The sequence below is a fragment of the Zea mays genome, chromosome 3 (genome assembly GCF_902167145.1).
Source record: "Zea mays cultivar B73 chromosome 3, Zm-B73-REFERENCE-NAM-5.0, whole genome shotgun sequence".
NCBI classification, from domain to species: Eukaryota; Viridiplantae; Streptophyta; class Magnoliopsida; order Poales; family Poaceae; genus Zea; species Zea mays.
The window spans coordinates 220,384,444-220,456,532 of NC_050098.1; the positions used below are offsets into that span (position 1 = coordinate 220,384,444).

Below are 72,089 nucleotides of genomic sequence, written 5' to 3' on the forward strand. Positions count from 1 at the left end.
GCCCCTTGGGTCTATAAAAGGGACTCCTAGGCGCCTCCAAGAGAAGTACAAGTGCAGCCAACAAGTGTAGACATCACTCGAATCAATTCTCACTCTCCCTCGTGTGTGTAACTCTATAGTTTGTGTAGAAGGCACAGCTATAAGCCTTAAGAGAGAGGAGAAGTGCTGCTTAGAGCTAGAGCAAGGTCTTGAGCGTGTTGTTACTCTGCCGAGGTGCTGCCAAGAAGTTTGTAAGCAGCCGCGGTTCTGTTGTAACCCCACTCAATAGTGAAAGGCTCTATCTGTCATATTGACAGATCTGAGCAAACGGAGGAAGGAGTTGAAATAGACTCCAAGCCCAGGTGTGGCTAACTCCAACGAGGACTAGGCAAGCATTTCAGGCTTGGCCGAACCTCGGGATAAACCCTTGCGTCTGTGTGCTCTGTTCTATCCTGACTCTCTGCCTTACTCGTTTTTATATCTGCACTTCAATACTTATCTATGTTGTAAGCTTGATTTGAAGTGCAGGACATATTGAGACAGGATCTTCCATTCCGCTGCAACCTACTCGAAGAGTCTTCTCACTCCACTGCGTACTAAGTCTTCGAGTAGAGTAAGAATTTCAGTTTTAAAGTAATAAGTTTTATTCGCCTATTCACCCCCCCCCCCTCTAGGCGACATCCAGATCCTGTTCCCGGGTCAAAGGGAACTTTCAATGCACTCAAAACTTACAAAATTCCCGATAACTTCCTCGGGGGTCATTTTAGTATATCTAGGGTTACCACGGATTAATTGAACTTGAGTAGGATTAAGGAAAATAAGAGATCTTAGAATAACCTTAACCATCTCGTGATCATCCCACTTTACGCTCCCGAGGTTGCGCACTTGATTCACCAAGGTCTTGAGCCGGTTGTACATGTGTTGTGGCTCCTCCCCTTTGCGAAGCCGGAACCGACCGAGCTCCCCCTCGATCGTTTCCCGCTTGGTGATCTTGGTGAGCTCGTCTCCCTCGTGTGCGGTTTTGAGCACATCCCAAATCTCCTTGGCGCTCTTCAACCCTTGTACTTTGTTATACTCCTCTCTACTTAGAGAGGCGAGGAGTATTGTTGTTGCTTGAGAGTTGAAGTGCTCGATTTGGGCCACCTCATCCTCATCATAGTTCTCATCCCCTACCGACGGTACCTGTGCACCAAACTCAACAACATCCCATATACTTTTGTGGAGCGAGGTTAGATGAAATCGCATTAAATCGCTCCACCTAGCGTAATCTTCACCATCAAAAGTTGGTGGTTTGCCTAATGGGACGGAAAGTAAAGGTGTATGTTTGGAAATGCGAGGGTAGCGTAGGGGGATCTTACTATACTTCTTGCGCTCTTGGCGCTTAGAAGTGACGGAGGGCGCATCGGAGTCGGAGGTCGATGTTGATGAAGTGTCGGTCTCGTAGTAGACCACCTTCCTCATCCTCTTGTGCTTGTCGCCTTTCCGACGCGGCTTGTGGGAAGAAGATTTTTCCTTCTTCTCTTTGTGGTGAGAAGAGGAAGACCTTTTCTCCTTCCGTTTGGAGGAGTCCTTCTTCTTCTCCTTTCTCTTGGTGCGGGACTCTTCCGATGAAGTGCTCCCGTGGCTTGTAGTGGGCTTTTCGCCGGTCTCCATCTCCTTCTTGGCGTGATCTCCCGACATCACTTCGAGCGGTTAGGCTCTAATGAAGCACCAGGCTTTGATACCAATTGAAAGTCGCCTAGAGGGGGGTGAATAGGGTGAAACTGAAATTTACAAATATAAACACAACTACAAGCCGGGTTAGCGTTAGAAATATAAACGAGTCCGCGAGAGAGGGCGCAAAACAAATCGCAAGCAAATGAAGAGTGTGACACGCGGATTTGTTTTACCGAGGTTCGGTTCTTTCAAACCTACTCCCCGTTGAGGAGGCCACAAAGGCCGGGTCTCTTTCAACCCTTCCCTCTCTCAAACGGTCCCTCGAACCGAGTGAGCTTCTCTTCTCAAATCAAAGCCGGGAACAAAACTTTCCCGCAAGGGCCACCACACAATTGGTGCCTCTTGCCTTGATTACAATGGAGTTTTGATCTCAAGAACAAGTGAGAAAGAAAAGAAGCAATCCAAGCGCAAGAGCTCAACAGAACACGGCAAATCTCTCTCGCTAATCACTTAAGCCTTGAGTGGAATTGGAGAGGATTTGATCTCTTTGTATGTGTCTAGAATTGAATGCCTAGCTCTTGTAAGTGGTTGAGAAGTGGAAAACTTGGATGCAATGAATGGTGGGGTGGTTGGGGTATTTATAGCCCCAACCACCAAAAGTGGCCGTTGGGAGGCTGTCTGCTCGATGGCGCACCGGACAGTCCGGTGCACACCGGACAGTCCGGTGCCCCCTGCCACGTCATCACTGCCGTTGGATTCTGACCGTTGGAGCTTCTGGCTTGTGGGCCCGCCTGGGTGTCCGGTGCACACCGGACATCCACTGTTCCTTGTCCGGTGTGCCAGTATGGGCTCGCCTGACTTCTGTGCACGCAGAGCGCGCATTAAATGCGCGGCAGAGAGCCGTTGGCGCGGAGATAGCCGTTGCTCCGGAGTCGCACCGGACAGTCCGGTGTACACCGGACAGTCCGGTGAATTTTAGCGGACTAGTCGTTGGAGTTTCCCGAAGTTGGCGAGTTCCTGAGGCCGATCTCCCATGGCGCACCGGACACTGTCCGGTGTACACCGGACAGTCCGGTGAATTATAGCCGAGTCGCCTCTGGGAATTCCCGAAGGTGGCGAGTTTGAATCTGAGTCCCCCTGGTGCACCGGACATGTCCGGTGGCACACCGGACAGTCCGGTGCACCAGACCAGGGGTGCCTTCGGTTGCCCCTTTGCTCCTTTGTTGAATCCAAAACTTGGTCTTTTTATTGGCTGAGTGTGAACCTTTTACACCTGTATAATCTATACACTTGGGCAAACTAGTTAGTCCAATTATTTGTGTTGGGCAATTCAACCACCAAAATTATATAGGAACTAGGTGTATGCCTAATTCCCTTTCACCAACGCCCCCAGCCCAGTCCGCCGGCCGAGCGCTCGCCCAGCGCCCCAGCCCCGTCTGCCGAGGGCTCGCCCAGCGCCCCAGCCCCGTCCGCCGAGCTCTCCGCCGCGTCCCGTCCGCCGAGCGCTCGCCCAGCGCCCCCAGCCCAGTCCGTCCGTCGAGCGCTCGCCCAGCGCCCCACCCCCGTCCGCCGAGCGCTCGCCCAACGCCCCCAGCCCAGTCCGCCGGCCGAGCGCTCGCCCAGCGCCCCAGCCCCGTCTGCCGAGGGCTCGCCCAGCGCCCCCAGCCCAGTCCGCCGGCCGAGCGCTCGCCCAGCGCCCCACCCCCGTCCGCCGAGCGCTCGCTCAACGCCCCCAGCCCAGTCCGCCGGCCGAGCGCTCGCCCAGCGCCCCAGCCCCGTCTGCCGAGCGCTCGCCCAGCGCCCCCAGCCCAGTCCGCCGGCCGAGCGCTCGCCCAGCGCCCCAGCCCCGTCCACCGAGCTCTCCGTCGCGCCCCAGCCCAGTCCCTATTTAGGAGTGGAAGAGGAGGAGATGGTGGAAGAAGAAATGGAAGAGGAGGCTGAACCGGCGGTGAGCACGAGGCCGCGCCTGGAGCTCATCGAGAAGCCAGACCGGAGCCTGGCGCTGCTGGATGAGTACGAGTCGGAGGAACTGGGCACCTCTCTTTGCGCCAATCATAGCAGCGGTTAGGCTCCTCACTTATGTGCGTTTGAAATTAGTCGGATTTAGTATTTTTAAAGCTTAGGAATTGACGCCATGCAATTAGTTATAAATTTTATTAGCCAAATTTCGTCCTAGTTCGTAAAGTAAAATTATGGTGCTTGTAAAGTTGCATTGCAATGCGCAGGAGCATTTTCGTCAAAATTCCAGAAAGGAAATTGATCCACATTGGATGATTAGCGTACTGATACGATGTCTCCTCAGGTTATGTTGCTGTATTGTGAAAGCCAAATGTTGGCAAGAGCACACTTATTAACCAAATGACTACTCGTGCCTGCATACGGTCGGCCCGGGTCTTGACTAATTTCTGGGTCCGCCACTGGTCTGGTGCACCATTGAACCATCTAGCCCTGACTAGAGCCGGTGACTGTTCTGACCTGTCAGGGGCACCAGACCATGAACAGTGAAGGTCTGATGACCTCTCGACCCTACCACATCGAAATATTCGTTTGAGAAGAGTCGACAGTTGTACCTTGTTAGATGGTCTAGTGCGCTACCGGACCGGTTCGACGCTCCAGCTCCAAACTGCTTGTAATACAACCTCTCTGCAACTACGGTCCGCCGTCGCACAGAATTGGACGGGTCCCTATTCATTGGACCGATCTGACACTTTCAGCTATTAAAAACAACTTGCATCCCTCTCTACGCCTCAGTCTGGTGCACCACCGAACCGGTCTGGTGTCCCTCTGTACAGACCAATTTTGTTTAAACTTTGGCATATCTTCTTCAAATGAGTTTGGCTGTACTTAAGGGTGTTAATTGCTATGACTTAGAAAAACATATATAGTGGGTTTCCAACTAGTTTAAGCCATGGAACTTGGTTGTTTCAATTCCTTCAACTCATATTTCTTCTCTAACTCAAATTGGCTCCAAGATTGTGTTTCGTTGAAATTGAGCTATACAACCTATTTGCATGAGTTAATTATGTTCCTAGGGGTATTTAAAACTTATCCAAATATAGAGCACATAGAAACCTTATATTCACACTTTTAGATTTAACCGGATTTATATGAAAATACTAATATTGTGATGTAAAATAAATATAATTAGTTTTGTCGTGAAATATATGTTTATAACAAATCAGTTTGGATATTAATTAGATGCAGCTACTGTTTACCAGAAATTTAGTCGAATTTGAACAATTTAGTAAACCCGTACGACCTTCAGCGTAAATAGTTACTACTTTCTTTATGTTGTTGTCTTGGCGGAGGGAGGACGTGACGTGATACGGGCTCGCGCTCACATGCAAATTATTCAGTCGTCGTCTTTGATCCTGAAGACCTGAACGAAAGATACCCGTGCACACCGCTTTTACACCTGCTGCGTGATGCGCTGTTGTCACTAGAGTCGCCTTCATGATCGAGGTGGTTCCCCGGCCGAAGCTAAACAGCCAGCCAATGGAGTAGTAGTAAACGGTCAATCCGTCTGCAGTGGCAGTGCGTGCATGTCACATCGATCCGTCTCTGAATCAAAGTCGATCTCTAGCAGCTAGTAGTAGTAGTAGTTCCGTAGAATGCAAGCATCGGGACATAACTCCCAACATCTCACACATCGATGGCACGCCGTTCTTGGTGTGCACCGCTTTTACAGGGACGAGACGACGACGACCTTCGGGCTTTGGCTACTACCTATACGTAGTAGACGTGACTAGCAAGCCTCGTAAAAGATGCATGCATTTTTTTTTGATCTCGTACGTCAGAACAAAGAGAGCGACGTACGGCCTTCGCTCGGAACAGGTAGCACAGCAGGCTACTAGAGGATCGACATGTTGAAGTTGAAGCACGATGGGCTACCGTGTTCGCTATTCTTGTACAGAGTGACGACGCCATGCATATACTCATATATAAAAGATTATTTCCGGTGTGGCGCGCATTGGTTCCATCCGTAAAATAAAAGGCGCATACGCGGAAGCACTCTAGTGCTCATACTCGACCACTACTTCAGTCAAAAGGGCAATCATGTGAACATGATGAATCACTTCATCGGCTCAACCACGAATTCAGAGCCTCGATAGAGCCCGTGGCGGTGCCGGTCTATTGACTTGGGCGGCGGTTAAGCCCATGCAACCACGGCGGCACGGCGCTACGGCGGTGGGAGCGTCCACAGGACGGAGACGGAGACGGATGCAGCTGGCGAGGCGTACATGGCATGGCGGTGCAATGATTACGGCGGCCAAGCTGCGGCCCGACAGGCCGACTCGCCTACCCCCGAGCTGGGGGACCTGCCGGCAGTTCCCCTGCACTGCACTGCACCCGCCCCGCGCCAGGCGCCGCTCATCTCCACGTGCCCTCCACCCCGGCCCCTCCCCCCTCTCCTCCTGCCTAGTGGGCCATCCTCGCTACGCCCACCGGGGCGGGCGAGTGGGCGACTACAGAACAGGCTACTAGCCCAGGGGCAGGGCCCAGCCAGCCCAGTCAGTTTCAAGTTTGACATGACGAGTCAGGTCAATGTCGTGGGGCCCACTCGAGCGACCGCCCGCCCGCCCGCCCGCGGGCTCCCGTTATCCCATGCAACATTGAACCAACCCGCACCTCGCTCTATCTCGTCTCTGGTGACTGATGCCACAGCATCTCTCGCAGCTCGTCCATATCTGGACCGCTTTGCCACTGCAGAGCCAAATGCTATGGCCACCAGCTGATGCTAGAGCAGAGCGGCTTTACACTTCTCGGCAACTACTCGTGTGATCGTGTCTGATCAGTATACTAGTGAGGCAAGAGGAATGCAAAATTGCGCTGCTATAGTAATTCCTTAGAAGAATAAAATGACTACTTACTACTATGGTAATTTATGAATAATTTTATTAAGAATAGGTAGTTTTAGTCAATGTCATCCTTAACATAAAACAAGAGCACTAAGCCGCTTTAATTCTTGCATGGAACCGTCACCCGTGACCGTGACTCGCGAAGAACTCCATGACCACCACCTCCAAAGACTGGCACGTGACGAGGATTTGCTGCTGTGTCTGTAGTAGTCTCCAAAATCCGAACCAGTGTGTGCCCCTGAAGATAGCATGTATAATTGACGATATAGGTTTATGATTAAACACCACATCATTACGACAAAGCCAAATTGACCAAAACAACACCGTAACGCCAATAAGAAGCAATTTTTTATGCGTGCAACCTTTGTTGGATTCTCAATCCCCTACAATATGATTAATATTAACGGGTTGGTCTAAGCAAAGTAAATAATTGTCCAAACAGTTTTACCTAGGTAACAGTCAAAGAAAAGGTGTTGTATGCCCTCGTTCTGGTTACAAAAGCCACACTTCAAACTTCCTTGCCATCTACGATTAGCTAAGTTGTCTTTGGTGAGGGCCACACCCCTACCTAGAAACCAAAGAAAGATTTCTACCTTAAGGGGTAGTTTTAGCTTCCAAAGCACACAATTACGATTATAATTGGGGTTATTTATTAAAATATAGTACATGGATCACGTTGAGAAAGCCCTGCCCCTATGAGCTTCCCACACGAAAGTGTCCCTCACTGGATTCAGGTTAACCGGAGCCAGCAAGTGTACCATGTTCTGCCATTCCACGAGTTTAAATCCAACAATGGGTCTCCGGAAAGAAAGATTTATATTTGCATGTGACAACACTTCTGCGACCAGCAAGGTCTTATTGCATATTATATTAATAAGATTCGGGAATTGCTCTCTAAGAGGAGTACTGTTAAGTCATTTATCCTACCAAAATCTTGTTGCTTGACCATGCCCCACCTGAAAACGTCCCCACCTAAGGAATTGATCCTTGATGTTCATTAGGCCAGCCCAGAAATGAGAATCACCCGCTTTTCTGGAAACTTGGGTGAGGGATTTGCCTCCCAGGTATTTATTTCTTAGGAGTCGTGGCCACATACCACCTTCATTGAGTAATTTATAGAGCCAATTGCTGAGTAAACAAATGTTCTTTATGGCCAGAATGGTGACTCCCAGCCCACCTAACTCTTTAGGTTGGCAAATAATCTGCCATTTGGCTACTCTATATTTCTATTTATGATGTCCACCTTGCTGGAAGAATCTGGACCGAATAGCATCTAGCTTCGCTAAGAAGAAGATCATGAAAATAGGTAGTCTACTTAGAACATAATTAATCAAAACAAGCCTCCCCTTGGAGACAGGAATTTGGATTTCCAATTACTGAGTCTCTTCTCAAACCGGTTGATAAAACAACACCACTCGATGTTTCTCAATCTTCGATGGGTCATAGGAATCCCAAGGTACTTGAAAGACATTTTGCTTATTCCGCAACCAAAGAGCCATGAGTACTAAGTCTCACATGCCTTAGCTGGCCCATAATAGGAAATTCCTCAATCTTCGATGCTATGATCTAGGAACACCACCGTGTCATCTACATATTGAAGGATAGACAAATCTCCTTTAATCAAGTGTGGTACGATCCCAGGAAATTGATTCTCCTCTATTGCTCTAGCAAAGAGCACTACCAACATATCAGCAACAATGTTGAAGAGTATCGGTGAGAGAGGCCCCCCCTTGTCAAAGGCCCTTGTGTGTCGAGAAAAAGGGTCCTATACCATCATTAACTCTAACCCCCACGTGACCTCCCGAGACGATATTTTGGATCCAAGCGCACCACTTTGGTGAGAAACCCTTCATGCGCATAGCTTGCAGGAGAAAATTCCACTTTAGCTTATTATAAGCTTTCTCGAAGTCCAACTTAAGAATAATTCCATCTCATTTTTAACCTATGTAGCTCATGTACAGACTCATGTAATACAATTACCCCTTCAAGAATATTACGATCGGGCATAAACACAGTCTAAGAGGGTTTAATAATTCGATGGACAACCACACCTATTCTGTTTGTGAGCACTTTAATAATAATGTTAAAAGTAACACTAAGCAAACAAATAGATCTATATTTCTGGATTTTCAGATTAATCTCTATCTTAGGAATTAACATAATGGCTCCGAAGTTTAGTCTATACACCGAGAGCGAGTTATTATGGAAGTCCGCGAACAAAGGCATTAAATCATTTTTGTTAGGATAGTGGAATGAAGTTCTAGCATTGTCCTTGTGATGTTACATGACACATGGCAAAAAAAAAACTAGCAGATGGTTCGCATACTCGTTACTACTAAAGCTAAATCATCAATGCAATCAAGAATCAAACCGTTCCCAATGTGCTGTAACCTCAGTCAAAGGAAGAAGAAAACCACCATCATATATGTCTCCAACAGTGTGGCTCTAATAATTTCCCTGCAGACAAAGTACATTACACCTGCTGGCAGGACTACTAGTACCACGCCACAGTGTTTCCAGCATTATTATTATTATTATTATTATTATTTTTACCTATGGGTACTGCCACACTGTATCCATCTTTCTCTGCCCGGCGCTTATATAACGCCTCCCCATGCTTCTACTCCTTTCCAATCTGTGTTTGTCTTTGCTTGCCCCCCTTCTCCCCCCTCATCTCCCCCCTTTTCTTGTTCCTGTGCCTGTGCATTGGCTGGCGATGGGGTCCACTTCTCCTTCAGGCCTGGAGCTCACCATGGCTGTCCCGGGCCTCAGCTCCTCCTCTGGCTCAGGTAAGCTCAGGAGACCCCGACCTGCTAGCAGAGATGGTATTCTATCGGTCATACAGATACAAGTATATATATGTACTCCTATGCAAGAATGAGACCATATATCGTTGCTGAGGTTCTTCCCACACCTTTGCCATCTGTTCAAAATAAATATATAGATAATCGTCGTCATGCATATTTCGATTTTTCGAATCGTGCGAAACTAGCTTGTCTGTTGTGTTTACTTATATATATTCTGAAAGTACTCCGTATTTTCTGGAGTCAAGAACAGCATACTGTATTTTCTGTGATTTTTAAAGGAGCTAACTTGGCTATATATGAACAACCGATGGTTGTTGCTTGGCGGCCGCAGAGGGGTTTGGATGCAACAACAACAACGGGAGCGGGAACGGGAACAACATGAGGGACCTGGACATGAACCAGCCGGCGAGCGGCGGCGAGGAGGAGGAGTTCCCAATGGGGAGCGTGGAGGAGGAGGAGGACGAGCGCGGCGGCGCCGGCGGGCCGCACCGCGCCAAGAAGCTCCGGCTGTCCAAGGAGCAGTCCCGCCTCCTGGAGGAGAGCTTCCGCCTCAACCACACCCTCACACCGGTACGTCGGTCAGCAGCAGCACTACTGCTACCACCACGTCACTGCTAGCGCTAGCTTCTTCTCCCAACTCCTCCTCCACTGACTGGTGAGTGATGAGCCGTCCTGTGTTGGAATTGGAGTTCTTCTGTCCCGTGTCCTGCCTGGCCGCCCCTTGATGCATCAAGACCGTCGTGGCTGGCTACTACTACGGCCAAAACGATTGGCACGACGTACGCGTACGCGGAGTATAGTACCGCTAGCTAGCTGCACGTAGTATATATGTACGTACGCCGAAGAGATTCCAAGGAGAATCCCACAGCGGATAGGATTAGCAAGCCGTACCGCCGGCCGCTATATACGTACCAGCGCGCGTTGCACGCAGCAACTGATTATTGATTCGTCGTTCGTACGTGGGTGGGTTTGGGTTTACTGTACTGTAGGGGCATTGAAGTGTGCGCTAGTCCTGTCCTGCACAAGAGTGGGCTCCGAGAATCGCATCCTCATGAACCGTCCGTCCGTCGTCATTTTAACGGTAGTACTCGTATTCTTCTTCGAGGTCTGATGATGTATGTATGTATGTATGGGCACATGCATACATATCATATGGAAAAATCAAGATACGCAGTACATACCCACTCCGTCAAGTACGTATCGCTATATATCCCTGATAGTGCGATGGAGTACAGTACGTCTGTAGCGTACAGTAGAAATCTAATACGGCTACTTCGATCTGTACAGTACCCGTAGCTGTAGTAGTATAACGTTTTTCTCCGCTTTTACGCTGAACCTGTACGTACGCTCTCTCCCTAGCTAGTGCTCCTCCTACTATATATATATATGATATATGCCAAGTACTAGTAGTAAAGGCATGCAGTTAAATACAAGCTACTGTAGGTTTGACTAGCAGGAGTCGCGTTACTCCAATTAACTTCCATCCTGACATCGCAAGTACTCCACTAGAGAGTATACTACTACTACTACTGCTGTCATATATACATATATACTGATGCCTGCGCAGCTGCGCTGTGTGCGATGGGAAGAAATTTAATGGCTTTGGAAAATGCGTCTCTTTTTTCCCTGCAGAAGCAAAAGGAGGCCTTGGCTGTCAAGCTCAAGCTGCGGCCCAGGCAGGTGGAGGTCTGGTTCCAGAACCGCAGGGCTAGGTACGTATGCATTTCCTTCCTTCCTGATGCATGCATGCTTCCGTATGCATACACGGTAGATCCGGCCGCATCTCAAACGGCTGCCTAGCTACGTACTCCTTTTGCTTGGTAATAATATTGTTAACAAAACCTAAGGCATACACATGGACTACACACATATATATGGCTGCCGGTCAGCTGTGTGGTCACGAGAGGCTAGATGTCGTAGTTACTGCTGCAGCTACGCACTATATGTTAAAAACAATCTCACCTATACATATAAGACAGAAAAGACACACTAGGGAAAGCATCATAGCTTAATTATCAGACAAAAAATGGCTGCTAAGGATGTGTGTGTGCAGAAATATTATATGTTCCGGAGGTAATATAAATCGTAGCAAGACTAGGGCCAGTCAAATTAATGTCACAGAACATTTGTCAGCACATACAAGATGACACCTTGTAGTCATACAAATATGTTTCCAACTGCTTCACGTGCGAACGTGAACATATATATATACATGAGGGTCCGTCCATTTATTTGAAAGCCAAACCTAAAGGGCTCTATAGCTATAAAAAGAGTGGATTTCGTGAGTTTACCCACCGGATCCTAGCTATGACGTGACAATCAGCTAGTTTAGTCGGCTGAGGAAAATCCGGCTAGCTGCAACCTTTTGTGCCCATTATGCATGCTACAGCGAAAATCTATACAGTACTACGAATGAAGCTCGCATTAGGATCTCTATCTACTGGTGTGTCTGTCTGCTGCCATCAGTATCTACCCGTATATCCATTATACAATGTTGCTGCTACTACTAGCTAGGTGTCGATGCAACCCAGATTTTTTACTACTACTACTACTACCTTAGTACGTGTGTAGCACTCGGACGAGACGAACCCACTTCGTCGTCCTTGGTTTTCTTTCCAACAAAATCATGGCTTCTTCCCTCAGTTAAGGTGACAAAGGATCATTAGGGGTATCCGTCTTGAAACTTGGACTGCATCCAAGATGTGGGACAGCAACAGTTAACTAGATTCTCCTAGCCGAATAAAGTAGCTAGGCAGAGAGAGCTTCACCCTTGTGCACTCCACTGACTGAGCGAGCTTGGAACGATTGATTACTTTACTACTCACTCCATGATGCTCGTGCAATGAGGAGGCTGTCTGTGTCCCCCCAAAGCCAAAGGTGCCGGCACGTGGACTAATCGGCACGTGCTAGGAGTGTTAGCTCCCCTGTAGCTTGCTGACCCTATATAGCTATGGTCGTCGTGATAATGGGACGAGTAATTGGAATGCTAATCCATCCTGCAATCCACCTAGCTTGTCCCTGCCAAGTCTTTGGCCTCCGATCCACCACTCTCTTTTGTCAGGGGGCGGTAATTGTCTCGGGATGCGGGCCCAATAATAAGGTCAAATGAAGTCGCTTATAGTATACTTGGGCGTTTGACGCTAATAATAGAAACTTGTCTCTAGTGTTGTTCGTATGTCATGCATGTCAGCACGAAGCAGAGGATTAGTTAGGCACTCCTAATCTTTGCCAATTTCACGGTTTGTTTGCTGCTAATTTCACGATTCTCGCAACAAGTAGCTAAACTCTGATGATGGCCTGACGTGGCGCGCGTGCTGCAGGACGAAGCTTAAGCAGACGGAGCTGGAGTGCGAGTACCTGAAGCGCTGCTTCGGCTCGCTGACCGAGGAGAACCGGCGGCTGCAGCGGGAGGTGGAGGAGCTGCGCGCGATGCGGGTGGCCCCGCCCACCGTGCTCTCCCCGCACACCCGGCAGCCGCTCCCGGCGTCCGCGCTCACCATGTGCCCGCGCTGCGAGCGCATCACCGCCGCAACGGCCGCGCGCACCCCACGCCCGCCGCCCGCCGCGAGCCCCTTCCACCCGCGCCGCCCGTCCGCGGCGTTTTAGCCTAGTCCCACCGCATGCGACTCCGGCCGGTAGGGGAAGGAGCCGAGAGAGTTTGGTTGTTAGGGCCAGGGGGGCAAAGTGGTTGTGCTGTGTAAATTTGATGATGGATGGAGAAAACCAGCGCGGGCCCGTGTAGCTTTTTAGGTGTAGGTGTAGGGTTTGGACCTTGGAGTCCCTTCGCGTCAACGTCCCCGTGTTCCGTTCCATGCCGTGCATGGCTGATGGATCAAAAGTTTGTACTAGCTTCCTATCGTTGTCACTCCATTCATGAATTGCCTTCGGACCCCCGCTTCGATCTAGATATCTGATGATGGGCCCGTTTCTGTTTCTATATGGCTGTTCGAAGCCTCTTGTTGTGTTTCCACGCTTGCGGTCCCACCTTGTTGGGCCTTGTGGATCGTGCGACGGTTCAATCGGTATTCTGTTTGGGCTTCTACTCCAAGTGACGCCAATAATCCTGATATATATATTGTTTCATTGGTTCCTCTACCATTTAAGGTCTTATTCAGTTAATCCTGTTACCCATAGATTAGATGGAATTTAAAAAAAATTAAGAAGAAGTAATATAATGGGCTGCCGGTTTTAAGAAATGGCCATCAGGCCATGCCAGGCCATGCGAGCCAACTAAAAGTATACTCATATATAAGGATATATATAACCCCATTAATTAGGGAATATGTTTCTAGTGGTTAAGTTAAAAAAATCAAGAGACTATTTATGCATAGTCTTTCTAACTAAATTTATGATATAAGAGCTCTTAATTGTTTCATGCAGTCTCTAACTGTCTTTTATATTTAGAAAACCAAACCCAAGACTTTGAGTTGTACATGTCCTAATTACTCTCTCATAATACAATACAAGCTATATATCTAATACCTGGACCATCTTTTTCTCTCATAAATAAAGTGTCTTGGAGTCCACAACCAACTTTTAGCTTGTTGGCGCTTCTTTTCGGTCTTTATTTGTGTTTCTTACATACCACTATAAATATGAAGTGATATATTTTGTAACCTATCCACGTCACCTTGTTAATGAAAATTAAATCGTTACTGACATAAGAGCGTATCCAAGATCTACTTAAAAAATACTTAACAGATCATTGGTTATTTCAAGTCACCAAATTGAATAGGGGTTATTTTTTGTTGCCCTTCTCCAACAGTTACGAATAATTGTTTCGGAGTTACGAATAATTGTTTCGGACGATGCTCTCTACGGCGGCACGGGGTTAGACGGTCCGCGACCCTGCTACAGCAGCGGGTTTCCTCTGCTCGCTAACCAGACGATTTGCGCGTGCGCAGAGGGTCGAAGAACACTAGAACTCGCCCCCGAGAGGGACCCCATCAGGGAGTAGAGTTCTGAGGCATCTCAGGATCGACATGTCTCACCAGGGATGTCCCTAGACGACGTATAGTCAAAGATGGATGCAGATTTGAGGTTAGGGAAAATCTAAGTTAGGTCTAAATTACGCTTACTCCTAATGCAATGAAGAAAATAAAGTAGATTGATTGATTGGTTCGTTTGGTGATATAGACAATTGGTCGTAGTCATTCATATATATAAGGGGAGGTTTATACTCGTTCCTAGGCGACCCCAACAGAATTGGTGTATTTAGTTGGATGAACACCTACGAAAAAGGCATATCTCGCCTGATCTGATCTAATCGCAGATGATTTGGGATAACCCACGGACCGTCCGAGACGCGGACCGTCTGGCCTTCCCAGGTGCCACATATGATGCTCAACACATGCCCCTGCCTTTTGGGGGAAGCTAAGCGAAGCAAAAGCACATGGTACATGCTGTTATCAACTCGATGTGAAAACATCATTTTTCTAAACATCTTGCCAAACACTGGGGTGATATAGCTTCAGAGAACGATCATTTTAATGCCTTAGGTAACTCATCACCCTCAAAAGTATGTAGTATGTATGCATTACCGAAGATTACATGTGTCACTCTATAAGGCCATTCCCAGCTTGATGATCATTATCCCTGCTCTTCAGTGGGAAAGACTGTCTTCGAAACTAGATCTCCAACTTAGACAGCCCTCCAACGCTAAAGGGTGATCAAAGATCCTCGACTAACGTGACAGTCCTATCTTACCAAATCAGGGTTTTAGATCAAATATTATGAGCCTTGAAATCAAGCATGAATATTAAGATCAAAACAGTGTGCATAAGAATTAAGGAACAATAATGAACTTAAATAATCAGCTTGCACAATAGTAAGAAATAACTAGGCACAAATAATATCAATGCTGAAAATAACAACACACTAAAACCCAGACTGTCACGTCGTCTCACTACACCGCTATCATCATCGAGCACATAATCCGCCCACAAATTGTGCAATCACGCCCAAGTAAATAATACTAGCAGATTGCACAAAATTATTCAATAAATAAATAGAGGCAACGGGTAACTCACAGCACGTAGATTGTCTACGTGGGAAGACCAGCTCAGCGAACACGAGGTTCTGTCCCAGAAAACCAATTCCGCCGCCCACGTCCGGACCTGCACGGCGGGAGGTTGACGGAGATACTGGAGCCGCTGCCGGAGCCGAGGGAGACGTCCTCGGCACCAGCCCGAGAAGAGGAACACCGCGCAGCAGGGAGCCCAAGCACCAGGCCACGGTTGACAGCGATCAGAGGAACACAGCACCACACAGGGACCGAACGGATCGATCAACTTGTGACTGGAACAGCAAACTGGAGAAAGAAAAACCGAGAGGAGCCGACTCTGGTACACGCGCCATGCCTTTAAGGAGCTGAGAAGGGGAGGAGCCAACCGGATGAGCATCAGCCCAGACTAATCTCGCCGAAGATCTCGGGGAGTCTGTTTAGCCCGCCGCCGCCGCTCAGCCTCAGCTCCTTCTCTCCCTCTCTCACAACTTGCGTGTGCGGGAGTCTTTCTCAGCCCCCTCCTGGCCGCACGATCCCACGGTCCTTACGGCAGCTGGCTGGCTTGCTAGCTGGGCTGCTCGGCCAGTCGGCCTCGTAGCGGCCCAGTTGGCAGCCAAGATCTTTTTTTTTTTAATTCATTTCTTATATTTTCAATAAAGAAAATAAAGGGAAAATCCCCTCAAAATGAACAGCAACTCTATTTCAAATGTTATTTTAGTTGCATCGTTGAGTTTAGACTTGCTATCAATTTATTAGTTGTGTTATCAGTTATTGGATATTATATTGCTCTTAACCGCTAAGCACTAGAGAACTTCTAGTGGATCTAATGAGATTTACCTTCGAATAAAGCGATGGCCAGTGCCTGCTTTGGGAAGAGACATGCATGACGGAGAGGCGGCATTCGTCGTTGCGGGCGGTAGGCGTAGGGTCTTCACGTCACTCTACCTCTGAGCATACATGCAACCAGAGAGCAGCAGCCCTGAGAGTAACGTCGGTCGGTCGGGCGAACGAGCACGTAAAAGCTTTGCGACTGAGAATAATACAATGCGTTGAAAGAAAGCGATTAATCCAAGCCGCCGCAGGGTCAAAACACAACACTAGCACCGGCACATGCTAATAAAGCCGGGTCGCCGAGATGCGCGTCGTCTTTTGCTTTGTATATTTTCCAAAGTTGTACTGACCTACACCGCACACGCACACGCCCACGCCCACGCAAGAACCGTGAGGCATCGAATCCTCACGGGCGCGCGCGCGCCGGCAAACAAAGGAGACAGGATTTTCCACTTCTCGATCGCCGCCGCTGGCCATGCACGCGGGAACAAAGCAAACCAGACCGATCCCGATATGCGAGCGGCGACGCGGTGATGGATGGCGTCCGAATTTCAGCGCCGCTGTTCCGAGATGCCCGCGCGTACACGTACGGCCAGAGCGTCTCCCCTTTTCGTACCGAATCGCATAGATGGGCGCCGGCCGGAGCTAGAAAGGCACACGCCGGCCCGAGCGCGGCAGCGGACACTGAACCTTGGCCGCTGCCGCTGTCGGCACGGCGGCTGGCTCAGGTCGGCCAAACACGAAGCAGACCGTCGCCAGCTTTTGACGCGCGCGTGTAGGTCGTCGGTCCGTTGGAGCTGAGCTAGCTAGCACGCACGGGTCGATGGATCGGTGGTCGAAGGCGACGGGGTGGTGCTGCTGACTGCTGGTAGATTCTGATGCAAATTGAGCTAGCCATGCCAATGCACTGCGATCTCCGGTGGAATCGGATGCGAGCGGCCGGCCGGCGATCGACTGCTCGCTCGATCGGTCCTTGGCTAGCTAGCGCATGGACAGGGACTTGTCGCCGCCGGTAGTCGTAGCAGCATCTACGCAAAACGGAACTAGCAGCCTTTGCATCGCGACTGGACCGTGTGGAAAAAGCGCAACTAGCTAGCTCTCGTCGTCGCTGCCTTTTCTGATGGGACTAGCTAGATCGGCCGGTGAGGCGTACTGTGCTTTGTATTGCACGGCTGGGAGTGAGCCCTGTGTTTGATTGACCCATGCAGCTGCATTTGCAGAGTGCTGCTGGTCCGCGATTTAGAGACGTTGATTGAAGCTAGCTATCTAGTAACGACATTAACTTCATCCTGTGTTTCTTACGGCTACATATAGTAGCTCATTACGGAACTGGTCGGCAGGCCACCAACCCAGCGAACGTGACGCGATTTCCGACAAGGCAAAGCACCTGAATTCGAGCCCCCGAAACATGACAGTCTGGTCACCGCCTATGGTATGGTATGGCCGACAGATCGACACGGGGCAACGCCGCGGTCTTAGGTTGCCCGAGATTGACGTAACGTTAGGTCCGTGACCCCCCCCCCCCCCCCCCCCCCCCCCTGCCTGTGTGAGTAACATGGGCCTATTTAAGACGGCGCGGCCAATTAAGCAGTCAAAATGTTGTCATTTAGTTAGTCCGGCCTTGTGTTGAGAGAACAAGGTCAAAAAAAAAAAACTACAAGGGTAGTACAACACAACACATAGAGAGAGGGTCTCGACTTTAGCAGCTTCAAACAGAATATGGAACATGACCTCGTCCCATATATCCCGAAAACTTTGTTTTCCAAACAAGTAACGAGAATATGTTGGAGTACCATTTCAACTGTACCAAAAACACAACCTCCTAGGCCCAGTGGCGTAGCGTATCTAGAGGGTGGACAATATGGGCTTATTTTGATTCTACTAAAGTATATAGTTTTTTTGAATTATTTATTTCTTTTGATTCTTATATGTTGTAGGATTTAAAATGAAAACTTATCTATTTATTTTGATTTTCATAAGATTAGACCATCCTAACTTTAAAATTCTAGATTCGTCACTGCCCTACACCCCTGTGTTTGGGAACAATCTTTTCCAAAACCACTGTTTTTAAAATACTATAGTAGTATACATTAGTCATGACAATGGTATAGTTCAAATTACTACAGTTTTAAAAATCGAGGTCCAGACCTAAATTTAGAATACTTTAAAACAACTACAATATTTACAAATACTTCAGTTTTAGAAAACTAGGATTTTATTAGCTAGCTTGCTAAACAGTATTCTGTATATAATACTGCAATATTTGTGAATACTGCAGTATTCTTCCAATAACAATGCAAATAGATACGGCCTTTAGTTTCTAAAAATAGCCCCACGTTCTTCCATGTTTCTGTTTCTTGATCACGATGTGCATCGCGGACGCCTTCTCCCACTCCCACCGGGCACTGTACAAGTCCACACCGCTCGCGGTGGCCGGGGTCGGGTGTCGGCTCTACCTCTCTGCTCTGCCTTGTGTGAGTAACATGCATGCATCCAACACATCGAAAGCTAGCTTGTAGTACCAGAGAGGTACATGCATGCATTTTGTGGGGGCAAAAAAAAAGAAGAAGAAGAGAAAGGTCCACGCATGAGGTTCGGCACACGTGCCTATGAGCTAAAGGTGACCACACGCACCTACCTAGCCTATTCATGGTAAGCGTGTGGCTGCAACTGCAAGTCGTAGAGTTCCGGCTACTCCGGAAAACCCGACCCTCCCTAAAATACAGAAGCTGGCCCCGAGCGTGTGAGTTTCTACGTTTTGTACCTCTATAGTTCTATGTATGAAAACAAGTTTCCACGGAGACATTTGCACCCGTCAAACTGTTTAAAGTTAATTTTATCATGTAAATACGCCTGTCTTAAGATACTACTATCTTCGTTCATAAACATATGATACCGTTGATTTTTTTTAAAAAAACTTTGATAATTCGTCTTGTTTATAATATTTATTAAAAATGTAAAATATTAAGTCAAACACAAACTACCTTAACTGATAAAACAAATCATAAAAAAATAAATGATAAGTCATTATTTTTTGAATAAGAGTAGTGGTCAAAGTTTTTTTTTATAAAAGTCAACAGTGTCATATATTTACGAGCTGAGGGAGTAGTCGTTTTAGCTTTAGATTTTTATATCCATATTTATATGGATGATTATGAAGCTACATATATATATAGAGAGAGAACACATACATTAATTATTATATGAATCCAATAAAAGCGAATTTTTATTTGAGAAGGAGGGAGTATCAAAGTAAGTACAAAGGTAAATCATAAAATCTAACTAAATAATATAAATGTGGAAGCGAGTGCTAGAGATGCAATCTTCTATCGATAAATTCGACATTCTTTATAGAACTATAACAAGGCGCTTCTCGTTTTTGTCTAGTCCTTGTTGAAGACCTCCATGGATACCTCATGGGTCTTCCCCATGCACAAGTAGGTCTCTGATATGGCCTCTACTAAGTATATCATTAATGGCCTCTACTCAGTGTGTTCCCTCCTTGTACCACCTTACTAATTTATTTAGTACATCACTAATGGCTCTAGTATCCAACATTCATCCTGGCATCGATTTGAACTATACCTTGTACACTAGCAAAAAAATTTAGTCTAAATGATTGTGTTGTCCATCAAACACTAAAATCAAACTTAATGGCCCATAAGGCCCATTTTCGCTTATAATCTCCTCCGTTTGGTGCTTGATGGCAACACAACCAAACAAAAAAGAATATATACTACTAGAAAATAAAACATATCTACTTTATAGGATGCAATGCAAGGGCAAGATTATGATGCTTACATATACCACTTGGAGAACAAAAGTATATTTATCTTGCCCTTGGAATTTTTATACATGTTGCCATTGCAATTTTGAACGCTGACCTGTTTTGATAATTCCCGTTCACTCCAGATCAAGTTTGATATCATACAAAAGCTATTAGTTAGATTATTACTGAAAGTCGCCTAGAGGGGGGGTGAATAGGCGAAACCTGAAAATTAAAACTTTATCCCCCAGCTAGATCCCTTGATTAGTGGTTAGAACAAGATATGCAAATATCGGAGAATAAAACCTAGGTTCTTGCTTGAAAAGAGTATTGCTAAATAATGCGGAAGTAATAAATCAATACAACTAGTAAGTTATAGAATAACAAAGCAAGAAGCCTTAGATGAGAAGAGCACTAGGACAAGTTCTTCCTTGCAACGTGTTGCTTCACTAAATGGGAATTTAACTTGAAGCAACACCAAATGATATTAGCAAATAAAGGTGCAAGAAAAACTTAGAGCAAGGGAACACAAACAAATCACAAGCAATAAACACAATGGACATGGGTGATTTGTTTTACCGAGGTTCGGCCCTCGAAGGCCTAGTCCCCGTTGAGGAGTCCACTTAAGGACGGGTCTTTTTCAACCCTTTCCCTCTCTCCCCCGATCACACAAGGATCGGCGAGCTCTTCTTCTTCTCAAGGATCACTCTCGATCCCGCAAGGACCACCACACACTTTGGTGTCTCTTGCTAGCTTTTACAAGCCTCCAAAACTTTGGAGGAAGTTCAATGGGAGTCAAAACTCCACGCGCAAATGAACACAAAGATGAAGCACACACTATCTCTTGATGAATCTCACAAGGCACTAGTGCTAAACTCAAATGAGTAGCTCTCTTTTGCTTGCTCTCTCTTTTGTGGCACTTGTGTTGGTTGTAGTGGTCTAAATCTTGTGTATAGGATGGATCAATGAATATATGTGGTTGGGAGGGCTTGAGTATGTCAACTAGATGACTTGGAATGTTGCTTGGGCTCCCACGCATTGAAGTGGCCGGTTGGGGTGGTATTTATAGCCACCATCCAATTTTGTAGCCGTTGGAGAAGCTGCTGGCGATGGGCACACCGGACAGTCCGGTGCACACCGGACAGTGTCCGGTGCGCCAGCCACGTCATCCTATCCGTTGGGGTTGGAGCTGGTCGACCGTTGGAGGCTTTGTCCTCATGTGGCACCGGACAGTCCGGTGCACACCGGACAGTCCGGTGCCCCTCTGTCCTTCTGCTCTGACTTCTGCCGCGTGTACTGTTGCGCACTGTTTGCTGTCAGAGTCGACCGTTGGCGCGAGGTAGCCGTTGCTCCGCTGGCGCACCGGACAGTCCGGTGCACACCGGACATGTCCGGTGAATTATAGCGGAGCGGCTGCTGCGCGTTCCCGAGGCTGGCGAGTTCCGGAGGCCGCGCTTCCTTGGAGCACCGGACACTGTCCGGTGTACACCGGACAGTCCGGTGATTTATAGCGCGCCGGCCTGAGAAATTCCCGAAGGTGGCGAGTTGGAGTTGGATTCCTCTGGTGCACCGGACACTGTCCGGTGGCACACCGGACAGTCCGGTGCGCCAGACCAGAGGAGCCTTCGGTAGCTCCTTTGCCCTTTTGTCGAACCCAACATTTGGTCCTTTTATTGGCTAAATGTGAACCTTTTGCACCTGTAAAACTTTATACACTAGAACAAACTAGTTAGTCTAAAGATTTGTGTTGGGCAATTCAACCACCAAAATTATATAGGAACTAGGTGTAAGCCTAATTCCCTTTCAATCTCCCCCTTTTTGGTGATTGATGCCAACACAAACCAAAGCAAATAGAGAAGTGCATAATTGAACTAGTTTGCATAAGGTAAGTGCAAAGATTGCTTGAAATTAAACCAATATTGATTTCATAAGATATGCATGAATGGTTTCTTTATATTTTTGACATTTTGGACCATGCTTGCACCACATGTTTTGTTTTTGCAAACATTTTGGAAATTCTTTTCAAAATCTTTTGTAAATAGTCAAAGGTAGATGAATAAGAATTTTGAGAAGCATTTACAAGATTTGAGATTTTCTCCCCCTGTTTCAAATGCTTTTCCTTTGACTTAAACAAAACTCCCCCTTAATGTTCAAGAGGGTTTTGATGTTAATTTTGAAGAGGGTATATCAATTTGAAATTATATCACAAGTAAGATACCAATTTGAAAATACTTCTTTAAAACCAAATTGAAAGACTATACCAATTGAAAATTCATCATTTCAAGACCTTTTAAATTTTGAAAATTGGTGGTGGTGCGGTCCTTTTGCTTTGGGCTAATACTTTCTCCCCCTTTGGCATGAATCGCCAAAAACGGATACTTTGAGTGAAATATAAGCCCTTTCTAACTTGTCTCTCTCCCTTTGGCAAAAATAGATGAGTGAAGATTATACCATAATTGGAGAGCTAGTGTGGAGTGATGGCGAAGGGTAGATAATACCGATAGAGTTGAGTGGAAGCCTTGTCTTCGCCGAAGACTCCATTTCCCTTTCAATCTACGACTTAGTATAGAAATATACTTGAAAACATTTTAGTCGTAGTCATGGTACAAGAATAATAAGATATATGCATTTGTACCAAAATGAAAGAGATATGATCAAAAGATATGTCAATTAAGCATGATCATAGTTCTATATAATATAGATTTCTCCCCCTAAATATGTGCCTTGAGAGGAATACATATTTTGGCCTTAAATGCCAAGTGCACATAATTAGGTTAATGAGAACAAATCTATATCATAGAGAAAGTGAAGTGCATTGTGTCATAGTATAGGTGTGATGCTCATGACAGATTATGCACTTATGAAAGCATGTTATAAAAATCTTAAGCATTTTCCCTTAAGGATTTCAAAGAGGCTTAAGGACCATCCACCTTTGGAACAAAGGCAGCTTATCCTCGTTACAAGGTTAAGCTTTAAGCTCTTTGACAATAAGATTACTTCATCCAGTTTTAACAAAGATGCATAAATGCAGGAATGAAATGTTTGAGAGGTTAAACTAGGTATGAAGCAGGGAAAAATGCATGGACATGCTTTCTCTTCCTTTTATACAAGATATGTAAAGAAAGTATAGAAAAGGAAGATTTAGGTACAAGTTTGAATGAAAGGAAGTAGTTTTACCCTTTTGTACCTTCACATAGAGACGCTCTCTTCATTGTGCATTGTCCTTAGTCTTAGTTGCTTAAGACCTATACTCAAGACAATATATGGAAATATTTTGCACAAGAGAGAGTTCTACAACTAGTGATCCTTTTCCAAGTTAATGTTAGATTAAATTAAATGGATCACAAATTGCATAAGTGAAACATGAATTCTCCTTTTAACTTAGTGCATATCTTAGAGAGATATCGATTTGAAGGAATGAGGCACTAAGTGTCTTTTGATGTTATTCTATGATCAAACAAACAATGGATGCGATCAAGAGGGTAACATATTGGAATATGAATTAAGCTTAAAATAGGAGAATCCAATAAGCAAGCTACTTTAGCAATGAAAGCAACAATCCTTGATAAAAGCGACATTATTTTAACAAGTTGGATTGATGTGAAGTAGCATACTTTATGAGAAACATTATTCTCATGAAAGAGACTATATGAAATAACTAAGATAAAGCAATAGTCCCAACATAATCAAAATATAGGAATGGACTCCCCCTAAAGATATGCATCAAGTAATTGAAAGAATTGATTTCGATGCATTCACTTTTAAGGACATAAAGGGAGACCCATTATACATCTTGATCAAGGCTTATAAAATTTGCAATAAACAACTTAAGCCTTTTATTCTCACAATGAAAAAAAAAATTTAGAATGCTTACAACCATACCATTGATTGTTGTGAAGACCTTATTGTCCAAGTAGGTGTTGTTGTTCTTGATGTTCTTCCTTTTTCATTTGAGTGTCCTTCCTTTGTAGTTGTCTCTTTTTCCTTCCAAACTTATTGAAAATACTCAAGAGAGATGTCAATAGCGCAAGGGAGTATATGATGAATGATGATTTCTTTTAGCAAATACATATGAACAATTCATCATCCATAAGTCACACAGACATGAAGTAAAATCTCTAGCATTAGTGCACATAAAAAGAGGAATATGCACAATTTAACCATTTGCTCAATCATAGGAATTTACTTCTTCATATTGAGTTTATTAATCATTACTTAAAAAAAACAGGTCAATATGAGAACATTTATAGCAAAGGTATGAAATAGATTCTAATGGGCAAGTGCATTAAAGAGATTGAGGTTGAATGCACGTCTTAGCCAATTTAAATTCAATAAAGAATCTATTTCTTCACAAAGATATAATAATAGTAAACAGTCATTGATGGGAACTACATTTGGTTAAGGAGATGAGTTCCCATACCTTTGCTTTTACCTTTCTTCCTATGGGTGAAGATCAACCCTTTGAGGCTTGTGTCATTAAACTTGCACATACTCTCTTGTTGATTTTCATAAGTAAGCTCAAGTGAAAGTTTAATGGCAACACAAGCACTAGTTTCCCTTTTTGTAATCTGTACTACTTATTAAGAAGGTAAGAGTAGTCTGCCAGAGCACGGTTCTGCCGTTCTGCCGTTCTGCCACCTTCGGTCATACAGACGCTGGCACGTGGGTCCCTTCTCTGTGACGCAGCAATCGGTCTCTCATGCGCCCGCTCCATTCTCTCCACTCGCTCCCCACGCCTCTCTCTCGCCTCCATTCTCTCCACTCGCTCCCCACGCCTCTCTTTCGCCCTCTTCCTCGTCGAGATCTTGCTGCACCGGCCCTGGATCCACGTTCTTCTTCCCTGTCCAGCCGGCGGTTGCGGCGCCCCTGGCTCCTCTCTTCTTCCCCGTCCAGCCAGTGGTAGCGCCCCTCTTCGCGTCTCAATGCATGCGCAGGGACGGCTGGGTCCGTGCTCCACCGTGTTGCGTCGGCGGCGCCGCCAGATCCCCTCGCTGTGGCCAACACGATGTGGTCCGTGCTCGTGTTTGTCCCGATAGCGGGAGATGGAGTTCAATCCTGCACTGGGGCCCAGCCTCGTCCCCCTCCCTCGGCGCCCAGATCCCACACCCTACCTTGGCCTTCAGAGAGCTCGCGGAGTTGGCGCATGAAGCACCCGTGCTCCCACTGATGGCCTCCCAGACGACTTTGACTGGAGGGACCACACCGTCGTTGGGCCCATCAAGACCTAGGTCGTTTTCTGCTGAATCTGGTGACCATGGATCCAAAGATCGGAGTCGTTCCTTTCACATCGATCTATTTGCTCTTTCCTCCTGAAATTCTTTTCTGGGGCTGTTGTTTAGGGTTCGTGTGGATCCTGCTGGTCGTTCAGCGCATTGGGAGTGCTGGAGGGTGCGCACTACCTCACAACTGGTAAGTTGGAGGTGCTTTCGGAGCAGGAGTACGTCAACTGCGACCACGAGGTGAAGTGTCCTTTCCTTTCCCTCCATCCCTCATGTGTGTAGCTTTCCGTGTGTTGATTCAAGATTTGCATCTCAAGTAGGGTCAGTGCACAAAACGTTTGTGTTGGCTTATAGTTGCTTAGCAGTAGTCGGTCTACAGGTCCTCAAAGGGAATTTGTTTGTAAGATTCAGGTGTGGTCGTTTTTCTCATTTCTTTGATGTTGATCTGCGTAGGCTGCGTGTAGGCTGCGTCGAGGCCACTAGCACGATGATCTGCTCTGCAACTGGATGCTCGCCGACCCGTTGTTCCTCTTCAAAGTTGGCACCGATGTTGGTGCGGTTGGTCAGTTATTTTTTCAAGTGTTCATACGATAGCAGTTCTGCTATTACTAATAACTATGTTCTGGAGTATGCAGATGCAGTGACCATGCTGCAGTTCGTCGACGTCGCCCAGATCGACTCCTTTGCCTCCCACCATCTCCAAAATTTGTGGCGGAGCGCTCGCTAGCGCCAGAGCTGCAGGGGTTCCTCGCCGCCTCGACCACCCACACCTTCCTCCATCGGCGCGACGGCTTCAGAGCCTTCTCCAAAATCTGTGGCAGAGCGCTCGCCGATGCCAGAGCCACAGTGCTTCCTCGCCGCCTCAGCCACCCACACCCTCCTCCATCGGCGCAGCAGCAACGGCTTCACGCACAGTAAAATCCTAATTCACCTCCACTGCTACAGTCCAGGCATCCGCTCTAACTGGAATTCATGTTCTTGAAGCTGACGAATTAGCGGACTTCACATGTGGACGTTCTGAATAAAAATCAGTCTGGCTATTTTTTTGTTCTGTAGACCTATTGAAGCTTTGTAACTCACATTTTTTGTGCGCTGCAGGTGCACGACTGCCCACCTAATGTGGTCTCTATACTAGCGATTGAAGTCGAGCCTCTGGATGACAAAAAAAGAAAGGTATATCTTCAATGGCATTTTATTCTTGGATTTGATAGCTTGGTCATTATAGGCCTCACAATATGACTTCTATCGCATAGTGTATGCTGAGACACGATTTTTTTGCTTATTGAAATTTGTGATAACAAGAAGATGGCAAGGGTTGTGTTTGAATTTATGTTGTTTGTTCTTTTTTGTTAGATAAAAATTAAACATTTGTAGACAATGCGAAAGTGTTAGTTCTTCACTCGAGTGCCCTGAGACATATACATTGTTCTTCATTAAGTGCCCTGAAACATATATGCTATCTTCTGATGCTTACTTGGTGACTGTGTATATATAGAAATTAAAACATGCATTGTTACTTAGGAAATTGTATATATTCATGAAAATTATTGGTTGTCAAGCACTATTAATTAAATGGTCATGGTAAACTGAACTCACCTTGTAAGTGAGTTTATTTATAAAGTCAATGCAGTTGACAAACCTCTGGATTCTAAAACCTATGTTCCCATTCAGCTTTTGTGTCATGTCCTGTTTTCTCAATCGATTCACATGAGTCAAAATGTGGTAAAAAGTTTTAAGAAAGTCTATGGTTCATTGGTTCCATGAGCCAATTACATCTGACTGTGATGTTATAGATGTTATGTTATCATATTGCTTGAAAGTGACACCTCCACAAATGATTAACCTAGATAACATAATAAAACTTGATCGTGATACTTCAAGTCAACTTGATAGGTTTGATCCTGTATTAAAAGCTAGGAATGACTATGCCAAGTACATAATACTTTGGATCAATGCCTATCAAGTATCAACTTTATCTAACCATTTTGGATATGTTGGAGCCTAATATAGTTTTGGCTTCGCTAAATATATTTTATCTTATCTTAGTACTTGTTGTATGGAAAAATTCCATTTTTTATGTGATGTTCTCATGGAATAACTTTGCAGATTGTGCATTTGCATATGTAGTGGATAAACTTCAAAAAGTTATAGTACAATCAATGTTGACCAAGCCATTCTAAAAAAAGTGATTTTGAATATGCTAAGTTATTGGTGTTGTTTTAGCAAGTCAACTAGGAAAAGAATAGGTAAATTAAATTACTTCCTTCCCTTCTACTGTGTGAGTGATTTCATCAATTGGATGCCTTGCTATTTAACCTTTTTCCCAAATGTGGATTTATATAACATACAATGCTATTTTCAGTTTTAGATTGATAGAATTGACTTTCAAGAAACACCTCTTTACGGAATCAATATGATAAAATACATTGACATTTAAAAACACTAATTTCCATTGCCCACCTCGCTACTTCCCTCTTCTCTCCCTCGCTCCCTCCGTCTTCCTTGTCACTCCCTCTCCACCGGCGCTACAGAGCTCTCTCCCACCCAGTCACCCTTTACCTATCCAGATCTCCTGACTGGTTGCCTCGACTGAACCTCCCTCAGAGCAGAGGTCGTTCACTCCCTTCTCCAGATGAAATTTTCCTTTTGTCGTGCGAACTGAGAATGCTTCTAGGATCATATATCTCATCCAACAACAAACGGTTGACAAGGTCTTAGATGTAAACTACAACCTGCAGATCACATGTAAACTGCAAGCTGTCAAGTTGGGACCATATTTAACTACAAATTTTAGATATAAACTGCAACCTGTAGATTACTTGTCCAGGAAACTGAAAACTAAAAACATGTCAAGTTTCAGAAGTGTTCCTGTAAATTGAAAACTTCACAGAAACTGCTTTATACAATATTGATAGCGAGTTGCTTGATAGGCAATGTGATGTTCTAGATAGTTCGTAGTAGTTAGTTGTTGTATGGTTCATAGTTGTATGCCCTAGGTGCTAGATGTTGTAAGGTTAAATGTGTTGCCATTATCTATGTATGAACATGATTTGTTTCTATGAACATGGTCAGTTTCTATGATAAACATGGCAGCATATTTAACCACGAACCACCAATATTTAAACACATTAGAGGCATGACTGCAATAATCAAGAAAAGTGATATTTCAATAAAATATAAGGAAAGTAACAAGTTCTTTATTAAACCAGAAAAGTGATAGAAAAAAATGACTTGTAACTATTGTTTCATAACTTGCATAAATTAATTGTTCTGTCTGGGGTTGCTGACCGCCTGACCATCGCACCTTGATATTAGGATGCCATTCGTAAATGGTAATGATTGCTACCATGCTTATGACAAAAATATGAATACCTTTATGATGGTGTACTTTAAAGAATGTGCCCCTGTTATCCTGGATTTTTTTTTCTCTTGTTTAACATAGATTTGATTCTAAGTTGTAGAAAGTATGTATCACATCTAGATAGTGTTTCCTGTAGAAAATTTTCCCTGCACTGATTTTACTTTTCACTTTTTAGTCTTCTGGTTTATAACATACATTTTTCAGTAACTATCTCTTCTTGCAGCACTGGTTGCACTGTACCTTTACCCTTTCTTGAACACTGTCTACAAAACAAGAGAGTATGAGTTCTTGAGGCTTACCAGTTTGGGTGTGATCGGTGTTCTTGTGAAGGTAAGAAATTTAAGACAACTAAGAAGGGCTATGGATTTCTATTGGAGTGTCGGGAGGTGTGTAGGTTATCAATTTGGAATTTTGGATACATATATATTCCAATCTTGTTGATTAAATAATCTAATTGAGATTTTAAATCCTATGCATCCCTATGTAAACTTCAATAGCTGTTTGAAGATGTGATAGTGATGTATTTTGCTGAAGGCTTGAAATTCATTTGTTTTTCTTTTATAGCAGATATATTTTTAAAAATAAAGCTCAACCTTTTTCCTGGGAATATATGCAGTTCGATGATCATGAAGTCAGTTGCGTTTCTGCTGAGTTCTGAAATGATTCCTTTGTGTCTGCGTGCTATTAATATGAGCAATGAGCTTTCGAAATTGTATTTACCAACCTACCCGACCATTACTGAAAACACAATTAATCTTTTATGTTTGCTCTATGCTGACTACTCAATTAGTGCGCTCCTTTAATGTTCTATTCTCCATATATCGTGATTGCTATTTGAGATATCAAGCTATTTCAGTGATCAGAACTGCAGATGATCAAGTGGTGAGCTATTAACTTGCTCCAATGCCATGATTGGAGTTAGTTATTCTCCTATGATTCCTAAGTTTTAAGCCTCTGATGATCCCATCTTTATCCTTGTGCATCATATTCTGAGCAGCAATATACTAAACAATGAGTGCCATTGTTTCTCTTTGAAAATCTAGACTTTAGTTTGCTATATTTCTTACTGAGATACTTAGCTAAGTTTTTTTGCATGTTTCCATGGTCAGATGAAGAATATAAAACCGCAACAATATGATGGGATTATTCTCCTGTGATTCCCTCATTTTAAGTCTCTGATGACACCTCTAAATTTTTCCTGGATTTTGTTTGCATCATCCATTTCTCTCGTGACTTTGCCTTCGTAGTGACTTTGTGTCACAGTACAGAAATCGATTGTTTGTTCATATCTGGTTAAAGCTTTGTTTTTCAAATGTTGTGTTGCAGCCTTACATGGTTGTTCCCCAGGGCATGATAATATTGAATCATGAGATGGATGATGATCGCATAGAGTGCCTACACCTCAAGAAAGTAGTGTTGAAAGGTTACAGGGGGCAAAAACATCAGACACAACTTGACATTTTTCTTGTTAGTTATGTAGGGTTCTACATGTTTTCAACTGATTCTCCGCGCCCGGTGATTGTAGGTGTGGTGCTCCAACTGATTCTCCTGCGTCGTGCCCACGGTGCAGCCTGGCAGAGGCGGTGGCGACGGGGAGCAACCACTATCGAGGATCGCCGTGGAGAGGGTCGTCGATGATGCAGCACATCAAGGTCCCATCCCTCTCCCTCTCTAACGCTCATGCTTCTACTCGACCCCTCCATGCTCCAACGATCCCTCTCTGCCCCTTCGCCCAAGCGACCAGCTGCGGCTCCTCACCGAACGCCAACAGCCCCCAGTAGCTGTATTTTCATCCCAATCTTGTAGCCCAGCAGTAGCAAAAAAATGACTCAAGCTCCCTTGTTCTTTTAGGATCAACAGCAACAACAGACTAATGCTTGTAGTTACGTGACTCCACTAATAGTGGTTTACATCAGCTGGAGTGTTAATGTAGCGCTTTTCATTGGATCAAGGGTCAAGCAGTAGTATGCTGTCCTGTTTTGATTTGTACAATGTAATTTAGTTTTAATCGTCGCTTACCATTACAATGTAGCTTGAATAGCAGGCTTGGATATTTTAATGTCATTGTCTAATGTGTTAGTTTGCCTTTGTCGTTCTTGTGTTGTTGTGCAAGCTGGAGCTTTGGCCAGTAGATGGCAGGGCAATAGCTATGACAATATGCTTTATTTAATTATTCTTTGCAATATTATTTGCTTGATCAAAATAATTTTTTTAGATGGTGAGAAAACGTAATCGACCTTTGCCTCCATAGAGGCTATAGCTACTTATCACAACTGTTGTGAAATTATTTTGCATTACATAGCCTCCCACCATGGCTATGAGAATGAGATTCAACTTTTGGATATACCAAAATCGTACAGAATTCGATATGATAAAATATGTAAAGATCCCAACACATGTTTCCTCCTTCTACCATAGATTATTCAATGATAAGTAACAGGTTGGTCACTATGCAATTGTATTATTTCAATTACTGTACTTATATACTAAGTTGATAATGTGTAATTATGTATCTTCCCATGACATGTAAAACCATTTGAATCAGGCCACAGTGGACAATGCTGAACGTGACTGCACATCAATTTTCTTTTTGCCAAATAATTTAATAGTCATTAGTGCAGAAAGATGCGATATTATTTTGTAGTGGTTTGATTAGATTTGCAGTAGCTGTTTTATTCCCATGTGCTGTCACACCAACTATATATAATGATGTTTTGCTATTTGTATATTTCTCTATCCAGGTTGCAGTTGTTGTAGCTCATGAATTAGCTCATCAATGGTTTGGAAATTTTGTCACAATGGAATGGTGGACACATATGTGGCTTAATGAGGGCTTTGCGACTTGGGTAATAAATTAGAACAAAATTAAGTAATTGCAAAGATCTATATAATTTATGTTGTTCATATAATATTTTTCTTTCCATTGCAGGTGTCTTACTTAGCTGCAGATCAGTTCTTTCCTGAATGGAATGTTTGGACTCAGTTTCTAGAGGAATCTACAATAGGTTTCAAGTTGGATGCTCTTGCAGGTTCACATCCAATTGAGGTAACAAAATTTTTTGTTACTTTGCAATGTTATGACCATATCTGTGCTCTGTGGGAATTTACAGATGTATATATTACATTCTTAGTGAATTTGGATGTTCGGTGCATTGATGTGAGTGTTGATAGCTTCCCTAATTTTACCAGTCCTAAAAATAAATATGATATGATTGGCTTTACATGCATTTATTTAGTGGCAAAACATAGGTGGATAGCTCAATTGAGACTGAAGTTGGGACTTGGGATACACGCATCCCAGTTTATGTTTTATGAATGTTTTGAGTTGTTCTACTTCCTGGTGTGGTGGTACCTGCAAGCCTATTAATTAGAATATGATTAACAAAATTTTGTTTGTTCTATATTAGCAAATTATTGATTAGAATATGATTAAAGTAGTGTGATGATGAAAAATGATATGTGGTTGTATAATGGCCAGTTTAATGCCATTATGCAAGCTGAATATTTTTTGGGGCCTGTAACATATTCTAATCAGTCAACTTGTTTGTGGCTCAATGGCGTTGGTAGAGAATGATTTAGGTAATGTAGATATTTGTTTTGCTTGGCGAGGAAATGGGCCTGCTGTTTTCTTACGGATACTTGACATTTAATCCTTTATTTTCTCAGACAGCAAGCTTGCCAAACATTCAGGAGGAGAGTTCTAGCTCTGGTCAAAAGCATGGATTCAGTTGTCAAAAGAGTCCCTTGGCAGTACTTATAACTAAAACTGTGTATAAAAGGAATTAGAGGAAAATGTGAAGGAGAAACTCTCCCATTTTTGCCATGTTCCGGTAGGGAAACATTTTAATTCAAAGCTTCATATGATGTAGACACTTCACTCCAGGAAGTTATTTCTTCATTGTTTTTTTGCAGGCAGCAAATATTATCACTTTGTATGATGTTTCCAATATCTGGCGCATTCCTTTGTTGCTACATGTAAGTCACATCTGTTTTCTTTGGTCTGAGTCATTTTTGGTTTGGTATTCACATTCTTTGTTAAAACGTCATTTGTGCCCTGCAGGAACAAAAGGCTCATGAGGCTATTCTTAAAGTTCTGAATCTGGAAAGGATGGACAAAAGGCTCATGAGGCTTTGATTCATTATTTTTCAATGTTTACAAATTATTAAATAATTTTCTCCTGTTTGTGTGGTTCAAACTAAACATTTTTTACATTGTTAGAATATGACCATTATTGAGTCCCTTGGCAGTACTTATAACTGAAACTGTGTATAAAAGGAATTAGAGGAAAATGTGAAGGAGAAACTCTCCCAGTTTTGCCATCAACATGTGTTCCTCTCTTTTACGGTTAACTTTGTTCAGCTAGGCCTCTCTCTTTTTCCCTGCATACACTTTTCTTTTTCTTTTCCCTTGTCTGTGTCCACTAAAGTTATATAATTTTCAGCCTACACTTTGTGGTTCTGTTTTCTTCCTTGATATCGATAATTGTACAACACATAAACTGCATTTCCAATTTTTCCCTTTTAGATATTAAATTTCTTTCAACTCTTTTGGGGATATGGAACTTCAGTCTCTTGTAGCTTGTGCCTGTTTCGGTTATAGATAAAACATCAACATGTGTTCACGATTAAGTGTTCTTTGTAGGCTAAATGCATACAGCTTGTTTGAGGTGAGAGTATCTGGTGATGGAAATTGTCAGGTACACCAACTCATGCCCATTCTATTTCAGTATTTCTTTGATACAGCAACACCAATAATAAAGCATTATTGTCCTAAGCAACTTATCAGACTCATTCTATTTGAGAACAAAATCAAATAAAACATTTCCTATCGAAAAAAGAATAGATGAAGTATTCAGAAACATAATTTTCTAACCATTGGTCTAATATTTTTTTCATTCCTGAGAGGCCTGCATGCTTATATGTGTTGTTTTTCTCTTTTTGCAGCTCAAGGAATGTAACTCCTTATATGAAGGTTACATTCCTATGAAATATAAACATTATTGCAAGAAAATGAAGAAGTATGGATATTACTATATTAACTTTGCCGCTTCAATAATAGAAGTCCCTGAATTTGTGATTTTTCTGACTGTTGTATTATTGAAAATAATCTTTTCCAGGTATGGTGAATGGGGTGACCATGTCACGCTACAAGCAGCTGCTGACAAGGTTATTCACTTTTTATTCTATGTTTCTAACATCATTTGCTCTACTGAAGTTTTATGCAGCCTATGTTTCTTTCGTCATTTCTTTTTCTGCATCGTTGAAACTGATCGACAGTAGTGCGTCTTTCTAATGGTCAGACTCAGGATCAGTTCTCCAAGTACTCCTGCACTTGGAACCATCAACAAAGAGTCAAAGAGTAAAGATGTTATTCTACGATGGCGTGTTTCATACATTATTTATCTTTATGTTATGTTTTGTTGTAGATTTTTAATTGTTATTTTCTATTTTAGTATTGCATTGTATGGTTGTTTCCTTGAAACCACATTCACACTCATCTCTATAGCAATGAAACGACACTTTGTTATATCTTTTAAGTATGTAAACATCCAATATGAGTGATGCTAGCAAGAATATAGAATAACAATTAGTGTTTTTACATATCTATAGATTTTATCATATTGATTCCGTAGCAACGCACGGGCATATACCTAGTCATTTTAATAAGGAATGAAAAACTAGATTACTAAAAGCATGGAAACTTCATAATATGAACTAGATTATCCATAGAAGATGTTATGCCAATTTTAACTCATAAAACAAGCATAGCCAATCCTTTAAGATCATGGGAATAAATCTAATTCATGATATGGAAAGCGATAAATGTAGAAGAATCATATCCAATTTAAGCAAAAAGACACACAACATAAATTATTGGATTGATTTTCCTTGTCATGATGGATTACGCATCTCCAAAGAGAAATTTATTTCTACAAGTGAGACTACTTAAATTACTTAGATAAAACATTAGTCTCACTTTTCTAGCTATAGAGAGAATTTTCCTTTTATAAGTGTCCTAAGTATTTGAATTTCTTACATGACACCTTATTCTTTTAAGAACATGAAATATCTCTCTATATCTAGAACATGGCAATAATAGAATAATTAGTGTAAACCATGCCATGGGAAAAAGCAACAATTTTAAAGCATGTAGATTGTCATAATATAGAAATGAAGAATATGCAATCTACCATATGAGAGGAATTTCTTCAAAGAATGGTGACATAAATTTTAAAAACATCTTAAGTGCTTCCTTTTTCTATGTGACTACACAAGACACATAAGAAATGATAATTTAAGATACTTGCACTTAAAAGCATAAGTGTTACCATCCTTTGACGTTCCTCCATGCTGTAGGCCTTGATTTTCTGCATATGATGATTCTTTATTTCCTACAACATTAATATCTCCCCGAGATGATATGAGTTTTGAATATAATAAACTGAAATAACTTTGGGTCAAACTTGAATATATAGATCATTTGAAGATTGATAGCTTGAGTTAATAGGAATTGAATTAACTCCCTTAAGCACCCCAAAGTTTCATACCATCTCCTCCTCCTACAAAGCTTGTCAAGCACATTTTGGTACCCATCGCTTGATGGGTCCGCCAAGGTTAGTAGACAAAGATCTAGGAACCCAAAAGTCCTTTGTGTTAGCGCTTGGTAACCTCATTACCTTTCTAGCACAAGTTGCAATTTTGGGTTGCCTAGTTACATGAGAATTAATTGACAAGCTAGGAGTGGAGTTGTTACCAATGGGACAATCCTTGCATTGATGTCCCTTTTTCCGGCATATGTAGCAAAGTCGATCTTCAATTCTTGAAGACTTCTTCTTTCCTTGTTTCTTGCTTGCTACATGGTTAGTAAATATTTTCTTTTCTAACTCTATGCCTTTTTGTTTTAAATGGGGACAAGAATTGATTAAGTGTCCCTTCTTTGAGCATTTAAAACAAAGTCTATCATCCTTGTTAATAATCAAGCCATTTTTGATGTAGGGACAAGACCTAATCAAGTGTCCCTCTTCAAAGCATTCACTACACTTCTTATTTATCTTAGTGTGAAGTGTGGCTTGATCATTACCTTGGATGTTACCTTGTATGGAGGCATGTTTGAGGTTTTTGGAAGAGGTATTGATTTTATTCTTTTGTTTCTTCTTCTTGGCATTCCTCAAGTCCTTGACGTTTTCTTCAAGGGATTTAGTGCATGCCTCGGTTGTTCCCGTCTCAAGCTTCTTCACCATGTGGTCACGGTTATCTTGAGAAGGTTGAGCAATACATTTCCCTTTAAGTTGTGTCAAGCTCATCTTTAGCCTCTCATTCTCTTCTTTGAGCTTTTGATATGTATCATCTTTTGTTCCTGCAAATTCTAGCTCAAAAGAAGATTTGCTTGTCGACGGACAACAAGCATTAGCACATGGTAATATAGTATCAATATGAACACATGTGCATGAGTGAGGTTGTTGGAATTTTAAGTTCTCTATCACAACCTCATGAGCAATGTTTAATATGATATGATCATCTCTAAGATTTTTATGAGAGCATAGGAGCATATCATATTTTTCTTGAAAAGCTAGATTCTCAATTTTTAGCTTTTCCACTTGGTCCTTAAGCAAGGTATTCTTATTTACTAATTGAGCTATACAATGTAAAGCGTTATCTTGCTCAATTGAAATAGTTTCATACCTTTGGACCAAATCAACATGAGAGCACTTTAGCTCCTCATGTTCTTTAGTCAACTCGTCAAAGCATTGCATCTTTATGGAAAGAATATTTTCTAGCCTTTGACGAGCTTCGCTTTGCTCTCTCGCTTTTTCTAGAAGTTTGAGCATGACCGCCTTATCTTCTTGGCTTAGGCGAGCGTAGAGTTGCACAAAGCTTCTTTCTTCCTCCTCATCCTCATTTGTGCTTCCGCTATCATTTATATTAGCCACACAACACATGTGGGAATCGAAATGGGAAGACAAACCTTTTGGAGAGGTGGATTCATCGTTTGGTCTCCATCGTTCATTTTCCTCTTCTTCCTTGCAAGGGTTAGTATCACAAGAACTAAAGGAAGTAGAAGCACACAATGGACTATCATAATAGGACTCATCAAATTTGCTTCTAATTCTAGTCCAAATATCATGCGCATCATGGATTGATTCGTCATAATTTGATATGAAGGCACGATAATCTTCTTTACTAAGAGAATTAGTTAAGATGTCAAAAGCTAGATAGTTTAAGCGATAACATCTTTGATCCTCCTCGGAATTACTTTTTCCATTAAAATTAGAGGGAAAAACACTCTTGTCTATAATTTGTTCTAATCGTGGATCTATGGTTCTAAAAGCATTTATCACACTAGAGGACCATGAGTCATAATTAGAACAATCATCAAATAATATTTCAAGAGTTACCTCCTTTTGAGTTGCGTTCGATGGAGGAGTCTTCTTGTTCTTTTGGGATCTTCTATGAGCCATCACTTCGAGTTGTTAGACTCAACAAGACGCTTCTCGTTTTCGTCTAGTCCTTATTGAAGACCTCCATGGATACCTCATGGGTCTTCCCCATGCACAAGTAGGTCTCTGATATGGCCTCTACTAAGTATATCATTAATGGCCTCTACTCAGTGTGTTCCCTCCTTGTACCACCTTACTAATTTATTTAGTACATCACTAATGGCTCTAGTATCCAACATTCATCCTGGCATCGATTTGAACTATACCTTGTACACTAGCAAAAAAATTTAGTCTAAATGATTGTGTTGTCCATCAAACACTAAAATCAAACTTAATGGCCCATAAGGCCCATTTTCGCTTATAATCTCCTCCGTTTGGTGCTTGATGGCAACACAACCAAACAAAAAAGAATATATACTACTAGAAAATAAAACATATCTACTTTATAGGATGCAATGCAAGGGCAAGATTATGATGCTTACATATACCACTTGGAGAACAAAAGTATATTTATCTTGCCCTTGGAATTTTTATACATGTTGCCATTGCAATTTTGAACGCTGACCTATTTTGATAATTCCCGTTGACTCCAGATCAAGTTTGATATCATACAAAAGCTATTAGTTAGATTATTACTGAAAGTCGCCTAGAGGGGGGGGTGAATAGGCGAAACCTAAAAATTAAAACTTTATCCCCCAGCTAGATCCCTTGATTAGTGGTTAGAACAAGATATGCAAATATCGGAGAATAAAACCTAGGTTCTTGCTTGAAAAGAGTATTGCTAAATAATGCGGAAGTAATAAATCAATACAACTAGTAAGTTATAGAATAACAAAGCAAGAAGCCTTAGATGAGAAGAGCACTAGGACAAGTTCTTCCTTGCAACGTGTTGCTTCACTAAATGGGAATTTAACTTGAAGCAACACCAAATGATATTAGCAAATAAAGGTGCAAGAAAAACTTAGAGCAAGGGAACACAAACAAATCACAAGCAATAAACACAATGGACATGGGTGATTTGTTTTACCGAGGTTCGGCCCTCGAAGGCCTAGTCCCCGTTGAGGAGTCCACTTAAGGACGGGTCTTTTTCAACCCTTTCCCTCTCTCCCCCGATCACACAAGGATCGGCGAGATCTTCTTCTTCTCAAGGATCACTCTCGATCCCGCAAGGACCACCACACACTTTGGTGTCTCTTGCTAGCTTTTACAAGCCTCCAAAACTTTGGAGGAAGTTCAATGGGAGTCAAAACTCCACGCGCAAATGAACACAAAGATGAAGCACACACTATCTCTTGATGAATCTCACAAGGCACTAGTGCTAAACTCAAATGAGTAGCTCTCTTTTGCTTGCTCTCTCTTTTGTGGCACTTGTGTTGGTTGTAGTGGTCTAAATCTTGTGTATAGGATGGATCAATGAATATATGTGGTTGGGAGGGCTTGAGTATGTCAACTAGATGACTTGGAATGTTGCTTGGGCTCCCACGCATTGAAGTGGCCGGTTGGGGTGGTATTTATAGCCACCATCCAATTTTGTAGCCGTTGGAGAAGCTGCTGGCGATGGGCACACCAGACAGTGTCCGGTGCGCCAGCCACGTCATCCTATCCGTTGGGGTTGGAGCTGGTCGACCGTTGGAGGCTTTGTCCTCATGTGGCACCGGACAGTCCGGTGCACACCGGACAGTCCGGTGCCCCTCTGTCCTTCTGCTCTGACTTCTGCCGCGTGTACTGTTGCGCACTGTTTGCTGTCAGAGTCGACCGTTGGCGCGAGGTAGCCGTTGCTCCGCTGGCGCACCGGACAGTCCGGTGCACACCGGACATGTTCGGTGAATTATAGCGGAGCGGCTGCTGCGCGTTCCCGAGGCTGGCGAGTTCCGGAGGCCGCGCTTCCTTGGAGCACCGGACACTGTCCGGTGTACACCGGACAGTCCGGTGATTTATAGCGCGCCGGCCTGAGAAATTCCCGAAGGTGGCGAGTTGGAGTTGGATTCCTCTGGTGCACCGGACACTGTCCGGTGGCACACCGGACGGTCCGGTGCGCCAGACCAGAGGAGCCTTCGGTAGCTCCTTTGCCCTTTTGTCGAACCCAACATTTGGTCCTTTTATTGGCTAAATGTGAACCTTTTGCACCTGTAAAACTTTATACACTAGAACAAACTAGTTAGTCTAAATATTTGTGTTGGGCAATTCAACCACCAAAATTATATAGGAACTAGGTGTAAGCCTAATTCCCTTTCAATTACATTATATTCCATGCACTTTAAGATCATTGAAAACAAAGTCTTTATGTGGCTTAGACATTTATTTTACCTTGGACTACTCATAGAATCAAAGATAGACTCCATCTTAAGTTGGACAAGGCCTCCATCATAGTGTTGATGAGTTGAATGCCCATGATGGTCCTCCTGATGTAGCTGAGGTGCCCGATCTTTCGGCGAGTAGAGATAATTCCGATTTGGCGGAAGATGACCCTTGCGATCCGACTACGACGAGCAAGCCCGAGGCGCCAATGCAATCGCTGAACCAACTCCTTGTGGTTACCGACCTTGCTGATGCGAGATCGGCCTGATCACGAAGATCGTTTCCTGTGCGCAATCGAAGAACGAACAAGAAAAAGATGCGAGCAATCTAATCTATTACTCGAGGGTGGAGTTCTGAATACACGAAGACAGCGCAGATTTGCGCGTGTTCGAGAGTAGCTAAGGCTAACGTAAAACAAAACTCGAAAATAAAAGAGGCGCAGCTCCTGGATAAATAGAGGGGGCGCAGCCCCTAGGGGCGGCCAACCCTAGGTCGTCCACTATGGGCCACAGTTGGGCTGGTCGTCTATTCTTCTGGGCCCTCATTCTTCAGTAGCATGACGAAGTTAAGATCTCTGGCACGGGCCCGAGTGATTGGCCCAGCTAATGAAGGAAGTGGCGCTTGATGTGGAGGTGCTGCTGGTGTAGTCGTACTCATAGTGATGTCCTCATCATCCTCCCCTTCTTGAAGTGAAGTCGTCCTCGACGACAACTCCTCATCCTCGGCCATATATGGTTTCAAATCTGCAACATTAAAACTAGTGGAAACACCAAATTCCGCAGGCAGGTCAAGGATATAAGCATTATCATTAATCTTTGTTAGCACCTTAAAAGGACCAGCAGCACGAGGCATTAATTTAGAATGGCGCAAAGTAGGAAACCGATCCTTTCTCAAGTGCAACCAAACCATATCACCTGGCTCAAAAGTAACATGTTTTCTTCCTTTACTACCAGCAACCTGATTTTTTGCATTAGTAGCAGCAATGTTCTGTTTCGTTTGTTCATGTATGGTAATCATTTGTTCAACATGTGCAGCAGCATCTACATGTGGGGCGTTCGCAACATTAAGTGAAATCAAATCAATAGGTGCCCTAGGGATGTAACCATAAACAATCTGGAAAGGGCACATCTTTGTAGAAGAATGCGTGGCATGATTGTAAGCAAATTCAACATGAGGCAAGCAATCCTCCCAACGTCTCAAATTCTTGTCTAAAACAGCCCTAAGCATGGTAGATAAAGTTCTATTTACTACCTCAGTTTGTCCATCAGTCTGAGGGTGACAAGTAGTGCTAAACAACAATTTAGTTCCCAATTTATTCCAAAGAGATCTCCAAAAATGGCTTAGAAACTTAGCATCGCGATCAGAGACTATTGTTTTTGGAATACCATGTAAACGAATAATTTCTCTAAAGAACAATTCAGCAACAATGCTAGCATCATCAGTTTTATGACAAGGTATAAAGTGAGCCATTTTAGAGAATCTATCAACAATCACAAAAATACTATCCCTCCTCTTCTTAGTTCTAGGCAAGCCCAAAACAAAGTCCATAGAGATATCAAGCCAAGGAGAAGAAGGGGCAGGCAAAGGCATATACAAACCATGGTTGTTCAACCGTGACTTAGCTTTCTGACAAGTAGTGTAGCGTGCAACAAGGCGCTCAACATCAGCGCGCATCCGAGGCCAAAAGAAGTGGGCAGCCAACACCTCATGCGTTTTGTAGACGCCAAAATGCCCCATGAGACCGCCTCCATGCGCCTCCTGTAACAACAAAAGACGAACCGAACTAGCTGGGACACACAGCTTGTTAGCGCGAAACAGGAACCCATCCTGTATGTGAAATTTGCCCCATGGTATCCCATTAATACAATGGCCGAAAGCATCTTTAAAATCAGCATCGTCAACATATTGATCCTTCACAGTGTCCAAACCAAAGATTTTAAAATCTAATTGTGACAGCATGGTATAGCGACGAGACAAAGCATCAGCAATAACATTGTCCTTCTCGTTCTTGTGTTTAATAATGTAAGGAAAGGACTCAATGAATTCGACCCATTTAGCATGACGACGGTTCAGATTTGTTTGGGTACGAATATGTTTTAAAGCCTCATGATCAGAATGAATTATGAACTCACGATGCCAAAGATAGTGCTGCCATGTATGCAAAGTGCGCACTAAAGCGTAAAACTCCTTATCATAAGTAGAATATTTCAGACTAGCACCGCTTAATTTTTCACTAAAATAAGCAACTGGTTTTCCTTCTTGTAACAAAACAGCACCTAGCCCAATACCGCTAGCATCGCATTCAAGCTCAAAAACTTTATTAAAATCAGGCAATTGCAAGAGGGGAGCTTGGGTTAACTTATCTTTCAAAGTGCTGAACGCTACCTCCTGCGAATCACTCCAAGCAAACGACACATCTTTCTTTGTAAGCTCATGTAGAGGCGCTGCAATGGAGCTAAAATCACGAACAAATCTGCGGTAGAAACCGGCAAGTCCAAGAAAGCTCCGAATTTGTGTGATCGTCGTCGGTGTAGGCCACTCCCGAATGGCAGCAATCTTGCTGCTATCCACCTCAATGCCCTGCGGAGTAACCACATAACCAAGAAACGAGACACGTTGCGTGCAAATGTGCACTTTTCCATGTTACCAAACAAACGAGCAGCACGCAAAGCATCAAAAACAGCACGCAAATGTTCTAAATGCTCCTCTATAGACTTGCTGTAAATAAGGATATCATCGAAATAAACAACAACAAACAAACCTATGAAGGCCCGTAGAACTTCGTTCATTAAACGCATAAAGGTGCTGGGAGCATTAGTCAATCCAAATGGCATAACCAACCATTCATATAAACCAAATTTCGTTTTAAAAGCCGTTTTCCATTCATCACCGAGTTTCATTCTAATCTGATGGTAACCGCTACGCAAATCAACCTTAGAGAAAATAACGGCACCACTAAGCTCATCTAACATATCATCAAGGCGTGATAGGATATCGATAACGAATTGTGATGTTATTAATAGCACGACAATCTACGCACATACGCCATGACCCATCTTTCTTTGGAACGAGTAAAACAGGAACCGAGCAAGGGCTAAGAGACTCACTAATGTAACCCTTATCAAGCAGCGTCTGCACCTGGCGCTGGATCTCCTTCGTCTCCTCTGGATTTGTACGGTACGGGGCGCGGTTCGGAAGAGAAGCGCCGGGGATGAGATCGATCTGATGCTCAATGCCACGGAGGGGAGGAAGACCCGGTGGTAAGTCCGTAGGATAAACATCAGCATACTCCTGCAAAAGGTTAACAACAGCAGGGGGTATATCCAAAGACGGTGCATCATCAAGCGGAACAAGCATGCGCGAGCATACAAGTGCATAACAGGGCATATGAGCTTCATGTAGATCATCAAAATCAGCACGTGTAGCAAGTAAAACAGGAGAGTGCAACTTGATTTCAGATTTAATAGGTGCGGCTGATGTCGATTTGACTTGTTGTGCAGTTTTAGCAGCCCTAGTAAGATCATCTTTCAAAATTTGGTCAGGGGTCATTGGATGTATAATTATTTTCTGGCCTTTAAACATGAAAGAATAATGATTTGAACGACCATGATGTAAACTATCAGTATCATATTGCCAAGGTCGACCTAATAACAAAGAGCATGCTTCCATAGGAATAACATCGCAATCAGCATAATCAGAATAAGAACCCAGCGAAAAGGGGACACGTACCGAACGTGTTACCTTTATTTTACCACCATCATTAAGCCATTGAATGTGATACGGATGTGGATGTGTGCGAGTGGGCAAGGATAATTTCTCTACCAACGCTGTACTTGCCAAATTGTTGCAGCTGCCACTATCGATGATGATGCGAATCGACCGTTCGTGCACGACGCCCTTGGTATGGAATAGAGTGTGTCGCTGATTTTTTTCGGCCTGGGCAACCTGTGTGCTGAGAACACGCTGCACAACAAGACTCTCATACCTATCGGCGTCGATGGGATCAACGTGGACTTCCTCATTTTCTGCATGGTTAGTGGCAATCATAGCATGACTAGTTTCCTCAGAATCACTGGCTGAAGAGTACTCACCATTGTCACGTATAAGCAAGGTACGCTTGTTTGGGCAGTCCCGAATCATGTGCCCAAACCCTCTGCAACGATGGCACTGAATATCCCGTGTACGTCCTGTGGAAGAAGCGACGCCTTTGGCAGGGGGCGTCACTGGCTTGGTCGTCCCTGTGCGCGATGTAGTGCTAGGCGTAGAAGGTGCAGGGCTGGAAGGAGTTGAGCTGTGTGTTGGACCCCGGCCTGCAAAAGAGTTAGTATATGTCTTTGATCGTCGTCCCTGCACTTCACGTTCAGCTTTGCAAGCATATTCAAACAATGTGGTTATATCAAAATAATCCTTATAATCAAGTATATCCTGAATTTCCCTGTTCAAACCACCACGAAAACGCGCCATAGCAGCGTCATCCGACTCAACCAAACCACAACGAAGCATACCCTTTTGTAACTCCTGGGAATATTCCTCAACAGATAGTGAACCTTGTTGAAAACGCTGCATTTTGTTAAGCAAATCACGAGCATAATAGGAAGGAACAAATCTGTGGCGCATGGCAGTTTTTAATTGGGTCCAAGTAATGACACTGTTAATGGAAAGTTTTTGTTTATACTCACGCCAGCAAATTAAAGCAAAATCAGTAAATTCACTAATGGCAGCCTTCACTTGGCTATTAGCAGGAATATCATGACATGAAAATTTCTGTTCTACATCCAATTCCCAATCAAGATATGCAGCAGGATCATATTTACCATTAAAAGATGGAATTTTAAATTTAATCTTAGAAAATAAGTCATTAGGGGGATGACGAGCCACACGACGTGCACGACCACGGCGATCTCCATCGTCCTGCTCAGTGTCACCGCCGTATTCCTGCTCCATCTTTGTGGTCAATGCATCAAGGCGTGCCAGGATGGTGTCGAGTGTGGTGCGAGTCGCCGTTTAAGCAAGGTCAAGTTGGTTGAAACGCTCGGTCGTCGAAGTGATCGTTGAATCAAGCCGTTCATGCATCGTCCTAATGTCAGCAGCAAGTCCATCAACTTGTCCCCTTACTTCCTGCAACTGGGCATCCACATGTCGTGTGCTCCTGCCATAGTTAGCGCAAACACCAAAACACCAAAAGGAGAAAAACGAACGACAAAAACAGGGGTGTACTGCTCACAAGGTGCTCACACTAGTGCTGTTATCAAGTTCTTATCCGTTCTTACCAAGCCACAGTGGTGAACTGCAACCAACAGGTGGAACCGGTGAAAGATTGGATGAGCGATTGCCTGGAGAAACAGAAACCTTCTCGTCGTAGAAATATGTGGAGTTTTGGGTAGGCTGCACTCAAGTCAAGGATTAGCACGATCAAACAATAATGCAAAGTTGAATTATAGTGCAAAACACGAAACTATATTGCTGGCCACAAGTGCAAAGGACGGATGGAACTAGCAGAATGGCAGTACCGTAAATATTGTACTAGCGAGGCCACTAGTAGGAATCACAAGTGATTTTGTTTTTCTTTTTTGTATGATTTTTTGATATTTTTCTCAGCACAAGAAGCAACAAAATAGGAGCTACACGAAGTTTCACCTAAAGCAGAAATCAGATGTGGTCTATAGAAAATCAGGAAGTTCTCTGAAAAGCATGCGAGAACTTTGACGAATTTTTTTCTTTATTTTCCTGAATTTTTTTGACAATTTTGTCGAACCCCAAACAGACCATAGGTAAGTTTGGCCGGCCTCAGAATGGTGTCAACAAGCTCCTGTAAAAATTTCAGATTTTTTGGACACCCGAGCGAAAAGTTATGCCCGGTTTACGGAAGGTACCTCAAGTTATGTTTTAAAAACGACCGGGATGAAACAACCGTATCCTTTCTCCTTCGTTTTATTTTTTTTGTTTCTGTTTTTTTTGAGTAACCGAAGGAGAAAAACAAGAAAACGGTCGTTGACTCGGTTTGTTTTTTTCTGTTTTTTTTCGTAACCGAAGGAGAAAAACAAGGAAACGGTCGTTGACTCGGTTTGTTGTTTCTGTTTTTTTTACGTAACCGAAGGAGAAAAACAAGGAAACGATGTTGACTCGGTTTGTGGCGTGATCAAACGGGAGATGGTGGCGGCGCTAGGGTTTGAATGGTGGAAGAACACAATGCAACCAGCAACAAATGACGCGAAAGCACACAAATTCAACAATGCAGATTATTGAAAGAAAGTGCGAGGCTCAAAAGGGTGCTGTGATAAGATCTAACCTGAATTTTTATGTGGTTTTGTGGACTGTAGGAAAAAAAAACGCTCGATAAACTCACCGATCAACCTGGAAGCTCTGATACCAATTGATGTAGCAGAGGTGCCCGATCTTTTGGCGAGTAGAGATAATTCCGATTTGGCGGAAGATGACCCTTGCGATCCGACTACGACGAGCAAGCCCGAGGCGCCAATGCAATCACTGAACCAACTCCCAGTGGTTACCGACCTTGCTGATGCGAGATCGGCCTGATCACGAAGATCGTTTCCTGTGCGCAATCGAAGAACGAACAAGAAAAAGATGCGAGCAATCTAATCTATTACTCGAGGGTGGAGTTCTGAATACACGAAGACAACGCAGATTTGCGCGTGTTCGAGAGTAGCTAAGGCTAACGTAAAACAAAACTCGAAAATAAAAGAGGCGCAGCTCCTAGATAAATAGAGGGGGCGCAGCCCCTAGGGGCGGCCAACCCTAAGTCGTCCACTATGGGCCGCAGTTGGGCTGGTCGTCTATTCTTCTGGGCCCTCATTCTGCAGTAGCATGACGAAGTTAAGATCTCTGGCACGGGCCCGAGTGATTGGCCCAGCTAATGAAGGAAGTGGCGCTTGATGTGGAGGTGCTGCTGGTGTAGTCGTACTCATAGTGATGTCCTCATCACCTCCTTGTACCCTTCATGTATTTGAAGTTTTATCTCCTCATCACCCCCTACCTAGCTACGTATGATGCTAACCAGAGGTTAGGACCCTCAGTTCAAAACATCACCGTAGTGCTCACCATTATCGTTGAGCTTGAGGTTGTGTGTGACCAGAGCACACGTCGACCCTCTTTGCCCTTTCTCTTCTCTTGTTCATAGTCTCTATGGTTAGCACTTGCACACCTAGCTGGCTTTTGGACAATTCTACCCTCACAGACATCAAAATGATGCATGTTGCTACCATGAACTAGTCACTGAGCCACCATGCACGTGACCAGAACATTTTATAGTGCACTCAAGTCCCAAAACCTAACCCTAGACCTTTATAGCTACCCTTTAGATCCCTAGCCAAGCTCAGCTCAAACCACTACCATTAGTAATGATCGGTACCTCGGTCATCATCACCGCTGAGCGACCATTGGTGTTGTTGGCGTGCTTAATGACCTCTATTGAGCCAATTAACCCCCTAGATCAGTGTGAGAGGGGATGAAGAGTACATAGGTGCTGGTCTCACTATCGACAACCTCACCACCAATGAAATTTAGCTGGTCAAAGCCATCTCCTGCCTATGCATATGATAGTGGGGTCAGGTTGACCAATTGCCCTATGGATAAGTGCCTCTATGTGCATAGTCCAAGTGTGTAGGTTTAGCTAGGGTTTAGTTTTGTTGTTCATTTTTATTGTGGAATAAAATATGTTAAACTTTAAAATTCATAACTGGAGCTACAATAGTCTAAAACACATGAAACCAATTTTGTTAGTTTTGTTATGATGTGCTCTACTTGTGAAAAACATAAAACTTGTTGATTGAGGATTGTTTATAGGATGTATCTTTTCTCAAGAAAAATGCTACTTAAACTTGTTAAATATGTACATTAAGTTAGGAATGTCATAAAATATAAAATAAGTTATGTTAACTTTATTTTGCCATGAGCAAGCTAGGAAAAATGATGAACTTGCCATTGGAGCACCTTTTCATTGGTTGTATATATTTATTTTGGGTGATTATTTGTTATATTTTGAAAATATGTATGGGAGTTATATATCAAAAGTTGTGAAACTAATTTTCATAACTTCCTGATAACATGGTATATGCATGAAAAGTATGAAATCTATTGTCTAACACTATTAAGTAGGCCAAACTATTTAACTTGTTTAAAGCTTGTTATTTTATTACTACTATTTTATATATCTAAAACTTCTGAACTTTTGTGTGTAAACTATTTACCACATGAATTGGCTATTGTGTTTGGTGCTACTGCACCACCACCAACTCACTTGTTCCAAATGCTTTTCGAGCTAGTTTTGTTTCAAACTTTTCATGGAATCTCTTGGATTTACCTAGCACTAGTTTTCACAAGTGTTCACCACCACACCTAACTAGACTTTCTTAAGTCATGCTAACCATTTCATGCCCCCTAATAGTACATCCAAATGAATAATAAGGTCCTATCGCTACTCTAATTGCCTAACAACTCTATTTACACTTAGAACTAGTTGATCATTAACATTCTCGATCATTCATTGAAAACTAACAACTGATATCTATTAATAAGGGCACAAATACCATATGATCCCAATCATCTCCCGTTATTGTGACCTAACATACCTTATTTTTGCCAAACACACGTTAGTCACAATAATTTTATGTTGCCATTGATCACCGAAAACTAAACTATGGGCCTAGATGCTTCCAGTTTGTTATGGTGAAAAAGAACCATATGGTGATGCACCTAAGACCGAGAAGGATCTAGTATGTTGTTAATGTTGGTAGACTTGGAATGTTCTTTGATCCAGTCTATGTCGGTAAGGACAATGTCATTGTTTGGACCTTCTTTTAGGATTGAATGACCGGGTAACTTATTTCATCTGTGAATCCAAGTACCTCACTTCGAGGTAGGTATTAAATCAAGAATGGGCATCATCAGAGAAGAGTAAGGATATGTGGTGGGGCAAGGAATGACCAAGGTAGGCATTACCTGAGCGACTTTGCTTCTGGCTGCCCTCTAGGTGGTGTGGCCAATTAAATCCCACATGATCCAAGTAGGTGAAAGGTTACCTAAGGCGTGTGATGTGGATTCTAGCTAGCTAGCTGCAATCGATTTGAATCGTTGTCTTTTTCGGATAGAAAGAAACTTAACTAGCTTCAACAACATAGTAACTTATGATATGTGATGATTAAGTTGGTCATATCAATATTGCTATGATTAACTCTGAATTGTTTAATAATGCTAATCGAAGTGCTTGCTATAGGTTCAATTGTAATTCATCTCTAAATAGTCCTACTAAACATGATGCTAAAACTTTAAAGTTGAGGACTCACATTAGTAAAGCTCTTTATGCAAAATTTGTTATCAAGCTAGCTCCATCAAGAAAAGTCTTGCATAATCCTTGGTGTCAAATTTTACTTTAGTTTATGATGGGTTAGTCAAGCTAAGTGTATTCTAGTATCAAGGGTTCCAATCTTAATTGTTGTAGATGGCATGGCTTACCATGGCTACTACATGAAATGCTACGGTCCAACAGCGGATCATTTTCTTTTATTGGTGATTATCACTAATTCACTACTAGAATTGACATGTATTTGAACTAAGTTGGGTATGTTGTTTGAAAACTATGTTCCTTCTGCTATTGACTTTATATTCAGTGTTGTAATAACTTTTACGTAAACTCTGATATATGTTGAACTGTTTTTGGACTTTGTGTAATATGTGATGTGTATGATGCTGAATTATGTATGATTTTGGTTTGTATGCGGCTTGTTTGATATCCTTCGGTATACTAAACAGACTATCAAATTTATATGGGCTCAAGTTGAAGTGAACCATTGTTTGAGCAGTAGTCCTTGTACTTATGCTCTTGTAAATTGGATGATTCTATGACATATTAGATGTGCATGAAAATATTCACTGCAATACTTCACTACCGGAATTTGACTCTTTGCCGAGTGCCATATTCTTTGCCGAGTGCCACGCAAAAAACCCTCGGTAAAAGAAAACACTCGGCGAAGAAGCTCTTTGCCGAGTGTTTTATTTTTGACACTCGGCAAAGAGTTTCTTTGCCGAGTGTCTTTTTTTGACACTCGGCAAATGGCTCTTTGCCGAGTGTCACAAATACAACACTCGGCAAAGAGCTCTTTGCCGAGTGTTTTTTCTCCAACACTAGGCAAAGACAATTTAAAAATCACATTTTAAAGTAGTAAATTAATTTAAATGAAAAAGTTTTCAACTACAAATTTGTATAACTCATCATGATGTACAATTTATATATTGAACATTTCTTCATATGACAAAATAAAAATAAATTTGTTCATAAAACCTATATCTCTCTCGTAGTTTATGAAACTACGAGAGAGACGTATAGAATTTGTGCATATTGTTAGAACCATCATCTGAGATAAACAAATTACCAAACAACCAAAATAAACTTTGTAGATCTTGAGAAGTTATAGAAGTTTATAGTTGACAACTTTTTCATTTGAAGTCATATTGTCAACGAAAACTACGTCTGAATTTAAAAAATTTAAAATTTGAATTTTGAAAACGACTTCGAAAGGAAAAACCACCAACATGAAAGTTGTAGGTATTGAAGAGTTATGAAACTTTGTAGTTGACAATGTTTTAGTTTGAAATCATCTTGTTATGCAAAACTATGTTTAAATTTTGAAATTTGAATTTTTCAAACTTTCTCGGATGGAAAAACCACCAAAATAAAAGTTGTAGGTCTTGAAATACAATGAAACTTTGTAGTTGACAATTTTTTGATTTGAAATCATCTTATCATTGAAAATTTCGTGTGAAGTTTTTAAATTTAAAATTCAAATTTTATAAACGGTCTCGGATGTAGAAACTATTAAAATAAAACTTTTAGATCTCAAAAAGTTATGCAACTTTATAGTTGGTCACATTTTCAAATGAACTCATTTAGTGCCTTAAATAATCAAATTACTCTCGATTTGTTATAGTACATGGGGAATGGAAACGTAATATAAACATAATTGGTGTAGTAGTATAGTGGTATAGGAGGATATGCGCGAGAGAGAGGTTGCGAGTTCGAATCTCACCATTTATAAAACATATAAGTTAGATTCAAAATAATAGTGAAAATGATAAGGCAACGGATAAGGATAGGGTTGGAGAGTTGTTCCTAGAATTTAAAAAAATGTTTTGCTGTTTTTTTTTTAATTTTTTCGTTTCTTAATTTGCCGAGTGTTTTTCTTTGCCGAGTGCTTTTTGACACTCGGCAAAGTCTTTTGCCGAGTGTCCGAAAAAAAGCACTCGACAAAGAACCCTTTGCCGATGAAATCTTTGCCGAGTGTTACACTCGGCAAAGCCTTTGCCGAGTGTAAAATAGCCTTTGCCGAGTGTCTTAGGCACTCGGCAAAGAACGCGATTCCGGTAGTGCTTAGTGGAACTGTGAAACCATATTTAGAAAAAACATTCTTATGAGTTCCTCAAAATTTTGAAAATGCACGTATCGACTTCATCCACAAATGTATATCATGGCAAAATTTTGAGTTTCAAACGCAATCTAGAAAATTATATTAAAACAACAATTCCAAGTCTTCTAGTGCATATGCACTTGAAATGTATCATTTTCGTATGTTTTTTTATAAAACAAGCAGTTTGAATCTTAATGTGGTGACAGTATACACCAATAGATGTATTATGAATGTGCATTATTAATTTCAATTGTTTATTTTAAACTTCTAGGCTTATTTTAAATGTGGAGTAGATGATTTATACTGAATATAAAATCCGAAATGTGCACCATCAAACTCTCATAAGAATATAGACGAAGAATACAAGACGAGATCAATTGTGAATGCAAATAGGAGGGAGTATATATTGACTGTATTTTCCTTTGAACTCAGCTTCGCACAAACCGATGATGCGCACAGTAAACTTCTCGTCTTCGCAGTATATCCGTTTCCCAAATCCCAATGCAGCGAGCAAATATCGTCACGCATGTATGGTTCATTTCTCGCTACGAGCAAATCGAGATCTCTAGGATAGAGGGCCCTCAAAGCTTAAACTAGGGTTTATATGGGCATGGACGACACTACATGCAATCCTCAAACGACAAGATGGATTAGTAATAAGCAACAAAAACCGCATGCATGTCTAATCACCCCCACAAAGGGAACACTGGAGCTGACTCAAAATTACAAGGCTCCAGCCATGCATGTGGGCCACGCTCGAGTGCAACCAGCTCAGCGTCGTCCATGGTGGTCTACTAGGACCTCGCTCATGCATGCCTCATCATGTGTGTGCAGCAGGACGAACGAAGCAGCTACACTACACTGGCTTCAGTCCAAGAAGGATGTAGTAGATCAAGGTAATCGGCAGCGCTATCATCATGCCAAAAATTACCCTGCAAAATTTAAAACGACCATATAGTTAAATAATCCACTCTTCAGCTCCTGCAAACCCGGCCCAGCAATACACAAGTCTATATCTGTATGTATGTGTGGCTGAGGATCGCTTACATAGTGCTCAGGATGGCCGGGTGGACGTTGTATTCTTTCGCGAACACGAAGGGCACGATCCCTTGCGGTAGAGCCGCCTGTGGAATACAATTAATGTCCGGAAAACCATTATGTAATTATACAGAGTAAAAAAATTACTCCAACAGTACACATGCATATGGCTTCAAAAGGCCTCCACCGTTGTTGCATCCTCACAACAGCCTCTGCATGAGCTCCGCGCTCTTCACATGCGTACGTGCCCTCTTGGCGGTCCTCCAGCAAAGAGGCAAGGAGACTCTCCCTTCCAGCCTAAACCTCACCTCCTATAGGTTAATTGTCCCTCTACTGGAAGCCTAACCTCTCTGACTAACAACTGTGGAGCGAGGGAGCAATGATGACAGCCAGCGGCAGTAAGAGGGCCATGCATGGCAGGTGACAACAAAAGTCGGTGGCTATGGACAGTGGTGCAAGATTGGAGAGAGAAGAAAAGGAGCTGAGATGTGACTGACAATGGAGTCATGAAAGTAAGATCCTGATTTGGGGCTAGTAGTGGCCTACTGCTAAAAATTGAGCCTAGAAAGGATGTATGCTAATGCTATAATGTAGGAGCCTTGGGTAAGAAATAGGGACACTAACTTAGAGCAACCACAATGCATTTCACAAAAGCAGTTCATATGCACTAAGGTGCTGTTTGGTTCATCTAATGTCACTGATACTAGACCATGTATCTCCAAACATATTGTGGTTGCCACTAGGATTGATATAAAGCCAGGAGCTCCACCTGATCAGTTATTGTCTACCTGGACCAGTGATTATTGAATTGGGCAAGACGAGAACTCACTTTTGAAGGCTACTAGTAATTCTCTAAAGCAGACAAGTAGAACTTATTTACCTCAATCCATATAGGTTAGAGTGGTTTAGTGTAAATTTTAAATTTAAATTCTATATCTAACCGCTCTAATAATAACCTCTCAAATTCATATACGTGGACAGAGAGATTAGTACATATGCATCCAAATTAACCAGACCGTATATGGATTTACCTGCACAATGGCGATCCGCAAAAGGGTCCCTCGGAGGCCGATGGCCAGGGACGCGGCGGCCATGACGGCAGGGCCGGCGAGGAAGCGGACGGCCATGGAGACGCCTGTGGCGCGCCATCCGCACGCGATGAGCTTCGGCTGCAGCGCCATAAACAATCCTGGCCACAAAGTAAGCGTCCACAGCGTTTAGTCGTTAGCCTCTCTCCCGAATCCGATCGGGGCCGCGCGCGCCTCGGCGTGTGGGCGCGGGAACTAATTGGCGGTGTAGGGCTACGGGACGACAGGAGCACAAGGGGTGTGGGCTGGGCGCTGGCGTCACGTAACGTACCCAGGCTAAACATGGCCATCCCCAGCCCGGCGTCCGAGAGGATGGCGATGGACTTGGCCACGACCGCCGGCATGGAGATGTGCCACCTGCAACCACCGTATGCCACCCGTTAGTAGGCTTTAGCTTAGCTCGAACAGTACAGTACAGCACAGCACAGCACAGCACAGCACAGCAGCAGAGTATTCACAAACACAATTGGGCCAGACGAATTAAGTAAGCACTGCGATGATATTAGCTAGCCCGGCCAAGTAGACAGTTCTGCTGCAGAAGTTTATACTAACAGACTCCAAAGAAAGAGGTGGTGGTGATGAGATGAGATGAATCATCAATAATTGGCGCCGTGCGAGCTCCCTTGGACTTTCCGGCTCCAACAGTTCGCGATTGGAGCCGCGGTGTGGTCCGGCCGGGGAAACACTCGACCGCCACCGCCACCGCCACCATCCGGGCGCCCGTAAAAGCACCTTTTCAGTTATTCCTGCACCGCCGCGGCTCGTACACGCCGCACTGGCACAGCTTCGGAGGCCCCCTTCCCTGCATTTAGGCTCTGCCACCAGCTAGAGCTTTGCTAGGCCTCGACAAAGATGACAGATCTCTCGGCTTCGGCTCTCGCTTACCGCCAGCAAACTTAACTATAAACAGTGAAAAAGTTCTTTCTGCAGTGCGCTACCGTCGTCTATTATCCTTGCCGAACTAGTCGAGGCCTCTCCGTTGATGTAATGTAAAGTTATTCAGTGCCTGCTAGTGCTAGCACGATCAGAGCTACCAGCAGCCATTGATCCTTGCTGAACTGATCTGTAGGTAGAGTGCACCCTATGACCCTAGCATGCATGAACATTTATACTGGGCTAGTATTGATCGCTACAGCAAGCAGCAAGCTCGTAGCGAAATTCTATTTGCACTGCCCATCCATCCTTGCCTAAATGGTCGCAATCTAACCATTTACTGCACCCCTAGCCCTACCGTGTACAAGTCCTCCCCGCCCCCGGTAGACAGCTAGCTAGCTAGTTTAGTTGGCATAGACAATGAGTGAGGGTGAGGCAGCAGGTCACGTGAAAAAAGTTGTAGCGTACCGGAACGCGACGAGGGACCAGGCGAGGCCGATGAGGCTGGAGTACGTGTTCGGGTTGCGGATCAGCTTGCGCCACACCATGATTAGTATCAGGCGGGTCATCACGCTCGCCGGCGGCATCTGCTGCGCCGCCGAGCCCGCGCCACCGCCGTCGTCCTTCGCGCGCAGCTCGGCCGTCGAGTACCTGGACCCCAGCTTCGTTAGCTGCTCGGGCCCTGCTGCTTCTCCCGCCTCGGCGTCCTCCGCCGTCGTCTTGCCGCCTGATCTGAAGCCGAAACCCTCGGCTTCCCCCGTCGCTGCTGCTGCTGCACCGTTGTTCTCGTTCTCTGAAAACGAAAAAAAAAAGAAAGAAGAGGATGATTCTATCCTTGCCAAGGTTTGTGTCGCTAGACTAGAATTTCGCATATTATACACAAATTAGCATGAAGCAGGCGTTAGCGTTGGCGCGCGCGCGCGCGGACCTTTGCCGGCCGAGCCGTTCTGCGGCATCTCGGCGGGGACAACCATGCGAATTTCCTTGGCGCCGACGTTGACGCCACCCGCGCCACCACCGGTGAAGGCCGGCAGGCCGCTGACGTCCGAGACGGGGGAGGCGCCCGAGCTCCACACGAACATGTGGAGCTCCTTGGCGTCGTGGCTGGGCACGGCCGCGGGCCTCGACGACCGGGCCGAGGCCGAGCGCTCGTCGAAGTTGGACTGCCGCGGCGTCGGCCCCCGCGATGAGTGCATCGAGTACAGCTCGGCGGCGCCGAAGCTCGAGGCGCGCGCGCCGGGCGCCGGCGGGGGCGGCGCGCCGTCGACCATGGCGAAGAAGTCGGCGTGGTTGAAGTTGGAGCCCCGCGGGCTGTGCTGCCGCGACGAGCTCATCGAGTATATCTCCGCGCCCGTCAGGTTGGACGGCCGCGGCGTCGCCATCAGCAGCGACCGCCGCGACGCCGACGACCGGCGCACCGTCACGTGCAGCCGGCCGTCCTCCGCCACCTCGGCCTCCGTCTCGGCGCGCCCGCCCTCCAGCGACACCACGTCCGGGTCCACGTGCAGCGACGCGATGGCCGCCGCGGTGTCCGGGAACTGGTCCGCGATGAGCGTCCGCGCGGCGCGGAACTCGAAGAGGAACAGCAGCAGCGTGTACCAGATGATGCACTGGAGCACCACCACCTGCACCATCAGGGACCCGGCGTAGGGACCGTACATGGCGATCAGCAGCGGGATGCCCATCACCAGCGTGTTGGGCAGCGTCGACACGGAGAAGAGCGTGATGGACCAGTCCAGCCGCGGCGCCGCCAGCCTGGAGGGCAGGCGCGAGCACGCGGCCAGCCCCGCGAGGACGACCAGCTTCTGCAGCGTGTCCGCGGCCAGGAACCGGAGGTTCATGGCGTACGGGTCGTTGGTGGAGATGAAGTGGAAGGACAGCAGCGGCACGGCGAAGATGGCCACGAAGCGGTTGATGCCGGAGCACTGGTCCGCCGTGAAGATGCGCCACCACCGCACCGACCCGTACGCCAGGAACATGGCCACGTACAGGGGCACCATCGCGGTCAGCACCGTGTATACATCGTTCCACGATATCATCTCGGTCTCGGCCCACCACCCCCGGCGGCCAAACGCCCAACGGAGGAGGAACCGAGGGAGCAGGGGCAGGGCTCTCGGGATTCCGGTCTGGCTTCTTCTTCTGGAGTGGAAGGTGAGGTGTGATGTGAGTTGGTGCGGACTCTCGGGTGGAGTATCTGAGTTACATGCAGGAGTGGGCTCCTCCGGTCTTGTGAATGTGAAGTGGGCAACGCCGGTCGCCGGCGCCATTCTATTTATATGGGAGCAGTGTGATTCGGTTGCGACTGCGACAAACAAACACCATCTCTAGATCGACCGATCCGGTGGGCTGCCGTGTGCTCGGAAGAAACGACGGAGACGCGCAGCCCATTTGACGCGGATGCAAACTCGTGGGATTTGAATCAAGATTCATTTATTTCCAGGGGGGCATGAAAATCAACATTGATTTCTTTCAGATAGAATCAAGGTAGATCTAGTATGTGTTTTTCCCCCAATAAATCAACCTTTAAAGATATCCTAATTTAAACTTTTATTGGTCTGACTAAATTTATAGAAAACAGCACCAATATTTATGGAATAAAATCAGTATTATTAAGTGGATCTAGATAGTCGATAAAAAAATTTACAAAAATTAGTCAAATATATAAAGATTGCATAGGACAAGTTTATAAGTTATTTATTTAGAGGCGAAAGAGTATCTTCGTGAATTTGGTTGAAGATCAGGCCCCGTTTCAAATGACCTGGAAACGTGTTCCTTCTCCTCTGTTTGAAAGTAGTTTGGTTATCGCTTTTGTAGTCAATCTTTGTATGAATGGCGTACAAGAGAGAAGATAGAGAGACTTAAGGATCTAAATATTTTATATTTTGGTACAAATTTTGAACCCCCCGATTTTTTATATTTTATGACGAAATGAGTAAAGAAAAATAGAGGTTTTAGTTCCAGTAATGGAATAGAGATGCAGCACTTGGATCAAATGATTGAGAGAAAATTTTCTAGTGGAAAGGCTATGAAAGCTGTAATTTTGAAGGAAAGGGAAAAACAACTATGTTCAGAGCTAAGGAAAAAAGTTCCTGCAACACTCGCTCGCTCTCTCACGAGCTAATCAAGCTTGTCTCGTTTCTGTTCCTCGTCACAAAGTTTCATAGATGTTAGAAAAAAAAAATCATTAGACAAGGAGAGGAGCTTCAGGCTAAAATGTCACTACGAGCTCTAGTTTATCTGGGGACGCAAAAATGATATTTTTGATGATATATTTGTTGTTAATATGTTCACTATATTAATATTAGCTAGCATATTATGATTTTTATTGTCGAACGCAGTGACGTTAAGTGTTGGTTTGGTGACAAGTGATTTGGAGGGGATCTATATAGCAGAAATCCCTTGCAATTCAAATCATTTCATTCCCCATGGATTCCCTCTAAATTCTGTTGAATAATTAGACAAATTTCAGATTAAATTCCGAATATAAATCATGACAAAATCAGAAGAACTAAAGTAAAAAGTCAAATAAGATGATGCGAACTGATTAGACATACTGATAAATGGCGCGCGCCGGAATCAGCAGGGTTGACGACGTCGAAGCAGCGAAATTAGCAGGGTCGACGAGGTCAGAAGATCACGAGCAGTCGCGTGAGGACGCTTCCCAAAAACCTTATTCGCCCTCTCCCGGTGCAGGATCTAGAAGGCGAAGGGTTCCGAAGACCTGCTCTCCTGATCGCAGATGCACGTCTGCGGTCGGGATGAAGAGAACTGGAAGGCGGCTCAGCTGTGAAGAGAGGCGAAAGCGAAACTGGGATGATTTGGATGCTGGCTGCCAGGCTCCTTTTAAGGGTCGAGTCCGCGACCAGATAACTATCTTCGATCTTATCCGCCCACGAAATCTCGCGTTCAGTTTAGATTTTATAGCGATCGGTTAGAATTCTAAACTTAACAGCCAAGTAACCAAAAATTCAAACGGCAAAAAGAAGCCACGCCCCCGCAAGGTGAGGGGCCGGATTTCGGCAGACCATTCACACGCATGTCGTGCGCCCTTCGCCCCGCCCCGCCCCGGCTAGGCGAGGCGAGGTGAGCACGCGTGTGGCTCTCCACACTCTCTCCTCTCATCCATGACTTGGTGAGTGAGTGTGGCTTCCATATTTAAACTAGCTCTACTCCACTAGAACTAGCAATATGGTGCTATTGCTTGCACCATTCCCTAGCCATACACTTATATGGGCTTTTGTGATTTTCCTGGGATTTATTTGAATTTCTCAATTGGGTCTAGCCCATAAATCCTAACAATCCCCCACCAGATCTCAAATGCCCATCTGCAGTTTTCGCCACTGTTCACTATTGTTTAATATACTAGTTTTTCAGCAGAGACTGTTAAGTTGAACTTCCGCCTAGAACTCTAAGCTACACCAACCCACAACTTGGACAATGGACTATGCCTTAAATTGCAAGTTTTGCGTGAATGAGTTTCACTTGAAGTCATGACCAGTACTTGGCTACCAGTAGTCCCCTTCTCGGGTGGAGCATATACGTCGTACTCCAAGGTCTCTTCATGAGTTTACTAGAGATCACCCAGATCTCATAGACTGCGACGTTAGACAGTCTAACTCATATAGGTGTGTTCTTTCAAGAATGTTCTACAGGACAACATCTTTGCTAATACAAGCTAACAGAACACATTAAGGCACAAAGCCAACTTGCCTTACAACATTTGAGAGTATTGCATCTTTTCTTAGAGAGGGTCAAAGGTTACTCTCCTCAGTTAACCAATGGCTTGTTCTTCCCAGGACCTAATTCACGGGATCTCCGATCATATAGACTGGGTTTCCACCATGGCAACTTATTCGGGTCTCATACCCATCTCTCTTGATGCTATTTCTATCACATTACGTGGTAGTCCCTTGGTAAAAGGATCTGAAAGGGAAATGTGCCCTTGGGCTATTTCTAAGTATTTTGGTGATTTAGTGCCCAACACAGGTGCCTAATTGTAAAATGGTGGACAAAGTACAAATCAAGGATAAAGGTATGTTTCTCAGACTTAGTACATTGTTTTATGGACTAATGTATTGTGTCTAAGTGCTGGAAGCAGAAAAAATCGAGTTGGAGAAGAGATGGCTCGAGCAGCCAAAGTCTGCCCAGTCTGGGTGCACCGGACTGTCCGGTGGTGCACCGGACAGTGTCCGGTGCGCCAGGCTGGCTTGGGCAAAGTGGCTGCTCTCGGGACTTCGACGGCGGTGTACGGCTAAAATTCACCGGACTGTCCGGTGGGCCGCTCACAGGCGAACTCGTCGCTCTCGGGAAACCATCAACGGCGTACGGCTAAAATTCACCGGACTGTCCGGTGTGCACCGGACTGTCCGGTGAGCCAACGGTCGGCCGCGCAATCTGCGCGGGACACGTGGCCGAGCCAACGGCTAGAAGATGGCACCGGACTGTCCGGTGTGCACCGGACATGTCAAGTGTACTAACGGCTCCCAGGCTGCCAACGGTCGACTCCGCTGTTTATGGAAAGAAATCGGGCACCGGACATGTCCGGTGTGCACCGGACTGTCCGGTGCGCCAGACGACAGAAGGCAAGAATTGCCTTCCCAGATTGCTCCCAACGGCTCCTAGCTGCCTTGGGGCTATAAAAGGGACCCCTAGGCGCATGGAGGAGTACACCAAGCATCTCCTAATCATTTCTAAGCACCAAGACATCGATTTCGCGCATTCGTTTCATTGTGATAGCATATAGAGCTCTAGTGGAGTTGTGAACTCATTGAGTTGTGTTGCGAGCTCTTGTTGCGACTTGTGTGCGTGTTGACACTTTGATTCTTGTGTCTTGTGTGTGTTGCTAATCCCTCCCTTGCTCCGTGTTCTTTGTGAATTTCAAGTGTAAGGGCGAGAGGCTCCAAGTTGTGGAGATTCCTCGCATACGGGATTGAGATAAAGCAAGCAAAACACCGTGGTATTCAAGTGGGTCTTTGGACCGCTTGAGAGGGGTTGATTGCAACCCTCGTCCGTTGGGACGCCACAACGTGGAGTAGGCAAGCGTTGGTCTTGGCCGAACCACAGGATAACCACCGTGCCATCTCTGTGATTGATCTTTGTTGGTTATTGTGTTTCGTTGAGGATTCCTCTATAGCCACTTGGCAATTATTGTGCTAACAATTAACCAAGTTTTGTGGCTTAAGTTTTGAAGTGTTACAGGATCACCTATTCACCCCCCTCTAGGTGCTCTCAATTGGTATCGGAGCCATTCTCTTCACTAAGGGACTAACAACCCGAAGAGATGGATCCTAAGGGGAAGGGTATTGTGATCAATGACAAAGAGAAGGAATCCTTCGTCAACGAGCCGAAGGACGACAAGCCTACCGACTCCGGTTCGGGTCATAGACGAAAGGAAGGGAAGAAGAAGAAGACAAGGCGCATCAAGGAGATCGTCTACTACGACGACAGTGATGAGTCTACTTCTTCCCAAAAGGACGACGACCACAACGACTACGAGAGAAGGAAACCGGTTAATTCGAACTTTTCTTTTGACTACTCTCGTATTCCACAAAGTTCAAATTCACATTTGCTCTCCATTCCACTCGGCAAGCCTCCACACTTTGATGGGGAGGACTACGGATTTTGGAGCCACAAAATGCGTAGTCACCTATTCTCTCTCCATCCTAGTATATGGGAGATTGTAGAGAGTGGAATGCACTTTGATAGTTCGGATAGTCCCATGTTCATTAATGAACAAATTCATAAGAATGCACAAGCTACTACTGTTCATCTAGCTTCTTTGTGCAGGGATGAATACCATAAAGTGAGCGGCTTGGATAACGCCAAGCAGATCTGGGACACCCTCAAGATTTCTCATGAGGGGAACGACGTCACCTTGCTCACCAAGATGGAGTTGGTGGAGGGCGAGCTTGGACGGTTCGCGATGATAAGGGGCGAGGAGCCGACACAAACATACAATCGGCTCAAGACCCTTATCAACAAGATAAGGAGCTACGGAAGCACGTGATGGACGGACCACGACGTCGTCCGACTGATGCTAAGGTCCTTTACCGTTCTTGATCCTCATTTGGTGAATAATATTCGTGAGAATCCCAGGTACACCAAAATGTCGCCCGAGGAAGTCCTAGGAAAATTCGTCAGCGGGCGAATGATGATCAAGGAGGCGAGGTACGTGGACGACGCCTTGAATGGACCGATCAACGAGCTGCAACCTCTTGCTCTCAAAGCAACAAGAAGCAAGGAGGCGCTACCTAGCAAGGTGGCACAAATTGAGGCGGCCGGACTTAATGATGAAGAGATGGCCCTCATCATCAAAAGATTCAAGACAGCGCTTAAGGGTCGCAAGGGACAGCCAAGCAAGACCAAAGCCAAGGGGAAGCGCTCATGCTTCAAATGCGGTAAGCTTGGTCATTTTATTGCTAACTGTCCCGAGAATGATAGTGAACAGGACCAAGGGAACAAGAGGGAGAAAAAGAAGAACTATAAGAAGGCAAAGGGCGAGGCACATCTAGGCAAGGAGTGGGATTCGGATTGCTCCTCCTCTGACTCCAACAATGAGGGACTCGCCGCCACCGCCTTGAACAAGTCATCCCTCTTCCCAAACGAGCGTCACACTTGCCTCATGGCAAGAGAGAAGAAAGTAAGCACTCATGATACTAGTACTTATGCTTCTTCAAGTGAGGATGAGTTTAGTGATGATGATGAGATAGATTACTCATGCTTATTCAAGGGATTAGATAGATCTAAAATTGATAAGATTAATGAGTTGATTGATGCTTTGAATGACAAGAATAGATTACTAGAAAAACAAGAGGATCTTTTATATGAGGAGCATGATAAATTTGTTAGTGCACAAAAATCTCTTGCTCTTGAAATTAGAAGGAATGAAATGCTCTCTAGTGAATTGTCTTCTTGTCATGAAACCATTGCTACTTTAAGAAGTGTTAATGATGATTTAAGTGCTAAACTAGAAGTAGCTAGTAAATCTAATTCTTGTGTCGAAATTGTTGAAACTTGTAATAGGTGTAAAGATTTTGACATTGATGCTTGTAGTGATCATTTAGTTTCAATTTCAAAATTAAATGAGGAATTGGCTAGTCTTAATGCCCAACTTAAGACTAGCAAGAATGAATTTGACAAGTTAAAATTTGCAAGGGATGCCTACACGATTGGTAGACATCCCTCAATTAAGGATGGACTTGGCTACAAGAGGGAAGCCAAGGACTTGACAAGCCATAAGGCTCCCATCTCTGCCAAGGAGAAAGGGAAGACCCCTATGGCTAGTAGTGTGCAAAAGAATCATGCCTTTATGTACCATGATAGGAGACAATCTAGAAATGCTTATAGGAGTTGTAATGCATATAATGCCTTTGATCCTCATGCCATGTTTGCTTCTAGTTCTTCTTATGTGCATAATAGAAATGTTGGTAGGAGAAATGTTGTTCATAATATGCCTAGGAGAAATGTTGTTAATGTTCCTAGGAAAGTAAATGAACCTTCTACAATATATCATGTTTTAAATGCTTCCTTTGCTATTTGTAGAAAGGATAGGAAAATAGTTGCTAGAAAGTTAGGGGCAAAATGCAAGGGAGACAAAACTTGCATTTGGGTCCCTAAGGATATTTGCACTAACCTTGTAGGACCCAACATGAGTTGGGTACCTAAGACCCAAGCCTAAATTTGCCTTGCAGGTTTATGCATCCGGGGGTTCAAGCTGGATTATTGACAGCGGATGCACAAACCATATGATGGGAGAGAAGAAGATGTTCACCTCCTACGTCAAAAACAAAGATTCCCAAGATTCAATAATATTCGGTGATGGGAATCAAGGCAAGGTAAAAGGGCTAGGTAAATATGCAATCTTCAATGAGCACTCTATCTCTAATGTGTTTTTAGTAGAGTCTCTTGGATATAATTTACTATCTGTTAGTCAATTATGTAATATGGGATATAATTGTTTATTTACAAATGTAGATGTGTCTGTCTTTAGAAGATGTGATGGTTCACTAGCTTTTAAGGGTGTACTAGACGACAAACTTTACTTAGTTGATTTTGCAAAAGAAGAGGCCGGTCTAGATGCATGCTTAATGGCTAAGACTTGCATGGGCTGGTTGTGGCATCGCCGCTTAGCACATGTGGGGATGAAGAACCTCCACAAGCTTCTAAAGGGAGAACACGTGATAGGTCTAACCAATGTTCATTTCGAAAAAGATAGACCTTGTGCAGCTTGTCAAGCAGGGAAACAGGTGGGAGGCTCTCATCACACCAAAAATGTGATGACAACATCAAGACCTCTGGAGCTGCTGCATATGGACCTCTTCGGACCTGTCGCCTATCTGAGCATAGGAGGAAGTAAGTATGGTCTAGTTATTGTTGATGACTTTTCCCGCTTCACTTGGGTGTTCTTTTTGCAGGATAAGTCTGAAACCCAAGGGACCCTCAAGCGCTTCCTAAGGAGAGCTCAAAATGAGTTTGAGCTCAAGGTGAAGAAGATAAGGAGCGACAACGGGTCCGAATTCAAGAACCTTCAAGTGGAGGAGTTCCTTGAGGAGGAGGGGATCAAGCACGAGTTCTCCGCTCCCTACACACCTCAACAAAATGGTGTGGTAGAGAGGAAGAACAGGACGCTCATAGATATGGCAAGGACTATGCTTGGAGAGTTCAAGACCCCCGAGTGCTTTTGGTCGGAAGCCGTGAACACGGCTTGCCACGCCATCAACAGGGTCTACCTTCACCGCCTCCTCAAGAAGACTTCATATGAGCTGCTGACTGGTAACAAACCCAATGTATCGTACTTTCGTGTATTTGGGAGTAAATGCTACATTCTAGTGAAGAAGGGTAGGAATTCCAAATTTGCTCCCAAAGCCGTAGAAGGGTTTTTATTAGGTTATGATTCAAATACAAAGGCGTATAGGGTCTTCAACAAATCATCGGGTTTGGTTGAAGTCTCTAGCGACGTTGTATTTGATGAGACTAATGGCTCTCCAAGAGAGCAAGTTGTTGATCTTGATGATGTAGATGAAGAAGATGTTCCAACGGCCGCGATACGCACCATGGCGATTGGAGATGTACGGCCTCAGGAACAACTGGAGCAAGATCAACCGTCTTCCTCAACTATGGTGCACCCCCCAACCCAAGATGATGAACAGGTACCTCAAGTGGAGGCACATGATCAAGGGGGAGCACAGGATGTTCAAATTGAAGAGGAAGAAGCACCTCCAACCCAAGTTCGAGCGACGATTCAAAGGGATCATCCCGTCGACCAGATATTGGGTGATATTAGCAAGGGAGTAACTACTCGTTCAAGATTGGTTAATTTTTGTGAGCATTACTCTTTTGTCTCTTCTATTGAGCCTTTCAGGGTAGAAGAGGCCTTGCTAGATCCGGACTGGGTGTTGGCCATGCAAGAGGAACTCAACAATTTCAAGCGCAATGAAGTTTGGACACTGGTGCCTCGTCCCAAGCAAAATGTTGTGGGAACCAAGTGGGTGTTCCGCAACAAACAGGATGAGCACGGGGTGGTGACAAGGAACAAGGCTCGGCTTGTGGCAAAAGGTTATGCCCAAGTCGCAGGTTTGGACTTTGAGGAGACATTCGCTCCTGTGGCTAGGCTAGAATCAATTCGTATCTTGCTAGCATATGCCGCTCACCATTCTTTCAGGTTGTACCAAATGGATGTGAAGAGCGCTTTCCTCAACGGGCCGATCAAAGAGGAGGTGTACGTGGAGCAACCCCCTGGCTTCGAGGATGAACGGTACCCCGACCACGTGTGTAAGCTCTCTAAGGCGCTCTATGGACTTAAGCAAGCCCCAAGAGCATGGTATGAATGCCTTAGAGACTTTTTAATTGCTAATGCTTTCAAGGTTGGGAAAGCCGATCCAACTCTTTTTACTAAGACTTGCGATGGTGATCTTTTTGTGTGCCAAATTTATGTCGATGACATAATATTTGGTTCTACTAATCAAAAGTCTTGTGAAGAGTTTAGCAGGGTGATGACGCAGAAATTCGAGATGTCGATGATGGGCGAGTTGAACTACTTCCTTGGGTTCCAAGTGAAGCAACTCAAGGACGACACTTTCATATCCCAAACGAAGTACACGCAAGACTTGCTAAAGCGGTTTGGGATGAAGGACGCCAAGCCCGCAAAGACGCCGATGGGAACTGACGAACACACCGACCTCAACAAAGGTGGTAAGTCCGTTAATCAAAAAGCATACCGGTCCATGATAGGTTCTTTGCTTTATTTATGTGCTAGTAGACCGGATATTATGCTTAGCGTATGCATGTGTGCTAGATTTCAATCCGATCCTAAGGAGTGTCACTTAGTGGCGGTGAAGCGAATTCTTCGATATTTAGTCGCTACGCCTTGCTTCGGGATCTGGTATCCAAAGGGGTCTAACTTTGACTTGATTGGGTACTCAGATTCCGACTATGCTGGATGTAAGGTCGATAGGAAGAGTACATCGGGGACGTGCCAATTCTTAGGAAGGTCCCTGGTGTCATGGAACTCTAAGAAACAAACCTCTGTTGCCCTATCCACCGCTGAGGCCGAGTACGTTGCTGCAGGACAGTGTTGTGCGCAACTACTTTGGATGAGGCAAACCCTCAGGGACTTTGGCTACAATCTGAGCAAAGTCCCACTCCTATGTGATAATGAGAGTGCTATCCGAATAGCGGAAAATCCTGTTGAGCACAGCCGCACAAAGCACATTGACATCCGGCATCACTTTTTGAGAGACCACCAGCAAAAGGGAGATATCGAAGTGTTTCATGTTAGCACCGAGAACCAGCTAGCCGATATCTTTACCAAGCCTCTAGATGAGAAGACCTTTTGCAGGCTGCGTAGTGAGCTCAATATCTTAGATTCGCGGAACTTGGATTGAAATGTAGCATACATGTGTTTATGCCTTTGATCATGTTCATTCTGCATTTTGTTGCTTATTGTGGTGCTCAAGTTGTACAAACACTCCATGGACCTCACAAGTCCTGTTTGCAAGTGATGCACATATTTAGGGGGAGCTGTGCTACAACTTGACCCTTTGAGACTAACCGCGTACTTGAGTTTGGTTGTTTTAGTCTCCAAGGAGAATTGAAAGGGAAAAGGTGGACTTGGACCATGCAAGACTTCCACTGCACTCCGATGAAAAAGAGTAACTTTTCCAAGTTCATCTTTATACTCTCACTGCCTTTGTGTTCTTATTTGAAGATTTTGGTGAGGCAATGGGGTTAAGGGGCCAAGATTGATCCCGTTTTGGTGCTTGATGCCAAAGGGGGAGAAAATAACGGCCAAAGCAATAATTGGATCAGCTACCACTTGAGAAATTTTGAAAATAGTAGATTAGAGCTTTTGGTTTGTCAAAACTCTTTTATTGTATCTTATGTCAAAAGTTGGCCTCTTGTGGGGAGAAGTGTTGATTATGGGAAAAAGGGGGAGTTTTTGAAATCCTTGATCAAATTTCTTTGGAAAACCTCTCTTTATGTCTCTACAAGTGGTTTTGACTTAGAGATAGGAATTTGAGTTTGATTTGCAAAAACAAACCAAGTGGTGGCATAGAGTGATCCATATATGTCAAAATTGAATCAAAATAATTTGAGTTCTTATTTGAAGTGATTTTGTACTTGTTCTACTTGCTTTATGTTGTGTTGGCATAAATCACCAAAAAGGGGGAGATTGAAAGGGAAATGTGCCCTTGGGCCATTTCTAAGTATTTTGGTGATTTAGTGCCCAACACAGGTGCCTAATTGTAAAATGGTGGACAAAGTACAAATCAAGGATAAAGGTATGTTTCTCAGACTTAGTACATTGTTTTATGGACTAATGTATTGTGTCTAAGTGCTGGAAACAGAAAAAATCGAGTTGGAGAAGAGATGGCTCGAGCAGCCAAAGTCTGCCCAGTCTAGGTGCACCGGACTGTCCGGTGGTGCACTGGACAGTGTCCGGTGCGCCAGGCTGGCTTGGGCAAAGTGGCTGCTCTCGGGACTTCGACGGCGGTGTACGGCTAAAATTCACCGGACTGTCCGGTGTGCACCGGACTGTCCGGTGGGCCGCTCACAGGCGAACTCGTTGCTCTCGGGAAACCATCAACGGCGTACGGCTAAAATTCACCGGACTGTCTGGTGTGCACCGGACTGTCCGGTGAGCCAACGGTCGGCCGGGCCAACGGTCGGCCGCGCAATCTGCGTGGGACACGTGGCCGAGCCAACGGCTAGAAGATGGCACCGGACTGTCCGGTTTGCACCGGACATGTCAAGTGCACCAACGGCTCCCAGGCTGCCAACGGTCGACTGCGCTGTTTATGGAAAGAAATCGGGCACCGGACATGTCCGGTGTGCACCGGACTGTCCGGTGCGCCAGACGACAGAAGGCAAGAATTGCCTTCCTAGATTGCTCCCAACAGCTCCTAGCTGCCTTGGGGCTATAAAAGGGACCCCTAGGCGCATGGAGGAGTACACCAAGCATCTCCTAATCATTTCTAAGCACCAAGACATCGATTTCGCGCATTCGTTTCATTGTGATAGCATATAGAGCTCTAGTGGAGTTGTGAACTCATTGAGTTGTGTTGCGAGCTTTTGTTGCGACTTGTGTGCGTGTTGACACTTTGATTCTTGTGTCTTGTGTGCGTTGCTAATCCCTCCCTTGCTCCGTGTTCTTTGTGAATTTCAAGTGTAAGGGCGAGAGGCTCCAAGTTGTGGAGATTCCTCGCATACGGGATTGAGATAAAGCAAGCAAAACACCGTGGTATTCAAGTGGGTCTTTGGACCGCTTGAGAGGGGTTGATTGCAACCCTCATCCGTTGGGACGCCACAACGTGGAGTAGGCAAGCGTTGGTCTTGGCCGAACCACGGGATAACCACCGTGCCATCTCTGTGATTGATCTTTGTTGGTTATTGTGTTTTGTTGAGGATTCCTCTATAGCCACTTGGCAATTATTGTGCTAACAATTAACCAAGTTTTGTGGCTTAAGTTTTGAAGTGTTACAGGATCACCTATTCACCCCCCCCCCTCTAGGTGCTCTCCCTTTGACCCGGGAACAGGATCTGGATGTCGCCTAGAGGGGGGGGTGAATAGGCGAATAAAACTTATTACTTTAAAACTTAAATTCTTACTCTACTCGAAGACTTTGTATGCAGTGGAGTGAGAAGACTCTTCGAGTAGGTTGCAGCGGAATGGAAGATCCTGTCTCAAAATGTCCTGCACTTCAAATAAAGCTTATACCACAGATAAGTATTGAAGTGCAGATATAAAGACGAGTAAGACAGAGAGTCAGGATACAATACAGAACAGAGCACACAGACGCAAGGATTTATCCCGAGGTTCGGCCAAGCCTGAAATGCTTGCCTAGTCCTCGTTGGAGTTAGCCACACCTGGGCTTGGAGTCTATTTCAACTCCTTCCTCCGTTTGCTCAGATCTGTCAGTATGACAGATAGAGCCTTTCACTATTGAGTGGGGTTACAACAGAACCGCGGCTGCTTACAAACTTCTTGGCAGCACCCCGGTAGAGTAACGATACACTCAAGACCTTGCTCTAGCTCTTAGCAGCACTACTCCTCTCTCTAAAGGCTTATAGCTGTGCCTTCTACACAAACTATAGAGTTACACACAAGAGGGAGAGTGAGAATTGATTCCAGTGGATTCTACACTTGTTGGCTGCGCTTATACTTTGCTTGAGGCGCCTAGGGGTCCCTTTTATAGGCACAAGGGGCCTAGGAGCCGTTGGAATCCCATTTGGAAGGCAATACTTTCTTTCTGTCGGGTGGAGCACCGGACAGTCCGGTGCCCGATTTCTTTCCTTCTATGGCGAAGCCGACCGTTGGCAGTCTTGGAGTCGTTGGCGCACCGGACATGTCCGGTGCACACCGGACAGTCTGGTGCCTCCATCTAGCCGTTGGCTCGGCCACATGTTCCGCGCAGATCGCGCGACCGACCGTTGGCCCGACCGACCGTTGGCTCACCGGACAGTCCGGTGCACACCGGACAGTCCGGTGAATTATAGCCGTACGTCGCCGGTGAATTCCCGAGAGCGGCCAGTTCGTCAGAGTTCAGCCTGGCGCACCGGACACTGTCCGGTGCACCACCGGACACTGTCCTGTGCACCACCGGACAGTCCGGTGTGCCAGACTGAGCTGCTTTGGCTGTACATGGCCAAGCCCTTTGCACCTCTCTTCTTTTCTTCTTCTTTCTGTTTCTAACACTTAGACAAGTATATTAGTCCACAAAACCAATGTACTAAGTATAGAAACATACCTTCTCTTAATCATTAAATCTATAGTATTCCACATGCTTGAGCTTTGATGTTGGACTCATAAATCATCAAGTCGGCTTGTCTTGATCTAGATTGACATTACTTGGCTCCAACATCCTGTAAAGGTCACATAGAACATCTCCAAACATAAGAACAACCCAAACTAAAGATCAAGGTGAACTTAGCTCTTTTGGGCTGCTTCCAGTTCTGGTTTTGACACTTGTTCTCCTTCTAGTGACCTTGATCTCCTTCTTAGAGCTTGTTCTTGAGCCTTATGACTTACACCACATAACTGTAGCTGTTACCTCATTGGCTGTAAGTCACGTTCTTATGTAGTGATCCTTGATGTGCCGTAGCTGTTCTCAACTCGATCACCCTTGACTTTGCGAGCCTTCTTCTTCACCCTTGGCTTTGGGTTCCTCAGCCTCCTTGACCTTCTCCCGTGCACTTGGTACCTCGAAGCTCTTCTTGCCTCCGTCCTTGGCTTGATCAGTTGTCTCCGAGCTACGCACCCGAGTCTCACTTTTGCAATGTCCATCTTACTTGTGATGTCCATTATGTATCCATAATTCAGTTCTTGGACCATCACACTTGTTCACTCGTGTTGAATCCTATAGACTTTACCTTAAGTACCTGTTCAACACTTAGTACACTTGTTAGTCCTTTAATTGAGTTGTCATCCAAACACCAAAACTCACAAGAGAGCTTTCAATCTCCCCCTTTTTGGTGATTGATGGCAACACAATTAAAGCTTACATAAGAATAAGATTTGAAGCACAAATTTTAATTCTAAGATTATAGAATGCTCCCCCTAAATAAGTGCTTACTTCAAAAACATAATTGTGGCCTCAGACGCCAATTTGCACATACTTAGGCAAATCGAAACATTTCTACACCTTAGCACTTTTTAGTATGCATTGTGGCAAGAATCAAACCATGATGCTATAACACACAAATGCACATAATCAGAGTTAAACACCATTCAAAATAGTGGATATATCACAGGAATATCAACCTACCACTATTCATCATTAAGATACCAATTCAAACTAATACCAATTTAAACTAAGACACTAATTTAAGACAATCTTAAAGCACCATTAACCACATGACTATCTATTACACTATAGAAGCCAAATAATTCATCGCAGCGGAAACACTAGTCCATATGAGCAACATTGCAAGAAACATAAATGTCACACTTGGCAAAGCTCAAACTAACACATCACCCATTAGGATAAGCTTTCCTCTAAGGTTGAGATAAGCTTTAATACACAAATTCTCCCCCTTTGACATCAAACACCAAAAAACATACTCAACCAAGAACATATGATGATGTCAAGGGACAGCAGGGTGTTAAGGAGGAAAACGACTATCAAAACTCCCCCTTACTTATTGAGCATATGCCCGATCAACATTAAGGCAAGATACATATATGCAAAAAGATTAATACTCCCTTTGTACCTTTACCATGTTGTAGTGTACTTCCCATCTTGAAAGTATCTAATCTCTCAAGAGCTTCTTCACACTTGTGCCTGATTCTTTATCCTTACTTTTTCTTGTTGCTAAGACATCAAACTTAGAACAAGTTATAGTATTGGGCACAAAAAGAAACTTCTATTCTCATGATTATCAAAAGATGTCAATTGAAGCGAACTATTACGGCTACCAATTGAAAGATACCAATTGCAAAGTTCATTTATTATCATGGCTCCATGATATTTAAGCATCTATTATCACCAGATATTATAGAGCATGAGCAATCTAAAGATATGCACTTACTCACAACTTGAGATACCAATTTCTTGACTTACAGAGGTACCCAAGTCCAGATTGCTCCATTTCTTGCTTATCTTCTATTTTCCACCTAGAGACTATACAAGATTGCTCAAGAAACAGTTAGTCTCAAAGGACACAAGTTATGTGTGCTCCCCCTCAAGTTGTGCATCAAGTATTTGAATGACTTGCACTTTGCACATTCTAGCTTCCTTAGAACTAGAGGGGATCACAACATACCTTGGTCAAGGCATACTCTATCACTTTCATCACACAAGGATGCCAATTTGAATATCAATTGTAAAACCACTTAACACCAATTTAAGGCTAAATGAAAGGTTGACTAAATTCAACAATGCATGCCTCAGTGGCACCTAAGCCAATTCAATATTCAAGGAAGTCTAACATTTACTCAACCTGTACATGCTTCATATTTAACTATCATTGCATATACCAATTGAAGATCAACACAATCATGTATATAAAGCGAAATATCTAAGCATGTCATGATTAAGAAGGTTTCTTAGGTGCACAAAAGAAACAACATTTTAAAGGCATAAATTACCTAAACCAAGATATTACCAATTGAAAGACAAGAACATAGCTATGATCACAATGAATGGAATTTCAAGAATATTTAATGAAATTGTATAACTCCATTTTCCATACCTTTGCCTTTATGAGAGCACTTGTTATCACCAATTCAGGGCTCCTTTTGCTCACGCACCTCATAGCTCATGGATTTGAAATTCACACAATACTAAACTAGGGTAATCATGTGAACATGGACTAAACAAAATGTCATAATTGCACATAGCATGATTTGCAAAAAAAGTTACAGGTTTATCCATATACACCAAGAGAGTTAATCGTTGTGGATATAACAAATGAAATAGCTACCCATGAATGATTCAAAAGATATATCCTATATAGCACCAGTCATGATTAAGCAAACATCATTATGATTCATTTAACATAGGCAATCATAAAGCATAACTACTCCAAAGACAGGTAGCACAACAAGCCAACTTAAGAGCAATACTAAATTGCAATTATGTACTTAAAATACACGGGGTACCGTCCTTTGGAGAGCTAGCTGTAGATTCTCATCAAAGTCCTTTTACTTGATTCACCAATAATGATTAAGGACCTATACACCTTATTTTACTTGAGATGAACATGGGATTAGTGTCTCACAATAATTCAACCTTGGGACAATAAACACCAAAACAATTAACAACTTAAGCATAGAGTTTTAGATAACCGTCTTAAGCTCTCCCATGGTCTCCAGTCCATCTCAAGTCACCTGCATGGTCTAGTTAGCACAGTTTGGTACCCATCTCGAGATGGGTCCATAACGTTCATCTAAAAGGGCCTTTGTTACCCAAATAGCAGTTGTGCTAGTTCTAGGTGATCTCATTACTGACCTAGCA

At 44.0% G+C, this 72,089-nt stretch overlaps 2 protein-coding genes, 2 long non-coding RNA genes, 1 other non-coding gene and 1 pseudogene across 6 annotated transcripts; 4 read left to right on the forward strand and 2 right to left on the reverse strand.

The window, feature by feature from the left end:
• Nucleotides 1-6,509: 6,509 nt before the first annotated feature.
• LOC109944891 (uncharacterized) lies at nt 6,510-15,368 on the reverse strand. The gene is made up of 2 exons (XR_002268233.2): nt 15,331-15,368; nt 6,510-6,732 (listed from the first exon to the last, which is right to left on the reverse strand). It is a non-coding gene; the product is annotated as an uncharacterized lncRNA (long non-coding RNA).
• LOC100283860 (uncharacterized) lies at nt 9,125-13,155 on the forward strand. Its single transcript, NM_001156758.1, is given in 4 exon segments — nt 9,125-9,283; nt 9,633-9,871; nt 10,934-11,013; nt 12,622-13,155. Coding segments are annotated over 4 exon segments (678 nt in total). The 5' UTR covers nt 9,125-9,210; the 3' UTR covers nt 12,908-13,155.
• A 13,987-nt stretch (nt 15,369-29,355) lies between the features above and the next one.
• LOC111591280 (uncharacterized) lies at nt 29,356-29,445 on the forward strand (annotated as a pseudogene).
• Nucleotides 29,446-29,584: 139 nt separating this feature from the next.
• Nucleotides 29,585-29,666, forward strand: LOC111591279 (small nucleolar RNA Z199). Its single transcript, XR_004857494.1, has one exon. It is a non-coding gene; the product is annotated as a small nucleolar RNA Z199 (small nucleolar RNA).
• Nucleotides 29,667-31,210: 1,544 nt separating this feature from the next.
• On the forward strand, nt 31,211-32,624 carry LOC103651441 (uncharacterized). Its single transcript, XR_564748.2, has 5 exons — nt 31,211-31,328; nt 31,412-31,528; nt 32,149-32,312; nt 32,395-32,457; nt 32,543-32,624. It is a non-coding gene; the product is annotated as an uncharacterized lncRNA (long non-coding RNA).
• Nucleotides 32,625-51,015: 18,391 nt separating this feature from the next.
• On the reverse strand, nt 51,016-56,018 carry LOC100383548 (uncharacterized). 2 transcript variants are annotated; one of them, NM_001176196.1, is made up of 6 exons: nt 54,566-55,849; nt 54,106-54,430; nt 53,036-53,121; nt 52,708-52,865; nt 51,686-51,762; nt 51,087-51,570 (listed from the first exon to the last, which is right to left on the reverse strand). In NM_001176196.1, the coding sequence occupies exons 1-6, from the start codon at nt 55,674-55,676 to the stop codon at nt 51,495-51,497; spliced, it is 1,833 nt and encodes a 610-aa protein (NP_001169667.1). In that variant the 5' UTR covers nt 55,677-55,849; the 3' UTR covers nt 51,087-51,494. The 2 variants fall into 2 exon arrangements, with proteins under 2 accessions (XP_020405508.1, NP_001169667.1); XM_020549919.3 differs by having other exon boundaries at nt 51,016-51,570; nt 52,708-53,121; nt 54,566-56,018.
• Between the last annotated feature and the right edge of the window lie 16,071 nt (nt 56,019-72,089).

Excerpts from the sequence above, each read along its gene's own strand:
- LOC100383548 (XM_020549919.3), bottom strand. The coding sequence starts at position 55,904 with ATGGCGCCGGCGACCGGCGTTGCCCACTTCACATTCACAAGACCGGAG. Across the intron at positions 53,122-54,105 it reads TGGTCCCTCGTCGCGTTCCG|GTGGCACATCTCCATGCCGG; the intron begins GTACGCTACAAC and ends CGGTGGTTGCAG. Across the intron at positions 51,763-52,707 it reads TGCGGATCGCCATTGTGCAG|GCGGCTCTACCGCAAGGGAT; the intron begins GTAAATCCATAT and ends TGTATTCCACAG.